Raw genomic sequence first — 72,089 nt, forward strand, 5'->3', positions numbered from 1 at the left:
ATGACTTTTTATTACTTCCAACAGTGGTAATAATAAACGTATATCGAATAAATATTATATGTAATTTACCAAGAAATTTTCCGATATTTATAACGTTGTCGGCTATATACAAATTTTGCCTTTTTTTTAATGATGTATCCTGATGTAGGCTCTGTTTGGTAAAATTATCTGAAAAGGTAGCTGAAAATTATGAACTGATAAGGTAGCTGATAATATAAAAAAATGTTTGGCAAACTAACTGAAAAGGTAACTGGTTTTGATGAAATGACGTAAAAATATATGATAATTATTTAATAGTATAGATTTAAAGGGTAAAAATAGAAAATCAAACCAAATCAGGTACCTGAAATCTCAAATGTTACTCTAGGTAGCATTTCATTTCAGGTAGCTTATTTGGTTAAATAAGCTACTTACCGAATGTTTACAAAAAAATAAGGTACCTGAAATTTTGGTCAAATAAGCTACTTTGACCAAATTAGGTAATTGAAATGTCTTGCCAAACGGAGCCGTATTATTAAACAAGTATTTTTTTTTACATTTTTTTTACGATTTTGTTCATTTATTAAAGTTTTGCAAAAAAAAAAAAAAAAAACATTTACTAAAAACATTTAATATAAAAGAAATATTTTATTTTATTTACGCAATTTATTTTCGCAGTACATATTTTACTCATTACAGTACTTTTTGCACCAAACTTTCCATTTCTTTACCCTTGACCAAAAAAACATCAACCCTAATTTTCTCTCCTTTTCCTTTGTTGTTAAATGCGTAACTTACTTCAACTCCCTTAAAATTCCTCAATTATGAAGGATTATTCGAGTATAGATCAAATATTTAATTCAGTAATCCATTATTAATAATTAAATTGACTCTATATTATAATTTTGTATCTATTTTAATTAGGGGTTTTGTTCAAATTAATTGAAGAACCGTCCCTATTCAATTCGCATGATATTGCAGTCATTTGCTTGAAAACCTACGAAGGTCCACTCAAACCAATGTTTACTCAGGGATTCGCAGGAGGAAGAGAAAGCAAGTGGAGCAACGTAGTAGTTAGTTTAATTAGATTTTTTTTTTCTTTTTTCTTTCAATATAGTATACTTTGTACTACGTAGTTATGGGTTAATTTTCCTTTCAAGGTAGTACGTAATACGTTATAATTACAATATACATGTGTTTGTAAAAATTATTTATCAATTATGTAGTTATAAAATTAAATTTCAATGAAGTACATAATTTATGAACGCAGTACATAATTTTTCAACGAAAAAAAATGGATGTGTTAATTAGAGAGAATAGGGTAGAGAGAGATTAGAGAGAGAAAATGAAGGGAGAAATGAAAGGGGTATAATTGTCAACAGTGTACTGCGATGAGTAAAATGTGTACTGCGAAAATCAACACCCTTTATTTATTAATAACATTATTTTCTACAAGAATTATTGTTAAACACCCCCACCAAAAACATATTACCTCCGTGTCGGTTAATAGTTTACATTTTCTTAAGGTGTATTAATCAATAATTTACATTTTTTTTCTAGTAAATAATCAACCCATGTGGGTGATGATCATTACAATTACTTTGATATTTTTAATAATTATAAACTCATTTTTCACTCTTTATGTTAATGATCGTGTACAATTATAAAGTATTGACCGGCACGAATGGGTACTCCGGAGTCCGGACTATCATGGATTGACGGGCAACTTTGAACCGCCAAATAAAAGTTAAAACCAGTGCGACTAACTCAAGTAACGAAGTGAAGAACACGTGTAGAAGAAAAACCGTCAAAGAAACTAACACAGCCGTACATACTCTACATAGTACATACATGATAGTGTCAAATTGTGACGAGTCAATAGGTTAATGTTATCACAATAAACATGCTTGATACCGGGTTTTAGTTGGACTTGTTGTAATATACCGGTTTGCACTTTTGGTTGTAATTTTAGAGTCTTAGCTTATAACTTACCAAGGCAAAGAAGGAGAGCAAAAGGAAAGCCAAGGGAATAAGTGCAAAATCAAGAGAAGCAAGCAAAAGGAAGAATTAAAGCCTTGACATGCACAAACAAGAGCCAAAATGAAGAATTGAAAACTCGGTTTCACAAGGGTCAACTTCAAACGAGTATATCTCGAGTTCTAGACCTCGTATCGACGCAAGGCCAATTGGAGGTGAAAGATTGTGATCTTAGCTTTCCAACGGTAGGTCACACGCCTCGTTTGTCCAAGAAACGAGAGAGATATGGCCTTCGCAAGATGCTGCTGTCAGTCTGAGTGCGCAGCCTGCGCATAATTGTGCGCAGCCTGCGCTGCTCTGGATTTCGCAATTCTTGTTCCGTGTTTTGGGCTTTCTTAAGGGACTTAACCTAGATTCTCGTGCCTCCCCATATATATCTAGAATTTTGAGATCTAAAATGGGAGACTCCTATTCTCATCATAGAACATCATATCTATCTAATTAGCAAATAATTTCTAGTAACTTGGAGAAGAAGAACAATTTATTTGGGTTGAAAGTTGTAATCTTTTAGCATTGGATGTTAATCTTTCCTCATTTCTTGGGTTTTTCTAAGGATATGGAAGGCTAATCTTCCTTTTACTTGGTGTAATTCATCCAAAATTTCCAACTTTGGTTTTGTAAGACTCTCTTAATCTCCTCTATTGTATCTATTGATCTTTCCTTATGCTTAATTCTTATGTTGAGTAGGTGAATGTTAGAATTGATCACTCTTGCATCTTATTTACCCAACTATTGCAAATTCTAGAGAAATGGTTTAATCTATCTAGGATTGTTGAAGCAAGCTTGTTGTATGTTGATTCGGTTTAAAGGATTCATGCAATAAGTAGGAAATTTCATGTCTTTTCTCATTTGTATGGTTTAATCTTGTGAGAATTGTTCCTAGCTCCTAACCTTGGCACAACCCTTAATGCTCTTGTTTGATGTATGTTCATGGTTTAATGAATTGTTGATTGAACTTGAAGAATATACATGGATGGTTTAATTTGTGTATGTTGATATCTTGGTTAGGAAGTATTGGGTAGATAATAAGAGGAGAATTATTAAAAGAGTCTAACTTTACCATTGTTGGTTGCTAAGGAAGGATTGCACCAAGTCCATCTAAATATTGAATTTTCTTGCTCACCAAGTGCTTGTGTTATTGCTTGTTAGACAAAAATTGCATTTTGCTTTGTTTCATGTCACCAATCAACTCAAAAATCCCCCTTTTCATGTCTCTCTATTGTTTGCCATTGTGAATAACCATTGTTTGTTTATAATCTTGTCTTTAGTAGTCAATAGTTTACATTTCAAGTTTTTAGCTTAAAAGACCTTCTCTTGGGACCGACCCTTACTTGCACTATATTACTTTATCATTTAGAGTAGTCTAGAGTATAGTTTGGCTTATAAATTGTTAATTTGGTAGGTTAATTCTAATATTTTACGACACCTAGTCTTTTGCTTACCAAATTTTGGCGCCGTTGCCGGGGAAGGGCAACATAGCTAAAGCTTGTTTTTAACTATTGGTATTTAATTAGTGGGGTTAGTCTTTGTAAATACTAGGACTCATTTATTTGTCATAGATTATTTACTTGTTTGATTAAATGGCTCATATCTACTTTCCACAAGATGAGGGTGAATTGTTTTGCAATTACTTTGATAGAGTTGAGCAATATGTCTTGCAATGCAACTATTCTTATGAATTATGGGAGCTTGTCCATTTGGTCTATTATGGTTTAAATGAGGAGTGTAAGTTTCATGTGCATTGCTTGAGTAATGGAAAATTCCGTGAAGGGAATTATGAGGATCAATGGGAACTTTTTCAATATCTTGCCCATGACACTAGAGAACGGGAGTTGCAAAACTCTTCAATAGAAATCCAAGAATTGCTTCAAGCTATTATCAAGGGTCAAAAGGAAATGAATCGAAATTTTGATGAACAAATAGAGCCCAACACGTTGGAAATGGACATCTTCAATAACCAAATGAACCAAATTCGTGGTGATATTGATGGAAATAAAATCGATGAAGAGGTTCTTCACACTTTAGACAATGAGTGTTTTGATGATGATTCCTTTGATAAAGAGAATGAATGTGAGGTTGAAGACCCTTGTTCCCTTAATCTTGATACGAGCTACTCTTATAAAGAGTATTGTTTTTGGGATGATGAGAAGGATGCTTATGTTTTCACCACACTTCCATGCCATTCCCCCGTTGTGCTATCTACCGACACCTTATGCACTAGGGATGATGGTTCCTCAAGTAATAGTCATGTGGATGAGGACAACTCATCGGTCCTTAGTGGCCTTGGAGAGGAGTTGTCGTGTGAGGAGTCATTGGGTCAAATTGTTAAAAAAGATGAACATGAGGGAAGTAAGGTTGAGGAAGAGGTTGTTTACACCTTTGACAACTCTTATTTTGAGGGTCTATTTGATGAGGGAGATGATATGTGTGACTTGAAACCTTCTTTGGCCTTACCATCCATTGAGATCCCTATTCACATCCCTTGTACCGAAGTTGATACCTCACATCTTGATAACAACTCCTTGGTTTGTAGAAACTCTTGTCCGGAATTGACCCTTGAGGAATCAAGGAGTGAGGTGTTTGAGAAGAATGAGGAAGAACCAATGATTTGTAAGGTGGTTGTGATAGAAAAAGAGAAGGTGATAGCTCTTGAAGATGTTTGTGACCCTTCAAAGATTATGAAACTTACAAGTGTGGGGGTCAAGGAATATGCAAAAGAGGGAATGGAAAATGAGAATGTAGAGGTATACCCCCTCAAGGAGGAACCACCTCAAATTTGTTTTGAAAAGCCATCAAGCTTATCACCCAAAGAAGCTCATGAATCCCATCATTCTTACTTGGTTTTCACCAAGTCCATCCCATCATTCAAAGAACCTTATCGTGACAAGAAACCGTTCCTTAGGCATGAAAAGTTGAAATATGTGTCTTGTGCACACTCGATCCTTACTTATGCTTGCTATGTGGGTGATCTATACTATGGTCATGCTTCTTGTTTTTGGGCTAGTGTGTATGACAAGTTACTAAGGGCGTTGCGTTGTTCCGCTCTTGATTCTTGAAGAAGAAAAATGTTGAAAAGGCGTCGAGCAAACGACGAAAACCAAAAGCGCTTTACGGGAGGCAACCCGTACTCCTTTTACATTTCTTTCTTTCCCTTTGCATTTGTAGTACTCTTCTCCACATTGAGGACAATGTGGAAATTAAGTGTGGGGGAGGAGTTTGGTTGTAACATATGTAAGTTTTATTTCATGTTTTGATTCATATTTTTGAAAAAAAAAAAAAAAAAAAAATTGAAAAAAAAATTGAAAATTGGAAATTCCGGCTAGGTGAAAACCCACAAGGGTGGGCACCTAGGCAAGATTGGAAAAGGTGGCCGAGGACGGAATGAAAACCCGAAAGGGCATTCCGGGCAAAATGAAGAATCGAGTTGCGAGCCACCGATGAGAGGAAAGGAAAAGGCTAAGGTGAAAACCCGAAAGGGCACCTTAGGCAAAATGAGGGATTTTCAAACAAAAAAAAAAAAAAAAAAAAGTCGAAAAATTGAAATTGTAACACCAAAAAGATGGAGGGATAAGAAGGGAGTGATAAGGAGGGTCTTGGAAGGAGGTTAGGTCTAGAATTTAATTTATTTTGAGTCACAAGAACTTGTCCCAAATTGGTGGATTTTTGATTTGGCTACTTGTGTTGTTGATGCTTAATGGAGTTTGGCCGACCAAGTAGCACAATTTTCATATATGGAGTGATAAGGGGGTGTTATAAGTAGTGATGAGTTGTGATTGATAGGAGGATTTTGATGGGTCACTTTGCTATTGTCTTGGGATAAGACAAGAGTGACCATTACTACTTCTTTGGTGATATAAGAAGGGTGGAGTTGCGTGATGTGTCGGAGTTGGAGTTGTATCGTGTCTTGTGTGAGGGATGGTATAAGGAGGGTGAGTGAGTGAAGAGTGTGTGCAAAAACTTTGAGTCTAGATTTTCTTTTTAATCGGTGGATTGTTCAAGAGGGAGACATAAGAAGGAAGAGGTAAGGGAAGAGTGATCGGATTCTCCTACACTCACTTGATGGACTTGTGTACCTCCCTACTTAGTCTTGAGTTTTACTCGGGACGAGTAAAGTCCAAGTGTGGGGGAATTTGATAGTGTCAAATTGTGACGAGTCAATAGGTTAATGTTATCACAATAAACATGCTTGATACCGGGTTTTAGTTGGACTTGTTGTAATATACCGGTTTGCACTTTTGGTTGTAATTTTAGAGTCTTAGCTTATAACTTACCAAGGCAAAGAAGGAGAGCAAAAGGAAAGCCAAGGGAATAAGTGCAAAATCAAGAGAAGCAAGCAAAAGGAAGAATTAAAGCCTTGACATGCACAAACAAGAGCCAAAATGAAGAATTGAAAACTCGGTTTCACAAGGGTCAACTTCAAACGATTATATCTCGAGTTCTAGACCTCGTATCGACGCAAGGCCAATTGGAGGTGAAAGATTGTGATCTTAGCTTTCCAACGGTAGGTCACACGCCTCGTTTGTCCAAGAAACGAGAGAGATATGGCCTTCGCAAGATGCTGCTGTCAGTCTGAGTGCGCAGCCTGCGATAATTGTGCGCCCTGCGCTTCACGCGCTGCTCTGGATTTCGCAATTCTTGTTCCGTGTTTTGGGCTTTCTTAAGGGACTTAACCTAGATTCTCGTGCCTCCCCATATATATCTAGAATTTTGAGATCTAAAATGGGAGACTCCTATTCTCATCATAGAACATCATATCTATCTAATTAGCAAATAATTTCTAGTAACTTGGAGAAGAAGAACAATTTATTTGGGTTGAAAGTTGTAATCTTTTAGCATTGGATGTTAATCTTTCCTCATTTCTTGGGTTTTTCTAAGGATATGGAAGGCTAATCTTTCTTTTACTTGGTGTAATTCATCCAAAATTTCCAACTTTGGTTTTGTAAGACTCTCTTAATCTCCTCTATTGTATCTATTGATCTTTCCTTATGCTTAATTCTTATGTTGAGTAGGTGAATGTTAGAATTGATCACTCTTGCATCTTATTTACCCAACTATTGCAAATTCTAGAGAAATGGTTTAATCTATCTAGGATTGTTGAAGCAAGCTTGTTGTATGTTGATTCGGTTTAAAGGATTCATGCAATAAGTAGGAAATTTCATGTCTTTTCTCATTTGTATGGTTTAATCTTGTGAGAATTGGTCCTAGCTCCTAACCTTGGCACAACCCTTAATGCTCTTGTTTGATGTATGTTCATGGTTTAATGAATTGTTGATTGAACTTGAAGAATATACATGGATGGTTTAATTTGTGTATGTTGATATCTTGGTTAGGAAGTATTGGGTAGATAATAAGAGGAGAATTATTAAAAGAGTCTAACTTTACCATTGTTGGTTCTTAAGGAAGGATTGCACAAGTCCATCTAAATATTCAATTTTCTTGCTTCACCAAGTCTTTGTGTTATTGCTTGTTAGACAAAAATTGCATTTTGCTTTGTTTCATGTCACCAATCAACTCAAAAATCCCCTTTTCATGCTCTCTCTATTGTTTTCGCATTGTGAATAACAATTGTTTGTTTATAATCTTGTCTTTAGTAGTCAATAGTTTACATTTCAAGTTTTTAGCTTAAAAGACCTTCTCTTAATCCACCTTACTTACTTGCACTATATTACTTTATCATTTAGAGTAGTCTAGAGTATAGTTTGGCTTATAAATTGTTAATTTGGTAGGTTAATTCTAATATTTTACGACCCCTAGTCTTTTGCTTACCAATACACAACACGATTCCTCTCGCAGCTCGTAGCTCAGTCTTCGCAACTCCCATTTTTTCTCTCTACATAGCTTTCTCTCTCGTCCCTAAATGTCTTTTCCATCGCCATCGCCGCCATCATCGTTGTCTCACGATGACACTCTTCGTCGCACTCGAGTTCTCTCTAGTAACCTCTACTTCGATGTTCCTTCTACCAAGGTTTTGCTTCTACTCTTTCATTTTTTTTTCTGGTTAATTTTTACGCTAATTAATTAATTCGTATTTCGACGTTCCTACCAAGTTATTGCAATTTACCGTAATCTTCTCTGTCAGATTTTGATATTTTGTTGAAATTTTGGTGATTTATTCGTGTTTTTTTGTTCTCTTTTTTACGTGCACTGATTAAAATGTGAGTTTTTACTGCTTGATTTTGATATTTTGTTAAAATTTTGGTGTTTGATGTAGGTTCCGGTGATTTATTCGTCTTCGTATGATATTTCATTCCTCGGATTGGAGAAATTGTAAGCCGATTGAATCTCTTTTAACCGTGCGCTGATCATGTTGTAGGTTTCAGTATATGATGTTCTTCAGTGTTGGGATTTGTTTGTTTGATTGAGAAATCTATAGTTGTGGTTTGAGTGTTGATCTGAAGCTTATGTACTTGTCTATTGTTTACGTTGCGTATAGTTGACGTACCTCATATTTTGAGAATATATATGTCGATTTTTAGCTTGCGAAGTTCGACTAAATGGCATGTTTGGGAACGTGGAATTGAAATTGAATTCCATAATTGAGACATTTCAAGCGTTTGGGAAACCTTAAAATTTGGATTTTGAATTAAGTTCCATTCCTTATCAATTTTAAGCTCTTTGAACTTTGGGGTTCTCAAATTCCTTTCCATAGTTGTCATTTCGATTCCATCACTATCCTATCTCATATCATAAACTTTTCTTTTGCTATGTTGCTTGGACTCTTCAATATCACCACACGTACCTTTGTCGTCGACACTCTCTCTACCTTGCTCAACTACAATTCCATTTCCGTTTCCATGGTTTCCCAAACATCATTAAGAAATTTAAATTTGAATTCAACATTTCAACGGGATCTCCAAACAGGTTCATGGAATTGGATTTGGAATTGAATTAAACATTTTAATTTCTACAATTGAAATCAATAAATTGAAATCGATTCCGCGTGTTTCCAAATGCTACTTAGGAAGTGTTCTTTGGAAAATTCCCACTTTAGAGCTTTAAGTTTTCGCTAATTACCTTTCTTATATATTAATACTTGGTTCACTTTTAAGGTATTTCGGACCTTAAGTTTTACTTTGGTTTTCAAAATCGTTTTTAACCTTTATTCTCGATTTAAATTCCAAGTTTTTATAAAAGAAATACGGACTTCGATTTTACCTGTGTTTTTCACTTTTCCTTTTCTATATTTTCGCAGTTTGAGGTGTGCGATCGCCCATGGACGGTTCTAAAGGCTGATTCATGTCAGCCGACCCCAAATCATTTTGGGATTAAGGCTCTGTTGTTGTTGTTGTTGGTCGTCATCGTCGTCGTCGTCCTTAGATTTAGGTTATTTCCCACTTTGGTAACCTCAACTTTGCAAAAAAATTTCACATTGATTTCATAAGTATGAATTAGTCAAATTTTATACTCATGTAAACAACGTTTTTCAGCATACTACCTAACTGGCGCTGACCTATGTGAAATCTCACCCAAATCTCTTAAAATTTGGTTGGGGCACATACCAAACTAGTCTTTGGTCCTTGCTGGCCACTTCTGCTTAGTTCTGTTGGAATGAAATATAGTGTGTTCTCTTTGTCTCAGACATGTAACTATGTAAGTTAATGCTTACTTCTGTAATTATTTCTCATTGAATGAAAAACTACAGGCATCCATTTGATTCTTCTAAGTGGGGCCGCATATGCGAATTCCTTGCTTCAGAGGGTGTCCTGGACAAAAAATTTATTGTTGATCCTCAAGAAGCTTCAGAAGAGGACCTCTTAGTGGTATGTGGAGGCATCTTCATTTCACTTTACATTTCTGTAGGTCGAATTGATATCTCTCATGTTTTTCAAAGTCTATAGCTTCAGACTGCTTGTAAGTAATTGTTGCCTGTTGTTGCATAACCAGGAAATTGCTGTGTTTTGTTCTTCTTGCACAATCTTTAATTACCTGGAAAGTTGATATGTCCACAAATGCAGGTGCATCCGCAAACGTATCTGGATAGCCTGAAGAGCAGCTCGACTGTGGCTTCCATTGTAGAGGTATTATTTGATGTTCATCTATAAGTCACAAACTCACAATTTTATGTATTATGGAGTAATAAAGTTAGTTCATCAACTATTGTTGCTGCCTTATATTTCTTCTCTTTTTCTTCTTCCTTCCTTAACAGAATGACTGGTAGAATGCCAATGTAGGAGGTTGAGGGTGTGGTCTTGTTATATTTGTTGCTGAAAGGAATGCCGCCTTTCCATACTTTTCCGGTTTTCCCCCCCTCTTCCACCATTTGCTTCCTTTCTCATAAATCTCTTCCCTTTTGTATCACAGAACAAATTAAATTGTTTTTCCAAGTTTTTGTTGTCTATTGTATTCCATCCCAATAAGAGCCACCCTTTAAGGGTGTGATGTTTATAATCCAGCTTTCTCAAAAGGCATGACTATATTGAAGGTTGAGTTTGTTTGGTCAGTTCACGGTTGCCTCATCATCCATTTAAGCTCCTTTTTTTATGAATAAATAAATAAATATATATGCAATAAACTGAAATCGACTGTGCTACAATTTTGAACCAGGTAAGTTGATGAAAGTGTTAATTGGTGGAGCAGTTCTGATTCGTAATGCTTAGCCCTCAAACTGTTTTAACAATCTGGGATGAGATCGGTTGTTCTTACTTCTTAGTTGTAAATTAGTCTGAGAATCATTTTACTTGCAGGTTCCACCTGTCGCTATGTTGCCTAATTGCACCGTACAAAAAAAAATTCTCCATCCATTCAGAAAACAGGTACAGGCACACAATTGACTTGTGCTTATTACATTTTTGAGTTCTACAGGCGTATGGCCAACTTTCTGCTTTTTTCGTATCTAAGCTGTGGAACTTTTTTAACGAATGGCTTATATTCTAAAGTAGGTGGGAGGATCGGTTCTGGCTGCAAAACTTGCAAAAGAAAGAGGGTGGGCCATCAACGTTGGTGGAGGATTCCATCACTGTTCTGCCGATAAGGGAGGTGGATTCTGTGTGTATGCTGACATATCTTTGTGCATTCACTTTGCTTTCGTGCGACTAGGTATCTCAAGGTATGGAAACATGAGATATGCCCAAATTTTACCTATCCTTTCACATATCTCATGTTTAAATTTTGAAATCAACAGGGTTATGATTATCGACCTTGATGCACATCAAGGAAATGGTCATGAGAGAGATTTTGCTGATGACAGTATGTTTTACAGTCTACAACGAATCTGTTCGGATGCTTATAAACCTTGAACTAGTTCTTATACTTACCTTATCTGTAGGGAGAGTATACATTCTTGATATGTACAACTCGGAAGTGTATCCGCTTGTAAGTAACCATGCCTCGTGAGTTTTGTTAAAAACATTGTTCTTATATACTTTTTAGCTTCTTCCTCTCCGGTGCTGGTTCTAATCCTGTTTCTCTATTTCCTGTTGATTGATATTGCTAGTGCAAGTGAACAGTTGATAAAACATGTTTCATCAACTGATGTAACAAATTACTCTGTATGATATATCTGTGATACTTGTTGAGATTAGGCAGATTGTTTCATGGGAATCCATAGACTATAACAAGGATAAACTGCTGAGCAACCATGACCATTGAACCAGGCAGCTGAAAATAACCTGAATTAACCAGGCATTGAAACATTCTAGTTGAATCACACTCATACTAAGCTTAATAGAGTCCTCAAAATAAATTATTCATTGCAGAAGAGACGAGCAATTTTTTGTGTAGCTGTACGACTGTCCTTTCAAAGACAAACTAATGATCTTTGCAATTTGGAGTTGAAATGGCAAATCCATGTAGTGTTGGAAAGTAATATCTATAGGGATTTCTCTGGCATAAAAAGCCCGGAAATAGAAGAAAAGTTGTTATAATTTACACTACTGTTGCAGACTGATGACTGCTGTTGTCTTCGTCACTGTGGCATGGAACACGTTTTGCTATCAAATTCATCTTATATTGTGCGTTCGTTAAAACTGTTTTTATGTTTAAGTATGCATCAGCTTGCCCTTGAATATCAGGTGATTGGAATCTGGTAATCACATGTAACCAATAGAAAATAGTGTTCATTTTTCCAAAACCTTCATCATCACCAAATTATGACTAGAGTGACCCGTCTCTCTACACCATTATCAGGACAGCTTTCTGTGCTGTTTCAAATTTGGCCAGTTTCCTCTTTTTTCCACTCTCCTATGCATGACAAGAAAATCTCTCAAATTATAATACTCGGTACATTATTTGATGCATCATGCATGTCATAGTTTAGTATGTTCAGCTGGTCTTTATGCATAATTGTATTGTGTGAGCTGATGAGAATTAATTGTTAGTTGTCTGTACTTACCTATTGGTGCTAAGTTCTCAATTTACTGTGATCCGCTGTTTGAATTGTATTATTTTCAAAAATGCTGCCGCATGTCATGCTGGGCTTTTGTAACCTTACATAAAACTCCATCCTTACCGAATCGCTCAAGTCATCATTTTCTTTTGCAGCTGTGTGGCTTTAGTTTTTTTTTATTAGACCAATGTGTAATCAGCAAAAAAAATATATTGTTTCTGGGAAGTTTGTCATCTGGATGTTTTAATTTGAAAATTTTGGTTTCTTCATCTGCATATTCTCTATTTTGCTGAGTTGCTATTCTTTCTTAAGGATTTTACAGCCAGGAGGCATATAGATCAGAAGGTTGAAGTCAAGGTACAACACCCTTTGAGCACAGGAAGGTTCATTAGCTCTTAGTTGTCTCTGCTTTAACATACTGAGCATATCAAAATTTTGTTTCTGCAGAGTGGCACCTCAACCGAAGAGTACTTACGAAAATTAGATGATGCACTTGAGGTAGACATTTGTAGTAGTTTTGCCAATATCTGCATCAACAGCTACCTTTTCTTTATTGATTTACACGTCTTGTAGTTTATTTGATTTACAATATTAATGGGCTGGAGATAATACATAGGGAACTATGGTAAGTCAGGGTCAGGGACTAGGCTATGAACTTTACATAGGTTATCACAGCCAATGTACAGTGCCACTAATTTGATCTGTCTTATGTGAATGACAGGTTGCAGGACGTATGTTTGATCCTGAGTTAATAGTGTACAATGCTGGAACAGACATCCTAGCGGGAGATCCACTTGGCAGGCTCAGTGTAAGACTTTTCTGCGTACCTCGTACTGTCCATGTCTGCCTTTTGGATGATTAGGTTGATTGTTTGTCATGGTACTTTTTATGTTGAGTTTTTAGTTATGACCTGCTGAGGCAAAATGGTTTAGAGGACCATCGCGCATAATTGCCTAATTGGTAGTATGTCTGACGAGAGAGCTGACCAGAAATAAAAGATGAAGTCTGAAAGGATGCAAATACGTACTGGTACACGTTGTACCTTAATTGGAATATCCAATTCGTTAAGAGTATTTATGATGCACAGAATACTTTAGTGTATTCAGTTTTTAAGGCTTAAAATACAAAATAATTTTTTCAGCCAGATTAAATAGTTATACAGAATGCAGGACAAGATTCTATATGTAGAATACGTGCCCAGTACATTCCACTAAACTATCCTGCACAAGTAAAATGGTAAAGGAAGTGGGTCTATGTTCCTTCTCTCTAGAAGCACCATACTAAACTTTTACAATCTGCATCACCTTACAGTTTTGCTAGTATATTGGATTCACAGGGGTTGAGTGAACTCCATGATTGTGCCATAGCGCTTCCCAACCATTACTAACGAGAAAGGGTTATTGACCCTTGTAAGATTTTGCATGTTGACTCATAGAATATGTACTGTATTTAAGTATATTAAGATGCTCCTGAGTATAACACTTCCCCAGTGTCTCAAAGGATCCTGCCTAAGTGCCTATTGCTTGGTAGAGGGATCGGAGGTAAACAACCAAATGGAAGCTGAAAATCTTTATCTGAATATTAATTTGGAGATGTTATGTTTGCCCAGCGGTGATGGGTATGAGTCTTATGACTTATGAGGACAGTAAGCTCGATTAGAGGCGGCAGTGAGGCTGGCAGCTGTCTTGTTATAAGTTTCTTTTGTCAACGGATTTGATAATGCAGAGTAACTTCAAATTAGAATTGAGACTCTACCATCTATCTGATGCGGACATCCCTGTCAAGTGTAATATCGTATATGGCCATGGATTTGTAGTCATGGTTAATAATGGAAATTACTGTTGCTCCAGATCACTCCTGATGGAATCATTAAGAGAGATGAGAAAGTATTTGCATTTGCCCGTGATAAGAACATTCCTCTACTAATGCTGACGTCAGGTTGTGTTTTTTTCTTATGTGTTTCACTTCTTGTTTTCTGTTTCATGGCAGTGAGCTGAAATGAATCATCATTTTACAAATCCTAGGGTAGGAGGCCTTATAAAATGACGATTTAATATGTAAAAATTAAAGAATGCGTATTTTGATATCCATATTGTTATCCTACCCCCGTGTGTTGTTCTTTTTCCCGGGAATCTAGTACCCTCCCTGTTTTCTGATTTCAAAGCCGGGCTGAAATGAGCAACACTTTACAACTTAGAGCTAGGTATTATACAAATACAATGACTACCTGAAGAAATGAAAATGTAGGTAATACTAAAATACTTTTCCAAATAGTTATCCTACCATCATCTACCCACACACTAAATTTATCCCTCCATTCCCAAATGATGTTTATCGGGATTGGCCGGTGTTAAGACTATACAAATTTGGTGAAATAACTTCCTTCTCGATATTCACAAGGTCTCTAGGTTTGAGGCAGTCTCACCCTAAAGTTATTCGTGACATTGCATGTCACTTCACTTTCCCAGAATCCCAGCTCATTTTTGCGCGTCAATCATGTAAAACTGGTACTATCATTTTGAGCTGGTAATTATTTGCATCAGGTGGTTATATGAAGTCAAGTGCCAAAGTAATCGCGGATTCAATCATCAACCTCACCAGGAAACAGTTGATAGAGATGTCATGTGCATAATGCTGGTGCACTGCTTGATGAAAGCATCACTGTAAAATACCACTGTAAAATGTAAATGTAACTTTCTTTCTGCAAGTACAGTGATATGTGAATGTAATCATGCAAGTGACATAAGTGACAGCAACACACAGTCTAGCTGCGTGCCTTTATGCCTGTACACGGACGAGCGTTATGAAATAGACATACAGTGGCGTTTATGTATTGATCATTGATCGAGCCAAAAGAGAGTCGGTTGTGGCAGAGTTCTTGTGATGGTGAAATCAGTCCGAAGCTTTGAGTTTGTTTTCCTTATGCTTCAGATGCTTTTGACTGGAAAGTCGCATAGTAAAACTTTCAAGCAAATTTATAAGTTTCCACCAAGGTATGAGGAAGTAACCACCTTATATATCATCTTCCTGATTCTCCTACTTGTCATTAGGTTATATGTTTATCCAAGCACTCGACACTCTATATACTTAGAAATTAGAATTAGACATCTTTATTTCTTTCATAAAGCTAGAGACTCATTCGGGGATTCGGCAACTCCTCTTTGCCAAATGCTCCCTCTACTTGAATTAAAAAAGGTAGCTCTCTTTTTAATGTCAAATGAGTCATAAGAGCAATATTCCATATAATATTGGGGAAAGGGGAATTTGCATTTGAGACTTATTATACTTTGGTCTTAATCACTAGGCTAAAAATAGAGCAAGAGTCCGCAAACATCAAGCATAGCTGAGTAGTATGTTATACTCCCAAATCTCGAGAGTCAATCATATAGAGAGCCTTTCTGGTGGCGGAAACAGCATTAAAATACCTTCTATTCATATTTCGTAGAATCAGAAAATAATACGGAAATTGACTGCCAAACTGTAATGACAACTTTCACACTTTCCTTAGTCGGCCATTAATGAAATGCCTTAATGGTCCTGTTCAAACCAGTTGCCACTATTCGGTCTTGATGCATGGAGCCCCCTCATGAAGGGTGGTTGTAGGCAAGTAACGATTAGTGAATCTTGTATGAGACGGTTCCAATCTATATCCCTTCTTTAGTTATAAGCTTATAGCATAACATCTACGTCTATACAATATACTACTGTATTTCCTTGCACCAAGTGGATATAACACACATCTATCTGTATCTGGGCCTGTAAGTTTCCCTTGTATCACAAGCTTATGACGGATCAAGTATTATCCACATGGATAGATAAGACGACAATTAAAGTACATAGGGAATCACAAATGGTTTGTCTTATTGCCCACGCGTGTGGGTTTTCTTGACTGTCACAATGCTCATGACGGATTTTTTTAGCGTCACAAATGAGAATTTGTGAAGTCTTAGAACTTGGCAAAGAATTAAAACACTTTTATTTCTTTCATCATCATATTGATTATTCCAAAAATTTATAGACCTCATCCGATGAAATGTCCATCTTCCCACACTAAATATATGAATACATATTCTGTCTTGTATATATTTTTTTCATCTATCCTTCCTCTTCTTTGTATCTACACCACTCCCCTATACCTTCTCCATTTCATTTCACACCCCCAAAAACGACCTACGCCACTTCTTCATGCTTCACATATAATATTATGCCAAAAGATTTAAATCATTATACCTCCAACGAGATGCGAGTCTTGATGGGCTTCAACTTCAAACCCATGCTCTCCGGTGATAGCAGCTCCGGAGAGATGCAGTATGGGCTTAACGATGGACTTAAAGGGCTTCTTGGGCTCACACTCAAGTGTGACTGCCTGTAGAAACCATAACCCATGAGAAAATACTCTAAAGGGATCAACATCGCGTTTGGTTGCTCCTCCGTCACCAATGACCCGCATCCTTGAACCTGCAAGTTCAAAGGAAAAAATCTATATGAGACGCGTCATAACTAAAATATCAGGAGTTTGACCCATTTCCTTGGGTTTTAGTTCTTAGAGCATGTTTAGCTTAATGAGTACTATATGGTAAGAAAATTTAGTTGCCTTGAGTTCTTTTCGCATTATATTAATGAACTCATCTCTAAGGAGCCAAAGGGGTCGTTTGGTTCGCCACAGGAACTTGCAATGCCTAGGAAGTAGCTTTTCTCATGAACTTTCATATCACATGAATTAGCAAAACTCGTTTGGTTTCATGTGGGAAGTAGAATTCCACATGAATTTCCACTTTTCATGGGAAGTTCTACTTCCAATGTTTTTTGTCAACCAAACAAGACACCTCATTTGTACTTCACATGAATTGTAATTCATGTGATTCAAAAAGGTACTGAAGGGAATCAAGCAAGATCATTATGGTACCTCCACCAAAGCGCTAAATCGTCTATCTAGCTTTGTGGCCATGTGTACTGCTTCTGAGTGGAAACAAGAGTCTTCTCCAACAAATATAAGTGAACGGCATCGTAACTTCTTTAATCCTTCGGTTATGTCTGGCCGACTAAGGAAAATGGTAAACAGATAACGTGTAAGCACAATTACCAACATGTTAGATAAACTGACACATTTTATTTTTACATAAAGAAAAACCAAGTACCTGTTCATTGCCTCCAGAAACTGCACAACATTTGTACTTTCTCTGTCATCTAGCCACTACAAAAATTTCCGAGAGGAGAAAACAAATAAATAACTTAACCATTCCGAAATAAAAGTCCTCTCGAACATTCCGTCAACTATCATGCATTCAAGACTCAAGAGACACAGCTATCGAGACAAAACAGAAGATAATGTGGCCAAGAACTCACTTTCTTACATGCCAGAACAATATCTGATTCGGATACAAGAGCGTTACCCCTAACTTGCTGCAATCAAATTTGAATGGATTACAAAACTTCACTCGGAGATAGGCACATAGTTGAGAAAAGTAGAATTTGTACCTTTCCAAAGTATCGCTTAACCAACATCTCTTTTACCACAGCACACATGCCATAGAAATACAGTAACTTTGACATCACCTGCAAGAGATAGAGAACATTGTGAGGCTATTATTCTTTCCTTGGAACTATTAGGGGACTAGTTCAGATAACGAGACCTTATTGTACAACCATTCGGTCCAACTGGGTGCTCTGCATAGAGGAGAAACGAGAATCAAACCAAGAACACGCTGCCTGTGCTTCATCTGCACAAGAAGAGTGAAAGAAAAAAGAATGAGCAATTGAGCATATACATGAGATCAAACCATGTTTACCGTTAAGGTGCATCAACAGGAGCAACTTACGGCAAATAAGGTCAGTACATATGCTCCAGCAGTAACACCCATACACATTACTTCTCCAAGTCTGCAACAAATGACACCCAAAATTCAAATTAATACAGTAAGAATTCGCAACATAGACTAGTTGAAACTCAAGAAACGCAATACAGTTGAAACTGGCATATGAACATATGCTTGAAAAGTTTAAATAGCAATCATTACCCAAAATAGTCGAGAACATCAACTATTTGCTCAGCTAGATCATCCACAGAAGGCGAAGAGGCATCACAACTCATCGCACCTGCTCCCCACTGAAATTGAATTTGACAAATAAAAAGTATTAGAAACAAACTGAAGAAGAATATTTTACACAAGCTAGAAAAGAAACCACCTGAAAGTAGTATACAAACAAATACTTTGCTAGTAAAGCTAATTTCTTTTTGTATTGGATATCCAACTTAGGCCTATGCCATTTTTAAGGAATTACGGAAGTCAACTAGAATCACGTGTTACACAAATACTTGTGTATATATGACAATTTTACACAAGTATTATAGTAAACCCCGCTTGCTACTTATTGTAAAAGTGATCAATTGGAAGAAATAAAAGCCAATTTCTAAACTTGAGGCCAAGAGATATGACGGTCAGTTTATTCGGTTTAAAAAGTTTGGCTGAGCATATTATTTGCCACAAGTTTAGAAAATGTCATTTTTTTTTTCTCAATCGAAGATCTCGTAAAGACGGCCATCTTTTTTACAAGAAGTGTCGTTTTCCGACCTGTGAACAAGCCACCAAGGACTAGAAAAAAAAAAAAAAAAAAAGTAAAAATACAAGGGTAACATGTGGAATCTAGAACCGTTTTAGCAGGGATTCTATGATTAAAGCTTACGAACCTCATGTCCAGGCGGGCTGATATGGTATATGCAGAAGTTGTGGAGAAGCAACGTTAACGCTTCCGGACACATAAATAATCCTTGAAAACAAGAAGCATCTGCAAAGTCAAACAACAAAATCAATAACTTCATATTTAAACATTCATAGACATCAACATTCAACATTACCATGTTGGCTCATAATTTCAGAGTTACAACAGACTTGAATCTAAAGCAACAGCTCAAGCTTTTTCTGGTAGTAATATCTGAAATTCTAATTAAAATATACTAGGACCGTCATTAACAAGTTTTTGTAACAACCACATGACAAAAGATATCATAGAAATTAGAATACATAGAAGTAAACACAAAGAAATCAAGTAAAAGATTAAATTAAACAACTCACAATTCAAAGCCAAATCTGGGTAGGTAACAAGAGCAGGCTTGTCCTGATCACCATATACCGCTACCGATACCGGACCACTGCCTGTTTTAACATAGTATTCCTGCACAACAGCCCAGAAATTACTTAGAAATGCATTTCTAGCTTATTACAGATTTTCAGATACATAAAATTAAACAAAAAAGATATGGCAAAATATTGATGTAGCAAAATCAGAGCCAAATCTTCAACTCTAATTAGTTAATTAATATTTAAATTTAGATAATAATTAAGCAAAAACACAATTATACCCTGTAAGCAAGTGACAAATTCATCATCAACTAATCAGTGTGTATTTTTCTTTAAACCCTGATTAATTAAACACTAAAAAGTATATATTTATATTTATTTAAGTTAGTTAATTGAAACAGCAGAATCATCCACAAGAATGGCAACAAATCTGGATTTCCTAAATTAACATAACAAATTAATAAAAAAGTTTACTATTAATGCAAACAAACATTAAATGTGTAACTAAAGCAAGTAAAAAATTGCAACTTTATAATCTTCTTTATAATTTGATGATACTATACCAATACAACACACAAAAAATCAAATATTAAATCATTAATAAATTTCTCTAATTACAGAAATTAATTACCAAAAAACAATTAATGGAGCATCATACCCACATAATTAAACCCACATTACTCATTAACACTTGCATCCTTTTTCATTTTACCAATGCAGCTCAAATATTACATAACCCCAATATTATCCCAGGGTCTCAATGACTCTCGCAAATTGCGGGATAAAGGGTACATATTATTCAAAAATAACGACAATATTAGCCCAATGTCTCAATGACTCTCGCAAATTACGGGGGTAAAGGGTACATAGACACATAGTAGTATTATTTATAACAACTAAATAAGAATAAGAATTAGTAAGAAATTAAACCTTGTTATCAATGGAGATTGACCCAATATTAAGAGAAATAGAATCATTAGATTCACCCATTAATCAATTTTTCTCTCTAAATTTTGAGGGTTTTAAGGAATTCTTAGTGAAATGGGATCATTTATTTACATATATATATGTATATATATTGGTAATATTATAAGCATATAATAAAATAATATAAATGTGAATTAAATATGATATGATATGACAAAGTTTTATTATTATTTTAATAGTATAAGAGAGAGTGAGTGTAACAGTGACAGTGAGTGACAGTAGTGAGTCACCGACGCATGAATGAAGGAGTCAGGAGATGAGATCACCATGGAATACTTAACCATGGTTAAATATGGGTCTTAACTAGGGTTAATTGGACCGACAGTCATAACAAATTACAAAATTGCCCTTTGAATTAAAGTAAAGTGGTGGGTTAGATGTTGATGTGATGTCACTTTGATGCTGGATTTGTAGGGGTAATTTTTGGAAATTAAGGGAAAAATATTTAAATGAGGGGAGAATGGTGTTGGAAAGTTCTTTTTGTTAGATGTGGTAATCTTATTAATTATGATTGGGTCAAATAGTCATGTGGATCTTGAGGTTTTATGTTAATAAATCATTTATTTTTTATTAATTTATTTAAATTAATAGAAAAAGGTGTTAAAAAAGTGCTAAATCTATCATTGTTGATTTGTTGTTGTGGTGACTTGGTGTGTGGATTTTGTTTTTTCCCCCACTCATGTCTTTTTTTTTTCTTTTCTTTATTGAAAAGAGAAAGGAAACCCATTATGTAGAGCAACTAAGTGAATAATCATAATCATAATTATATGAAATAATGCATGAAAATTAGTGTAAATATATGAGAAAGGAAACCCAATATGTAGAGCCACTAAGTGAATATAATGTTATGTCATAATAAGTATAACTAGTATTAGTGTCCGGCTTCGCCCGGGCTACCTCAACTTACCATTAAATTTTTTTTTTATTAAATAAAATTACTTAAAGTTGCATAACCCATAAATTTATCATTAATATATTTTTTAAAACATATCCTAAAATTACGATGAAATAAATTTTGAGACAAATTAATATTTTACTCTTATTAATGAAAACATTTCACTACTTGCCCGTAATCATTGTTACTTTCACTACTGCCGCCGTAATTATTGTTACTGTCACTACTGCCGCCGTAATTATTGTTACTTTCACTATTGCCGCATTAATATTGATTATTTCACTACATAGGCATGCAATTTTAAGAGGATTATATATTTATATAAATATATTACATATATGCATTAAATCATATCGAAAGAATTATGCAATATTATATATTATGGAATCTAACTTGAGTTATTTATAACCTACTTATTATATTTTTGTATATTAAATAATTAACATCTCTATACATCTAATAAACTATAAAGTTTAATAAAATTGCATAGATTTTAAATTTAATATATAATTTTATGATGATAATAATTAATACCATAAGTGTGAATATTTATACTAATTAATTATTTTATTTTAAGGAAATTAACCATCTTCTACTCTTCTATAAATATTTAGGAAAATTACCAGACATCTTCTTTCTTTTAGTCTCCTTGAAATTGACCATCTTAATTAATTATTTTTTTTTAAGGAAATTGACCATCTTAATTAATTATTTTATTTTAAGGAAATTGACCATGTTTAGGAAAATTACCAAGTTTCTATATAATTTAATTTTAACCCAAACTATATAATATTTGCATTGAGATCCCTTAATCAGGTCCATCACATGGTGCTATTGATTTAAAACTATATAGTATAATTAATTTGTATAACTTTCTTTAATTACATTAAAGTCCCTTGGTTTCTGTATTTAATATATAGTATTGATGAAACAATACACGAAAATTAGTATTAGTATAAATACTTCGCATATATGAGAAAGGAAACCCAATGTTCATAAAAATGTATATGAGTTGACAGTTAACACTATATATGCAACAAAACAATGCATGAAAATTGCAAATAACATTTTCGTGAGTTATGGGTATTTTGTATGTTAATTGTTTTTGAAGCTAAGTTATGACTTATAAGAGCATCTCCAATGGTTGAGAAAAAGGACTAGCTTGTAATTTCTTAAAATTGCAAGCTAGTAGTTCAACCATTGGAGTAGTCCAAATAGATTAGCTTTGCTCAAAAAAAATTGAGCTACTAGCTCCATGAAGCTACTTGCTTAAATGGACCCACAAAAAACATAACCAATAGGAAAATAGTTGTCTCATTTATAATGTTTTAATTTTATATTTAGAAATTAAAAATTGAATAAAAAAAATAGGAGAGTGTGTTAGGTGGATCACATAAAGCTAGTAGGAAATCGACTTCACCGTTGGAGTAAGTTGTAGCTTGAAATGGTTGTAGCTCGAAAAAATGATGTGGCAAAGGTAAGCTAGTACCAACTAGCTTACCATTGTGGATGCTCTAAGTATTCTTTTTTCTGTAACTACTGTGTATTAATGGTGTATGAGCCAAAAATTATACTCTGTATTACTATAGTCCTTCACTTGTAGTTGTGAGTATAGTGGTATTGAATTTACTATTACAGTATTTGATTTGTTTTGACGGCACAAATTCATTTTTTTACATATTGGTTAAAATTCAAGTATTATGTTCCTCACATCTCCCTATCTCAAGTTTGAATCTACTTTTACTGCATTGTTATAACTCGTTTCAATCATTAGACCAAAAAAGATAACACAAGTAGTAATAAATTAACATAATTCTCAACCAATATTATTATAGGTCTTCTAAAATTAATTCTTTAATGTTTCAACATAAACGTAAAATTACATTCATCCGATACTCTACCCAACTATAATTTGATGATGTGCTTAAGTTATATATACATTAAATAAGGGTTTGAAGTGTTAAAAAATGTAAGTTGAAACATCGCAAACATTTAGGTCCGAGTAGTTGATCGTTCTACACACATGGTGACATTGCATGACTAGCTTGCTTATACAATTAACTAGTGGATTGATTATTGAGTCGGTAAATGTCCTTAGCATTCACCTTTCTTTTATTGGCCTAACCATGCACAATTATTCTTCAGGACTTGTTCTGAATTCGTTTGGTAGTAAATTCCTTCAAAATGTCTAAATAATTGCATTGCCTTAATCGTGCCAAACTCCCAACTATTCGTATGCTCAAGATTGTGCTTTTGCAGGCCTTTTTAGAGTATATATTACTCGTGTCTGTTCATGGTATTGTACAGTGAGCCAATTAGCTCGGTTGTTTATAAAATAATTGCATTCTTCATCATTTATCCGTTTGGACAAGTCATGTTGGTTTAAATAGTATTAAATTTAAATAAAGAGATGAATATGAACTGGTTGAATCATTTTCCTCATAGATTGAATATGAAAGTTAACTTTATAAAGGAAATCGAGAGTTTTTATTAAACTTGATCGTCAAATCGCATAAATTTTTCTTTCCATTTCTTGTGAGTGAAAACAATCTATCATCAACAAAATGTTTTTGGGGCCTTTTACTCATTTTAGATAAGGCGCAATTTTTAGTTAAACTTGGTCACGAATTTCAGTAACTACATACTTCCTCCATTCCATTTATTTTTATACATTTGCTTTACCACGTATATCAATGCTCGTTTTCGTTTGTTCATATCTTTAGTTACATATTAAGAAAAATTATAAAAAATTGATATTCACAATGTACTCGGTAAGACAGTTAAAACAAGATCTCACATGACTATCTTTTATTTTATATATTAAAAGTTGTATCGAAGATTCTCCGCACTTATGAATAGTGCTCAAAAAGCAAATGTATATAATTGATTGGAATGGAGGAAGTATATAATACCCAAAAAAGGTTGGGGATTTTCTCTCTTTTCTTTTCTTTTTTTTTTTTTATCTTTCTGTTATTAACTTTTTTTCATTTGTACCCCTGCGTTTCACAAAAGCCCACATATACCCCTAAATTTAAAAGTAAGTCTCAATTATGACCAAACATTGTATTCCGCTAGTTTGGACCCGTTAAGTTATGATTTTGCAACTAGTTATTCGTTAATCAAAATCCTCCACCCATAATAAGCACCCTAGAGTGCTCACCACCTACCAAGACTGCCATGACCCCACCATCCAACGACTTCCCTATTACAACCGCGATCCCACCACCCTACAATCCCACCACCCAAACCACCACCCTACAATCCCACCACCTTGTGCACCACTCGACAATCCCATTGCTAGCCATTACCCTACACTCAACTATCCCAAAACCGACAAACCGAACTCCCTCGATCTAGTTAGTGAAGATGCGGTTAGTAAGTAATTGTCTTATGTGGTGCATTTGAAGAGGGGTGTTGAAGGCCGGAGCGAAAGTGATGGGATGAGTTATGAAAAAAGTGGTCGCCGACGAAGGTGGGTTCAGGTATGAAAGTGGTGGTGACAGCATGAGGTTTATGCTTAGTTTATGTTAATTATAGACTAATTATTTGTCGCATCATTACTTAACGGTGTAAAACTAACGGAATTCAGTTTTTGGTTACGGATGAAAATTACTATCAAAGTTTAGGGGTATAAGCAGGCTTTTGAAAAACGGAAGGGTACGAGTGAGAAAAGCCAATAATAGAGGGGTACAAATGAGAAAATCCCAAAAGGTTAAAAGAATTCGTTTGCTTATGCTAGGCCTGGCAAAATTGCCCCGAGTCGAATATTCCGACCTAAATCGCACTCGAATTTAGAACTCGAATCTGACTCGAGACCCATACCTATTCAACTCGACCCAAATGTTTATTATCGGATACTGGCCGTTCTAGCCAAATAATTTGATAACAACTCGTCCGAAAATGACCAAAACCTGAAATGACCGGACCAAACCCCACACGGTCTAAATTATCACAAACCCGAAGAACTCTAATTCGAATTAAACTAGCCTATTTAATTGACCTGTTTACCAAATTTACAGTTATGTATATGTTATATTATTAACCATCATTATCTATCGTGTGTCGTGGGAGTGATTAGGCTATATTGAGATATGTATTTGTTTTAAGTAACAAGTAATCAAAATGCATGATCATTGCCAACTCCACCACAAAAAAATCCTCTACCTTCTCTCTACCTTTCCTAACCCTTAAGTTTTATTTAGGGTATACTACCGCCGCCTCATCCCCTCCTATCACCGCTGCTCCACCTCCGATTCCGCCGGAGATTTGGCCCTTGTGGCTGATCTCCGGCGGTTTCCTTTACCTTGATCATGGGTAGATTTGGTTCTGTCCTTTAATCTCACATGTTTCCTTCAATCTCCGACTTGTCTTAGTATCCGAGGTGCGTATTTGTCCAAATCTGCCTTCATCATATCTTATGTCTCTGTCTTTGTTTTTGATTAATTTTCTTTTGATCTTAGTCAAGCTTTTCCAAGAGAATTACCTCCCTCGATTTTAATTCGGTTTTTTTCATTTATCACCAAGGAGTTTTCCTTCAATCAGAGACTTAAATCTCTTTTCTATGTTTGGGTTGAGGTTTGTCAGGTTGTCAGTTTATTACCTCTTAAGCCCTGCAATTTTATCTCTTTTTATCTGCTTGTGATTTGGAGTTCCAGTCTTTCTATCAATCTGTTGTTCTTATTTCTTTACACTGCAATTTCTTGCTTCTAAGCCGGTCTCAGGTTCTATGTGCGAGTTTCTTTCAGCGGTCTTTGGTCGGAGGTTGATAGGTCCTCGTGTTTTGGTGGTTCCCTTTTCTTTTGGGTTCCTTCTCCCATGGTCAAAGTCTTTCGGAGGTGGTTGATGGTCGGTTGTTGAGGCGGGTGGGGTTGGTTGTAGTTTAGTTTCTTTCCTCACTTCTTCGTTGTTAAGCACCCTGCTTTTTCTCTAGTTTCTTCGTCTTTAAGGTTTCTAATAATGGATTATCAATTTTTTCTTCTCAACCTTTGCGATTTAGTTGTTTTTACTAATCATGCTTTTGAGGATGATGCTCTTGCCAAGTGGATTTTGGAGATGGGAGAGCCGTCAATCTCAAATATTAGCTTGTTAAAGGATAAGGGTAATACTCTCTTTAAGGAACGTAATTTCCCTTTAGCTGTCCTTCATTACAATTTAGCCCTTCAGTTCTTGTGTTTCCTTGGTCTACCACCCTTATCCGAGCAACCCTTGGCATCCTCTCTTGCATTCTCTCTTATCCTAAACTTAGCCTTTTGTGAATTATGGCTTTCTAATTTCTCTAAGGCTCGTCTTCTCTGCAATTTTGTTTTAAATTTTGAACCCTGCAATGTTAAAGCTTTGTATCGTAGAGGCTTCGCTTTCAAGCAGATGAATTTACTCACCGAGGCTCTACATGATTTTGAGTCTGCTACGAAAATTGACCCAAGCAATAAAGATATCACTCGTGAGCTCTTTTCAGTTGTTGATGATTTAGCGTTAAATATTAACGGAAAGCGTGTTGCTTATCCCTTTGATCCTCTGGCCTCAACCAAAAAAGGTAAGAAACCAGTTCAGAGTTATGGTGTTGCTGACAGCGGTGTACCTCCTTGTAAAGCACGAATAGTTTCTAGTTCTGCAGAATCGTCTTTGACCACTGATGTTCCTTGTGTTGAAGACGAGATTGGTACTAGCTCAGATGTGATGGAATTCCTTATTGAACCATCTATGTCAGTTCAGAGTGATGAGCGCGAGCGTTCTGACCCTGCTCCATCCACAAACACTACCTCAGAACCTACCCAAGTCATCTTTGAGTCCATGAATGAAAACTACTCGTCGTCAGCATTTGAAGCTGCTACTCCGTCCTCTGCCTATACCTCGAAACAAGCCAAATTTGTTTTCACCAACAAAAAGCAAGCCCACAAGAAATTACATCTTTCTGCTCAAGACTACAATAACTTGTTACTCGGAAAGAATATCGAGTTTTCTCACCCCAGATCTGGGGCAGTTTTGATGGTTCGCCCCCTCACTCCAAAAACTATCCAGCCGGGAACTCTCGATGGCGATAAGTCATGGGATGCAGCAATTCATATGTCTGATCCTTTGCCGGTTATAAGTCCGTCAAAGGATGCACCTTTGCAAACTGATTCTGGTTCCATGGATGAAGCGTCGGTTCAAGATGAATGCCTCGTCCAAACGGATAAAAAGAAACGCCTTTTTTGTGACATTTGTTGTGCTAGTAAGGTCTCCATAATCCAATTTAAATTTGAAGCAGCTAGGACGCATTCGAAAGAGCACGTCTGTCAGAAAAGGTTTCGTTCCTCTCCTCGTGGACAACTAGCCCGTGCCACTGGTAGTTTGAAAAAGAGAGTTTCAGTTTCTGTCACATGTTTATCTTATTTTTGCAGGTACACCACTACTAGTGTTGCAGATAGGAAGACAAAGAGGCGAGATGACTACCCGATTCAGTTCGATGATTACTACCCACCATTCAAGAAAAGTCGTCTTGGTGTTTCACTTTGTTCTACCTTAGAGTTTAGTTCGGTTAATTGGATGTCGAGTCGTCTAGCAGTTTTCGGTACCCGCCCATTTGAAAATGGGTAATATGTAACTGACTGTTATGTAAACTTTCTTTTATTTATATAAGTTTACTATTATCGAAAAAAAAAGTAATCAAAATGCAAGGATCCATTTTGAAGGGTGCCAACAAGAAGGGCAATTCATAAGTAGCTAGATTAATAAAATATAATCATCTTAAATATTTTAACTTTTAATGAAGACTAGTATGTATGTAAAAGAGTTTGAAAATGAAATTGGACAACATAAATCTATGCACTAATTCTTGTTTCAGACCGACATTTTTGGTCTTATTTGTCAGACGGATAAAATGTTGCCATTTTTTAAGAAAATGTAACCAATTAATTCACAAAATGTTATGACTAAAGGTGTCATTTTTTACCCTGAAAATGATGTGAACAATAATGGTAACATGTTATCAAAAAATAACAACATTTTATTGTAAAATGATGACATATTACCCGTCTTATTTCAGACCAAAAGCAATGGTCTTAAGAAAAACGGACTGAAATCTATGAATATGGTTCTAAAGTTAACTTTGGCACGACGCATTGATCTACATCTACATTAATGACAAACACATGGCCAAACCTTATTAGATCCTTCCATGTCTCACCTCCCACCAACCCTTATGTTTCTTTTTGGATCTTTATTTTTTCCGTTTTCTTATTTGAATTATGTAGTTTGTCTCCAATTCCGTTAGGTAGAGTATTCTTCCCGTAAGCGATTAACATATGATATTAGTTTTAAACCCGTAAATTTCACGGGCTATTTTATAGTAAGATGAACAGATATAACTAATATATGTTACTGCTAAAAGAAAAATTATAATTTGTTAAAGTCGTTCTTATAAATATACGAAGTATAATAGAAGAAATTAGAATAGTTAAGTGTTCAATTCGTATGCCAAATGACTTTTAACAAAATGATAAAGAGTTTAAAATATGAGCTAGACATTTGGAAGGTAACTAATACTCCCTCCGTACGATACAAATGGTAACGTGGTAGAAAAATGGAGTTTTTAAGAAAATAAGGTAAAAGAAGGGGTAAAGAGGGAAGAAAATAGGTGGGGTATGTAATTGTGGGTTTAATTGTGAGTAGGTAGGTGGGGGTATGTAGTGACATTTTATGTAAATATCAAATGGGTATAAGGTTAATTTGGTAATGTTGTGGGACAAATAAGAAATGTTACCATTGGTGTGTACAGCCGTATTAGGTAAGTGTTACTATTGGTCTAGTACGGAGGGAGTAATAATAATAATAATTACTCCATATCAAAATTATTATATTAATATATTATAGTAAACAACCATGTAATACTTTCCCAGTCCCAATCATTTGTTTATCTTTGATTAAAATTCTCCCACGAAGAATTAAAAAGGCAAATAAATAATTGGGACAAATGGAGTATAAAGTAAGAAGCTCACTCGACTATCCTTAAATTATTTTAGTTATATACAGTAAAAATTCATCGAAAAACAAACAACACGTGAATTAGGGAAAATAGCTCTTCAGAAATTGTAGAGTAAGATGGTTTGAACCGCGAGAAGGTCCATTTTTATAAAAACAACATTCATATTTTCATAATTAATACTTCTCTTTTTATTTAACATCGTCTGACATTACCATGTCATCAATTAGTCAGTTTAGTAATTATTATCATTTTACTTAAAAAAACCGTCTCACATTGTGACATCGTGTCACCGTATAGTTAGTTCGGTTCTAGTTATTAAATGTGATCTATTCGGAGTAACAAAAAGAAGCCTTATCCGGATAGGATTAGGACATCCTAATCATATTTCCTCTTTGCCCTTCTCACCTTCTCTCTTCCTTATACCTAATCAACATCACAATTTAAGTCATTAAATCTCTTCCTTCTACCTAATCACACAATCATCGATTCATCTCCCTCACAAATTTAAAGTGTAAACGAAATGGATGAGGGGTTGCAATTTCTGATTCAGTGTTTGCAGATACCGTAAATCCAATCAACCTGTATGCGACACCTTCCACTATCCTTATGTCAAATCGATCAATTATCAATTTTCTGACTGATGCTTGGATGACATTACTCTACAGAGAAATAGAAATGATAAATGTCATGTAATTTAAATCCTTATTGGACTGGAATAATTACAAATAATAAAATATTACTTCGGTGTCTAGTAAGTAGTAATAGCATTTCAATACTTCCATGTTGGTTAGGTGCACGATAGTCAAGATACCATTTTTGAATATTTTTATTATTTTAATATCAATCATTTTAATTTTAATATCAATCTTTGAGTATTTTTGTTTTTATCTCGTATACTGATCTTTGATTTCATATTTTGTTTCCTTTTGTTATATTGCAGACCCATTTTCAATGGTGGAAGTAATCTTTGCACAGGATATGAAATATCAATTATGGAAGGAATTTTTTGTGATTGTTATTCCTAGCAATATCAATATATTTTTGATCAGTTATGTGATCTCGAAGGAAATATTTTTTCATGACTAAATTTATTATTAGTATAATACTTTTGGCATAAAATAAAAGGCTTTCATTTAATTAGGTTTGATCTTCCCCAATAAAAGAAAAAATACTTTCAAAGGAAAGAAAATATTTTATTACTGATATATTTATTTATTCTTGAGATTTTAGTTAAGAATGGATTGATTTTAGTTAAGAATGAATTGATTTTTGTTTTGTGTTAGAATAACGTTCTTTTCGCTTGAATAAAAAGTAAATAATATATGAAAAGTTCCATTAAATTAGGAAAAAAAATTATCCTAGTTAATATCGTTTTTTTATTTCCATAATTATGCTCAATGCACAATGCCCTGAAATTGGGAATGAAATTAGGAAAGAATATTACCCTAGTTAATCATAGTAACGTGTTTTTTTAGTTTTTAAGATGCTGTTATAATGTTATTCTCTCATGAAATGCCACGTAATATTTGATGAAATACTATAATGACATGTCAGTAGAGAACTTGGAAGATTAATATATAGACTAGGTTTAAACCCGTGAAATTCACGGGCGTTCTCATCTATGTTATATAAAAATAATTTTGAAAATATATTTGTATTGAATGTAATTGTTAAATGATTAAAAAGTATATTTAGTATCATATCATTATATGAATTAAAATGATTGCAAGTTTGAAAAAAGGTGAACATACTAAAACCCATATAAACATAAACATTACATGTAAAGATGTAATGTAGGGGTAATGGTAGATTGGGAGGTTGCAAAAATTTTAGCATATTTGGGACTTGTGACCAATTAATTTGCTAGTTTTTTTGGTGTTTGGCAGACAACACGTTTAGTAGTTTAGGGTCAAATTTACTATTTTAAAATATGCAGCTTGCCTAGTTTATTCTATTAGTACATTAAGAAAAAAATTAAACGCTTTTTTAACCATGAAAAATATTAAACCATACGTTCATTCTATAGTCCATAATTTGTTCATGTTTTTATATGGTCAATTTTAGTATGTTAATTACCAAACATCTTTAACAAAGTCTGCTAATTCAATATGGTAGTCAAACCTGTCAACAAATTTCGTTATTATAGAGCGAAACATTTTTAGAAAATGACTTTTAGTTCAAGTACTTGGTCTTATGTAAATTTGTTGTATGTTATTATATACTTTGTACTTACTGTTTCTATCATTAATAAGGTGCATATTGTAAAATTATTGTAGAGATAATCGCTATGGAAAATTCATGCTCTAATATGTTATGACCCACAAATTAGAATACCCTTCGTGAACTATTTTATTGTAATTTGCCAACTATCGTAAAAGCTATATAGAGTTATCGGTGGAATAATTATGGTTATTAAATATTGTACCCGTTATAGGTGGTGGGAGAGGATGAAGTTTTTTTTCCTGTTTTATACCAACTTACCCGTTAATCTATTAATCTACGAAAATCTTTTCAATGCTTTTAATTCCCATTAAAAATGTATGATGATTGAATATAAATAAATGTAGTAATGATTTAGTTTCCTTGTTTACTCATATGCCTTTATTTCAAAGCTGAGCTTGACATGTCATTTTGTTGGAGTAAGTGTCCTCAACAATAGTGCGATCACATGTTTAAATCTCATGATAAGAATACGTAAGGGATGATTCAATTATATAGTCAACTGATCAACATTAATCGGTAATGATTGACTAACTAGAGTTTGACATTACTGTCGTTTGACGGTGGTGATCAGTTGATCCCTTAAGGTCACACCTATAGGACAATTCCCATAATAGATAAGTTGATTAATTGTATATCGATACAAGTTAATCAATTTCTTAAATTTGAACAATTCATTTGTGAGTGAGAATATTTGTATCTTATTATAATTTGATTAAATAAGATTTATTTTAGTAATTAAAAGATTTTATTACTAAAATTCATTATTGTTTGTAAAACAATTAAATTAAGAATGATTGATTAATTATAATTGCAAAATGTTGTAAATTATATTTATATGACCCATTTTAATACTTGTGATCATGAATTACTGGCTAATTTGTCATATGTAATTAATTTATTGTGAAATGATATTTATTTGGATAAATATGCATTAAAAATAAATATGAGCATGGTGTGTGACACATGACCTAAAAAATGACATTTGACAAAATCATAAACATAAAATGGATGTCCATTTTATGTATGGACCGAAATATTAGAGGGTTTTGGGGTTAGTGGGTGTTTTATTTTAATTGTTAAAATGAAACACTGTGATTACCTATTGACTAGCCTTACACACCTATGATTTGGAGAAGAGAAAAAACAAAAGGGTGAAGGCCATGCATTAGCCTTCTTGCCCCCCAAACCGGCTCCCCTCTTCTTAATAGAGAAAAATGTTCTCATTTTTCTCTTAATCAATTATTCACATTCTCACTTATTTGTTTCATCTCTCTAAAATAGTTTTAGAAACTTTGATAAAATTGTTCAACAAATTCTAATATCACATAACATTATTACTAGTGTAGTAATACTAATATTATTAGAATTATTAAGGATATCTAATATATTAATCTAGTTAATTAGTATATTAGTATTAAGGGTTTTATTTTGGGTGTAACAAGAGGAAAATCTCTACACTTGAGATTTTGGAGGATCCTCCGATATTATTAGCTCAAGAACAAGTGAAGGTAGGAGACCTTACTTGTGCCCCAAAAATTCGAACCATATACAATGTAAGAAATATGATTTTCTCCTTATTTTTGTTCATTTTGTTATGCATGCAACTAGATCCACTAGTATATAAATTATGGGTAATTTATAAAATAATTAGATGAGTCTAATATGGGTACATGAACCCAACAATTGGTATCAGAGCTTTGGTGTTGCATGCGTAATCGGTTTGGTTTTTCCGAGTTAAATGTAATTTAATTAAAACTAGATATTTTAGATTTATAATGATAAATCATGAAGTTTTTTTTGCATGTAATATATTCTGGTTCTAAAATATTTTTAGGTCGTATTGATGATTTATGGATGATTATTGCTTATTTTAATAATTTTTAGTGAAATAATTATAATTTATTGAGTAAAATGAACTTTTATTTACTAAAAATAGTTAAACTTCATTAATGGCCGTGATTTTTTTAGTATGACCTTACATGCATATTTTTAATATTTTATGTAAAATTTCGGATCATTGTGATTAGTTTTACATGTTTTATAACTTTTATGTGATAAAAATGGTATAAATGGAGGTTAAATGACTAAAAATAGTTAAACTTTGAAATAGGCTATGAAATTTTAATATGATATTACATGCATATTTTACAGATTTTATGTAAAATTTGAGATAAATGTGATTTATTATGCATGATTTATAATTTTAATGGTTAAAATGATATAAATAGTGACTATTTTTAGCAAAAATAGCTAAAATGAATTTTATGGCATGAAATTTTTCCCTAGTGTTGTATATATGATATGAACATCAGATCTAAAGTTGCATGATTAATTTTGATTGATTTGGTATGTTTATTGATTTTTATGTGATAAAATCGATAAAAGGGCAACTTTATTAGTCATAAAAATTAATTCAAAATTTTTGGTTGAAATTTTGCCATTTACAGGTTCTGAAATTTTTTTAAGAATGTTTAAAATTTTGATTTTGATTTTTCCATAATTTGTATGTTTAATTTGGATTAAATAGTAAAAGTTATGATTTATACGATTTATTAATAAAGTAAATTATAATACCCCACCTTCTCATTTTAATCCATCCTATAATTTAACTAATATTAATCCGAACTACGCACTCATTTTACTCATAATAGACCAGCCTTATTGTTTACCTGTTCTAACTGGTAAAAGTTATTTTTTAGTAGGTTACCTTCTTTATTTATTGGGGACCCTTATTTATTTAAGGACTTCATCTTCCTCGTTCACTATTTTCTTCGTTCTTCTTGCTACAAAATCAACAACTCAGTCTGTACAAGTGTACAACACCCAACATTGGCCGATTTGGATTTAAATTAATATACAACTCCCTCCATGTTTGCCTCAGAAATCAACAACTCTGTTTATACAACACTCAACTCAAAAGTCGCTCTTATCTCTCTTTAATTGACCCCCAAATTCAGCATCTATTCCTTCATTTGTCCAGATAAAAATATATTGTGTAAAAAATGATGATATCTCGGGGGTTGTTCGGGTGGTTACCACCCCCACATACAACCGCTGACGAAGATGTCTGAGCCGCCAGAGTCACCTTCTCCGTACATGGACATGAACCCCGATGGCACCTTTACCGGTTTGCCTATTGACACTGATGAGGAGATGGAAAATTACGGCGACAACAAGATCGAGCTTCCCTCCACTGCTATCCCTTTTTCCAGGCTCTTTGCTTGCACCGACAGCCTTGATTGGCTTCTTATATTTCTTGAAATAGCCATTTACAAGAGCAAACCCAGAAATATAAGACTAAGGAGACAACGACACAATTGATTTGTGTTTGCCTTGTAAATTAATTGTGTTTCTATAGCTTTTAATTGGGTTTGCTCTTTAATTGAGCATCACAAGTCTGCTCTTTAATTTGGGTTTGCCCAGATGGTAAAGTTAGGAGAAAGAACAATAGAGAGAGACACTGAAAATATAAGGAAAATGAGTGAAAATTTAAAAAGGGAAAAGGGTAACCTGATCAACAGGTTGCCTTTCCAAAATTGCAAAATGAGAAACATGTGTGCATAGTTGAGATTAATATGAGTTAAAACATAGGAGGGATTAAAACGAGAAGGAGGAACATAGGTTGGATTAATCATATCAAATAACCCTAAATATTTTGTGGGCAAATTTTATTGAGCTTTTGGAATACTGGTAATATTCCAGTATTTGCAAAAATGTGATTTCGAATTTTTTCAAATTTTTATGACTTATTAGGAATTATTTCATAATTGTTATGATTAAAAAAAGTTTAATAAGCAATAACACAAAACCAAGTTGAATTATTGTCAAAAATTGAGTAAAGACTAATTTCTGAGTCCTAAGAGAGTTAGGATAATTAACTTGAACTTAAATTTGATTTAAGTATTGATTTGTGATTTTAATAAGTTATTATCACGCATTTCCATAAAATCGGATTATATACGATATAAGGTTAAGTAGGGCGATTTGGCACATAATTTGGCATGTTAGATCATATAATAATGCTGCATATTTCTATTGATGAATGTCATATTTTATTTATGTAATTTTGAATTATGTAATTTATCTTAGTATGACCTTAGTTTTAATCGATATTACCCGTAATGTAAGGGGATATTGATTCGGTTGTAATTTTAATGTGATCTCGTATCACTTTTATTTTTACTAGTTTTTCATATTACAAATGTATAATAGGAATAGCTATGTATTTTATTATTATTTGTAATTCCGGAGTTCCTTCAAGACGGTGCCAATCGGAAAGGCGTTCCGATCAAGACGGAGTCCTTGGGAAGCCTGCCACTTGAAGTTCAAGGGACCAATGGAGTTGGTTTCCGAATTTGTAATAGATTTTTTGATTTTCTATTTTAGGAAGGCCATACTAGGAAATTTATTTATTGCTTTACATTTTTCCTTTATATGTTTGCATGCATTGCCAAATCGCCATAAACTAAACATGCATATCATATCGAGTATTCGACCGTGTCAATTATAATTATCGTTAGTTCAACAATTTAGTTCACTTAAATTTGATAGATAATAAATTGACTCGACCTCACACATTTTAAAAGATTGAGACTTAGCCTTACCAAATAGTAGGAACTCATGAATCCCAATTTCATATAAGTACAATACGATATTGAAACATTATACCGGGGTGCTTTCAATTGACGTTGGGTAAGTGAGGTAATAAATAGTTATTACACTTTGAAAATTTGGTTGATCTCAACGAAGGTATTTGCGACTATAGCCGCAATAGGTTCGGGCTAAAGAGGAACTTAACGTAAATTCATCGACCGAGAGTTCTAATTATAGAATCGGTTAAGAGGGTTAACCCACCAAGTTATATTAGTAAAAGTGTAGAGGGTCCGTTGGCTCACATCCAAGTTAATATGAATTTTGGATCTCGGAATCATTTATATAATTGAGTGGAGGTCATTATATAAATGCTAAAACATGCTAAAATGTTTTAGATATAACGATGAATGTTTAATTTTCCTACTATTTCGTTGTTTTTAATATTGTTCTAATTCATTACTCCTACTCATATGCGATATCATTCGATTGTAACACGTGTCTCCGCTAAAACACTATTGCTAACGACAAAGAATCTCTTTCTAAAAATGAACCGTATCATAGGTTGTGGACTAGCTCCATAGGAATCGTTCTATTCCATAGAACTCGATAGGAATCATCCTATTCAAATATAAGATTAACATCTTAAATTCCTTACATACCCATGTATATGAAATCTCTTATGAAGAAGTATAAATAGAAGTAGTGATTAGTCAAAATATGTTTTGATAATATCTTCTATGCATCCACGGTTCAAAAGTCTTATTGCTCAACCTAAACACTTGTCATCAAGCACTTAAGTTGTTAAGAACATGACAATGTTAAATTGGTAAATTAATTTGTTAGAAATTTTGATTAACCAAATACCACAATAGAGTTAACCCTTGTGAAGGATTAACTAGGAATTTAAATGAAGATGAGTCTTCTTCAAATAGAAATTCTTGAAGTTAGTGGGAGCAACAAGAAGTAAAGTACCTATCTTAATTGTTAAGGATAGAACTAGGCTCGAAAGAGAAAGTGTTAGACACTGAAATAGAGACAAACCCCAAATAAGTAAAGATCTAGGAAGTTGGTCGTGTGACTCCAACATATTCCTTCCTGAACATCTATGACATTGACATTGCATTCTTTCTAATTACCACATCATGAGTATTTGATACAAATTTGTGGATTTCATTATAATATTGTGGACAGCGGGGGCCCACGGGGGCGCTTGGGAGAGAAGAGAAACAAGCGTTTGCATTTTTGTTGGAGTCGCCACCAATTTTTATGGGAAATTGGAACCGTTCGAATACCTCGTGTCATGTCTAGACACAAAGTAAAGACATGAACACTAAGCAATCGTTACCCTTAACATTCTATGTCTAGAATGACTCTCGTGGATGCCAATGAACACGGGTGTTCACAGATATCTGGAGTAAGGGGTGGGGGTACGTATTAGGAAGCTCTTTTGATCGAACACCTAATCCCGCCCACCTTAATAGCGGCCTCTACTAATGATTATGGACATCATTTATACTTGATATATCGTCGGTTAAATGCATGCAATGCAACATCCAAGTTTTAATCCTAACATGTGAGAATTAGGCTATGTCGGTTGACACGTAATTAGCAAACAATTGGGTCGAAGTAGGATTTAATGCTCAATTACATGTGAAAACATTCAAGCAAAAAAAAAAAGAAATACAATAATTATAAATTACAATAATGAAAATTACAATAATTACATTGGGATAGGCGATTTATGTCGAAAATACCTTTAAAACGGATAATTTGAGAAAAAGAATAAAAGAAAGAATTAACGAACAAAAAGTAAAGTGATAATACGATTAATAGTTAATTATACGTAAGCTAATTAAACTAGGTCAAGGCAAAAACGGAGTTAGAGGCGTAATTCAACCGAAAGCAGCAGAGTGAAGCGTCCCTTGAATAGGCGCAGCAGATTCTTTGCGTCTGTTTCGACCAATCTGGCCGTGAAGTTTTAATTGCTAATTGTTAATATCAATTGGTAAATTTAAAGATTGATTACGATATTTACTCGGATGGAAGTGATTAATAGGTTATTTACATGTGATTGATGGGGTCATAAAACAATAAAACATGGATGAGGCGGATTAAGACGGATTAATTACATGAATGAATGATTGATTAGTGACATGGGTGAATGAAATAAACATGATGAATTAATGACAAATTAATGATGAACATGCGATGCATATGACAATAAACAGATGAAAATATATCAAAGGATGAATTCCAGAAACTCAATATGAACAAATCGAATTTCTACAACCCGGATTGAATTTAATGACGAAAACCCGCAAATATTAGATTACTTGGGATTTAAGTCGGATTTATGATGAATTATATATGCTAATGAATGATGAATAATATACATGTGGAATTAACAAGCTATTATGTCAAAGAATTAAAGAACAAACAAAAACAAATAAAAACTTGAACGAATTACAGAGGACGAAGGAAGAAGAAAGGAAGCAGGAACTGCGGCAGCCTCACGAAGAGGCGCAGCAGGAACTGCGCTCCTTCGAAGAGGCGCAGCAGTTGCTGCGTCTTTTCTCGACGGTCAGTCTTCTGGAAATCCGTAAAAAGAGGTTTTAAAGCATGGTTTTAGAAATCGGTTTTAATGATATTTTCGACATAAACCTTACAATTGATGATACAAAAATTAAAATACAATAAATAAAAGAGAGATTATACACCCTCAGACTTACATGTTGACGAAACGAGAAGGACTAAGATATCGATTAGTGATGCTCGACGCGAATGCAAAGAAAGTGCCCTCGTAAGAGGAAAACGATTAGATTAATTAAGTTGATTGATTGTGGAGTTGGTCAAATTGGTCGGTCATGCAAACGAGGCTGGTACTCAGAAGGATCCGAGCTTACGTGGTCGAAAGTTCAAGCACGTAGACGCCAAAAAGTAAGAACAAAGGTCTAGAATGCAAAGGGAGAAGAGAAGGGCGGACACTCGCGTGAGAAATATGAGGAGCGAAGGCTCCTATTTATACTAATCGCCTGAAGGAATAGGGTTTTCAGAGAGTCTTTGGAAGTGAATCTCGGAAAGATATGAAAAAGATACGAGAAATACGCAGAAAAGGGCCTGGGAAGAGGCGCAGCAGCCACTGCGTCCCTTGGAAGAGGCGCAGCACCTGCTGCGTCTGTTCCCAAGTGGTTTCCTCCTGCGAAAGAAAGATTTCCGTGTTTAAGTTATGGAATAAAGAGATAATTCGGTTTTCCTTAATATTTAATTTGAATATTACGGGAAATTGTTTACCAAAGAATAAAGATTGTAGACTTTTTTATAAAAATATGGAATAGAAATATCCGGAACATTCCAGAACATTCTGACTCGGGATTTAACGGTTATCAGAAAATGAAGACGGTTTTAGGTCCGGACTCCAAATGTACTCTAATTACTGTCAAAACGACCGTATCGGCACGTAGATGACAACTAAGAGGTAGATATTAATGTTTGAGCAATCACTTGACGATAATCTTACAAACTGTCACAAATCGTTCCGCGTAGCAAACATGCGGCCCAATCATCACCGGGTGGTTTGCGAGAGGTGCAGAAATGAGGTATCTACAGAGCCCCCACTTTGACCGAGGCTTGGACAAGGCGAAAGTCAAAGTATAGCCATCAGGTCAATCGAAGATTACAACCTGACGACTATGGCGACGCGAGGCGGCTCAAGGGGTCTGAACCAAGGACCTGTCGTCGGGAACATTTTAGAGTCTGTCGACTATCGGGGAGGGTCGTTTAAAGTCCATTGGACTACGTAAGGAGGCTCGCCAGCCATAAGAAGAAACCATACCTGAGACTTCTTCTCGAGATGCTTCCGGAGGTGTGTAGGAGCTAAGGTTAAGCATAAGAGCTAAGGTTAAGACCTAAAGGATATATAAGGATTGTGCTAGGGTGTGGGGCCCTAAAGGAAAGCATCGACGAGAAGGAGGCCAAATATAAGTTCAACTTAAGGGTAACTAAAGCTTGGGTATAGGAACTCTATCGGTTTGGGAACTTCTGGAGAATGACACCTTTGTCGAACTCCGCGGGGAAACAATAAATATTGTGAGTAGCAGGACACAGGCGGGAACTGCTGAGAGAAAACTGCTTGGGTAGTCTTCGAGAAATAATTGCGAGTAGCAGGACACAAGCGGGAACTGCTGAGGGGAAATCTGCTTAGGTAGTCTTCGAGAAATAATTGCGAGTAGCAGGACACAGGCGGGAACTGCTGGGAGAAAACAAAGTCGATCTCCATGTCTGGAGAGGGAAAGTATATCCGCTTACTCTCGCTGGGGACATGATCGGGAATTAATCTCCATGTCATGAGAGGGAAAGTATATCCGCTTACTCTCGCTTATAATGAAGGCGTATCGAATTCTGTGAAGGAATAAGTGCTCGTTGCGACAAGCAAAGGTCTTGGAAGAAATAAATAATATGCAACAGTCTGCTGCTGGCTTGGAAATGCGGGTCGGAACGAAAGAAAATTGTGAAACGGACCAAAAGGATAAAATTGCATCGGGGAAGAGGCGCACCAAAGATGGGCCCACAAATAACGAACTCATAACGAATTTTTGAAAATCCGTATGGAGGGAACACAAGGAAGAGGCGCAGCAAGAGCTGCGTCTCTTGGAAGAGGCGCAACGCCTGCTGCGTCTATTCCCCAAAGTGTATTTCCTGCGTAAAAACGCGATAATCAGAGGCTTATGTTCATTATTTCGAAACACAAATTACGCAATTTCTCTCTCAAATCTTCACCATTTCCGCCAAGGTTTGATCCAAAACCTTGCATTAATTATGACTAATCGAGGTATGTGTCTCATTCTTGCATTAATCTTCTGTATTTGCCCAATTTTGAGTCGAAAAAATTAGGGTTTATAACCCAATTGATCGAAAATTTAGGGCTTTTCCCCCAAATGCATTTGCCTTGTCAAATTGACATTAGAAATGGATAATAGGTAATATAAGGAACATAACCATGTATTTGTCTCGAATTTTTGTTGAGTTTTGAGCCTTTGAGTGAAATTTGAGACGGTTTTACAGCTAAACCGTAAATCGCTTCGAAAATAGCCTTAGGATTGCCCATTTGCGATGAAACTTGATATTTGGAATCCTTGAATGATGGGTAAACTTTCTACCATCTCGGAATTTTGGATTGTGACAACTTTTTCAGGACACTTTCCTAGGGCATAATCGCTGTTATAACGAAATGCTGCCGAAATTTCGATTCGAACCTGGAACTAGGCTTCAAATTAGGCTTGACTTGACCCAAGTTACCACATGAGTGATCTGGTTGGCGAGGACATGGCCAAGGATGGCGAGAAAAGAGCGATTTCAGGGCTTCCGAAGGCTCGAAAATCCCTTAACCAAGGCTTGTCGTCACGTGACGTGGCCTAAATTTGCTTTAATGTTCCAGGTGATGAGGCTTCTACTTCTGGGAGAGCTCCCATGGAGATAGACACTGCTACTGTCGAGGAGGCTTTAGAGCAGGCCTACACCGCCGCGGTGATGGCTGCTGGGGACGAGGTCCATGAGGAGGAGGCTGTTGAGGAGGAGGAGGCCCCGAGACGGGCCAACGTTGGGCGAGGAGGTCGTCAGCTGAGAGGAGCTCATGCGTGGGCTGAGACTTGGGAGAGCAGGCACCTGCTGTGGGTTGCAGAGGGTCACCTGTCCTACAGGACGGTGGAGAGCTTGGTAAATAGGAATTCACTACTCATTACTCATCCTCTTTCATTCATTTGTTCACATCTCTTTCGATTTTCATTCAAAACTAAAGATAGCTTTTGTTTCAAATCACAATAGGAGGCCGAGAACATCAGGTCGTTCTCGGGTTACACGACGACGATGGAGCATTACGAGCGGCTGTCGGCGGAGGAGCGGGCCATGATCGAGTGCGGAGCGTTCGGTCCTTTGGTGCAGGTCTGGAGGGATATCGCGAAGAGGAAGCTGTGGGCTAACCTTAGCCTGGTCCGCGCTTTCTTGGACCGATTCTGGGATACGACTTCCACGTTTTACATGCCTTTCGGCGAGGTGGGAGTCACTTTGGAGGATTACGGCATGATTTCTGGTCTGCCGTGTGGGACCGAGGAGGTGGAGTGGCCAGAGACTGCCATGAGGGTGGACTCGGCCGAGGCGAGGAGATTGATCGGCTGGAACTTGTCGCCGAGGGCTGTTACAGTGCCGGGTTTGGTACCCAGCTCCTACGTTCGAGACTACTTTGCGGGAAAGATCCCGGCGCTGGTGACGATTGACGGGAGGGAGACGGCTCCTCCTCCCCGTCTGGTGAGCAGAGGGCTCGTTTGTGGCTCGGTGGTTTTGTCTTCGATTTACCTCGGAGACAAGGGCGAGAGGTCACGTCGACGAAGCTTCTTCCCTTCCTTTCTGACCTGAGTTCCCTAGGGCGTTGGGACTGGGTCACTGCTGGTTTTGCGGTCCTCATCCGTTTCATGAGGGCCATGGTTCGTCCGGAGTTGATGGAGAGGGGGACTTCTCCTGGCGCTGTTGGACCTGGACTACTGCTGGAGGTATGAACCTTCATTTAGATCAAAAAATCAATTCCTTTCCTTATCAAATTACGAAATATCGTCATTAATTATCTTGCTTCGCAGGCGTGGGTGTACTCCTACTTCCCGAGCCTCGCGCCCAAGAGGACGGAGCCGCTGGAGAAGGCCTATCCCGTGGTGAGGGATTGGGTGATGTGCAGGACGAAGAGCAAGCGTTCTTCTCACAGTGTCTACCGGCGGGACGTGAACGCTCTTCAGCTGGACAGCGTAAGTATCTTACCTATATTCATTTGCTTCTTATATTGTCTTTTAATTGATCATAGGAATGATCCTTGTTTATCTTGTCACAGTGGGTGCCCAGACCTTGGGCGGAGTACGCTGGAGCACCTCCTTTCGTGGCTGAGGTCCTTCGACCCAGGAGCTCGAGTCGACTGCTGTTGAGGACGTCGATGGGTCCTGTGTGGTACTTGGGCGAGTTCTTGGCTCGTCAGTGCTCTCGGGACGTGTTGACGGTTCCCGTCGATCCTCCCAGGACGATGTTCAGGGAGCCTTCTGAGGCTGAGAGGGAGGCGGACTTGGCTGGTGCCAGTGGCGACGCCCTCCTTCTTCCTGGCGAGGACTACTCGGCGTTCCTCTACGGGAGGTTGGCGTACTGGCCGGTAGTGGTGAACATCTTTTACTCTCTTGATTTTTATTTGATTTTTGAGAATCATGATGAAAGATCATCGATTAATGAGAACCATTTGTCTTTGCAGGAGGTTGAGGCGGCGGGCATCGAGCCCCCAGAGTACCACGAGAGCCTCGAGTACACTAACGCGACTGGGAGGACGACGATCTCCGAGCTGCGTGACTTTGACGTGAGCCGTGACGGATCCGCCGGACGATCGGCAAGATTCGATTCGGAGGGTGAGCCTCTAACTTGTATAACTTCTGTGTAAGAACACATTTGATTGAGTTTGTTCGATTGTTGAGAATTTCTTTTTGAAAATGCAGGTTGCGCCGTCTCGGTTTGTGGCGTTGTGGAGGGTGGCCAACCGGCTGCGAGCTACCGCCGTCGAGACACTTGTCGGCGGTCGAGGTCGTCAGGTATGAACCATATGCCTATTCCATTTTTGATTTTTATTTTCCAACTTTGCTTGAAACGATTGACATGAGCCAATTTTGTTGTTTACGGGGTGACCGCGAGCTGGAGCGAGAGTTGACCCAGTCTCGAGAGGAGACAACTCGCTTGTTGAGGGAGCTCGAGGTTCGTGACGCCGAGATTGCCGCTCTTGCGGCAAGGGTTGTGGAGCTGGAGGGCGACCAACAGTAGTTTTGTGCAGTTTTGTGTTTGTTTGTTGGCTGTATTTTGCATAGTTGTACATTTGGACCTTCATTTTGGTCATTCTGGACTTTGTTTGGGGCTCGAGCCCCCAGTTTGTTGTACATTTCCCTTGTTTGGTGTATATGTGATGGCTTGAAAGCCTTTGCTGCGGAGTTGCGTTGCTTGTATCTGCAGGTTAGCTCTGAACAGGTTTGGTAGATGACGGTTTACGCCGTCATGCTGCCGAAATTTACATAGAAAACACGCAAAACATACATGTGTATATACATATGGCCTTAATTAGCGCAAAACGAATGACTCAAAAGAATGCAAAAAATGCAAAGAAATGCAAAAAAATTGCAAAAAAATTGCCGGAAATGACCGGACGGTAGGGAGGGTTACCCCTAAAAAAAGAAAAAAAAACAGAAATCTATAAGTTAGAAATGTAGAAATGAAATTAAGAAACTGAAATGAATATAAAAATGTTGAAATTCGGTAAAATAAATGAATTAAATGAGAAATGTAAAATGAATTAAAACGAAAATTATTTCCTAAAATGAGAATGAAAAATTATTTCCTAAAATGAAAATATACAAGCGTGGTAAAATGGCGAAAATGTCGATGTCGCCTCGAAATGCGTGCCCGCGAAATTAGGAAACCTGAAACATGGTAATCTTCACGTATTTACCAAAATAATAACCCGTAGGAATAGGAAATTATTCGTCACGGAATTAGGAAAGATCCAACGCGGAAAATCACAGAATTGAGGCTGAGGAAGAGGCGCAACATGAGCTGCGTCCCTTTGAAGAGGCGCAGCAGGTGCTGCGCCTGTTCCCAAGGTGTTCTGCTCTGACGGATTTTTGAAAACAGAAATTAGTATAAATAGAAACGTCAATGGAGCTTTTATTCACACAAATCTTCCATCTCTTCTTCGTTTAATTTCATAAAATTCTCAAAATAATTTTCTCATCATGAATACCTTGGAGATCCGCTTCAAGGAATGGACCAACGAATTTTCGAACATGGAGAAACATGATATGGGCTCTTATAATTTTGGGTCTTTGTTGAGTTTGAAACTCATCAAGGTTGTTAAACCGTTCTTGGATGCTTGTCTTGACTATTGGGACCCGAATTACCATGTTTTTGCGTTCCCTGGAGGTGATATTTGCCCATTTCTTGAAGAAATTGCTGCTATTGGTGGGTGGGATCCCGAACACTTGCCTGCCATTCCTTCTACTTCGCAAGGGTACAAGAGCAAATTTAGAGACTTGCTTGGGTTGACTAGACTTGAGGTGGACCGTCTAGTTACCTCGAAAGGCGTGAGGATGTTGGACTTCATAGACCGATTCATCAACAGGGCCGACCCCACCGTTTCTCATGTTGCTAGGCGGAGGGCATTTGGTTTTTGTTTGTTGCATGTGTATGTCTTCCAAGGGCATGTTGATGAAGAATTGAGAGGTGATCCCCGTCTTCTGGGCCTCGTTGAGCAAATGGAGCTGCGCAGGAGCCCAGCTTGCTTATGCTTAAGAGAGATACTTTTGGGTTTGGATAATAGGAAATCCAACCGTGATCTACCGTATTTGGGAAGTCCTGTCATTTTGCAGGTAAAAGACATTTTTTTATTTCTTCTTCTTCTTCTTTTTTTTTCGTTTTTTTTTTCGTCGTTTTTTTTTTTTCGTTTTTTTTTTTTGATGTCTAATACCCGCTTTTGGTAGGTTTGGCTTATGGAATGGCTCCGATTAATCGAGCCCCCAGTTCATGTTCTTTCTTATCATGCCCGCTCGATTGCGATGAGGACGAGGTTGTATATGGTGGACTTCACTCGGGTCTGTGATTACTGGAAGAACAAGCTGAAGAGCGACGATGGACCCTTGATTAGGTGGGTTGTACCGTGGTGGCACCTCAAATCTGTCACTGGAGTGTCTTCTTTGGATCCCACAAGGTCGGTGCGCATTCCTGGATTGGAGTTTATGGTGTGCATCTTCCCGGAAAGGCCGATGAGGCAGGTTGGGCTGAAACAGACGATCCCGAAGCTTGATACCGTCCCGCAGACTGCTATGGCGCTTACTACAGAGAGCCGAAGAGAGTGAGCCATTAAATGGGCCCAAAGAAAAATGTGGTTCTTGATTTTCTCCGCCAATGCCTTATGGGTGTCGGATTCTTATCTGCGGTGGAGAAAGGCTACTACTCCGGAAGAGCGCGAGAGATTGAGGAAGCGCGAACCTATTGACTACAAGGTGCGCGAGGTAGAGAAAGAGAAAGAGAAGCATCTGACAGAGGGAGAAGAAGAAGCCGGGTTTCAAGTTGTTCATCCTTCGAAGAAACCAAAGACTACTCCTGTCACGAAATGGTGATTGGCAAGAATGGAAAGGCTAGGCCTCGAGAAAGACCTTTGGTGATTAGGTCTGAAGTGGCGCAAGAGCGTCCGGCTCGAGGTCGTGACAAGAAATATGACAAGAATGACAAGGGCAAGGGGAAGATGGAGGAATAGCCCGAGTCTTTATTTATTATTTGATTATTATTATTATTTATTGTTGTAATAAAAAGGTGGGGTTTTTAGAATCCTAGCCTATTCTATTTTTATTATGTAGTTTACTATTATTATTAGAAAATGGATGAAATAAATAAAAAAGGTTAAATGGTTATGAAACCGTTGTGATTTTCTATTTATTATCCTTGTCGAATTCCAAATGCAATGCAAATGTCCTTCTATTTACATTTTAGATATAATGGGTTGAATCCTGTGAAGGATTGCCTACGTATTCACTTAAAGAAATGAAATCAAACCCTTGCGCGTAGTTCGAGTAAATGTAAAAGAATAATTGTTCTAAGCAAGAGCTTGTAATGAACTTAGAAAATAAGCATGAGCTTTTGCTTACTCTGAAGGTGCAGATTAGTTTATTTGATGATACGAGGATGACGAATTTGTCAAAATGCAAGAGCACAGTGACATTAGCTTATTTCAGCTTGGCCAGGGGCCGTTTATTTAGTGCCACAAGAGCGACACGTGGGGTTACGCGAGGCGCGTTTTTGTTCCTATTCTAGGCATAGTACCGTTTTAGTTGGTCGAGGTTTGTTGGGTTTGAAAACTCATTCCCGTCTAGGTCAGTGATTCTAACCGCACCCCCTGGAAGTATGGATTTGACTAGAAAAGGTCCGGCCCAATTAGGTTTGAATTTTCCCCGTGGATCAACAGGTAGAAGAGCTCTAACCGATTTGAGCACTAAGTCTCCTTCCTTGATGTTTCTTGGCCTAACCTTTTTGTTGAAAGCTCGTTTGATACATGCTTGATATGTTTGGACATTATGCAAGGCGCGTAGCCTACGTTCATCCAGGAGGATGAGTTCTTCATATCTATCCCTCTTCCAATCGGCTTCCGGGATTTGGCTTTCGAGTAAAATTCACAAGGATGGTATTTCTAGCTCGACTGGTTGTACAGCTTCCATGCCGTAGGTCAAATAGAAAGGAGTAGCCGTAGTGGGCGTCCTAACAGATGTACGGTATCCCCACAAAGCAAAGGGTATCTTGCTTGGCCAATCTCTATAGTTGTCAATCATTTTCTTGAGAATCGTGACAACATTCTTGTTTGCCGCCTCTACCGCGCCGTTAGTCTGTGGTCTATAGGGCGAAGAGTGGTGATGCCTAATCTTGTATTTGACTAGCAATTGCTCGGTCTCAGCTTGGAAATGTGATCCATTATCACTAATGATCTCATGTGGGCAACCATATCGACAGATGATGTTGTTTTGTATGAACTTTGCCACATTTTTAGCTGTAAGACTAGTGTAGGAAGCCGCTTCTACCCATTTGGTGAAATAGTCAATTGCTACTAGAATGAAGCAGTGACCTCCTGTTCCGGACGGGGTTATCTTCCCGATTATGTCAATTCCCCATGCAGAAAATGGCCAGGGAGACGTCATTGTATAGAGCAATGAAGGAGGGACATGTTGCACATTCCCGAAGATTTGGCAATTGTGGCAATGTCTTACATATTTGATGCAATCGGATTCCATTGTGGTCCAATAATACCCCAAACGTGTGATTTTCTTTGCCATCATGGGCCCACTCATGTGAGGACCGCATTCTCCATCGTGGACTTCTTCCATCACCTTTCGTGCCTGTGAATGATCAAGGCAACGTAGGACTACACCAAGAGGTGTTCTTTTGTATAACTCTCCTTGCATGAGAACGTATTGGGAAGCTAGTAGGCGTATAGCACGTTGTCCCCTCTTATCCATATCGGGTGGATAGGTACCATTAAGCTTAAAATTCAGGATTGCTTGGAACCAGGGTTCCTGCGCGATTTCCTCTTCATCGGTGATTTGGTAAACATAAGCTGGCCCTGACCGTCGTTCGATGCACAAAGGCATTTCCACCATGTGATCTGGCATATTAATCAAAGATGCAAGTTTCGCAAGAGCATCTGCAAATTGATTTTCTTCCCGAGGTAGGTGTAGGTAGGTTACGTGATCAAAGAATTGAGCGACTTGGTCTATTCTAGCCTGATAAGGTGCGAGGCTTTCGCTTCGAATTTTCCAAGACCCTGTAACTTGGTTGATGATCAGTGATGAATCCCCATGTACTCGGAGGTTTTTAATGCCTAAGCTCACCGCCGCTTGTAATCCAATGAGACAAGCTTCGTATTCTGCAGCATTGTTTGTCACCTCGAAGTCGAGTTTGACAGCAATTGGTGTATGCTCGCCTTCAGGAGAAATGAGCAACACTCCTATTCCAAATCCTCTTAAGTTTGATGCTCCATCAAAGTAAAGGTCCCAGGAATCTACATCAGTTTGGAGTATATCCTCGTCTGGAAATGACCAAGTGTCTATTGTTTGTGCGTCATTGATGGGATTTTCTGCGAAGAATTCGGCGACGGCGCGACCTTTAATAACTTTCAGTGGCACGTATTTGAGGTCGAATTCTGAGAGCATCAGGGTCCATATTGCTAGGCGTCCGTTGAGGACGGGTTTCTCGAAGAGGTATTTGACTGGATCCATTTTGGAGTATATTTTGACGGAGTAGCTAAGCATGTAATGGCGTAGCTTCTTCGTTGCCCACACAAGAGCGAGGCATGTCTTTTCGAGTTGTGAATATTTGCACTCGTACTCTAGGAACTTCTTACTAAGGTAGTAGATAGCTCTTTCTTCACTTCCTACAGTTTGAGCTAGCATGGCGCCTATGGCTATTTCGGTTACTGTGAGATATAAACCAAGAGGTTGATCTCGTTGTGGTGGCATGAGCACTGGTGGTTTAGCCATTATCTCCTTGATTCGGTCGAATGCCTTTTGACAATCATCATCCCACATGGTGTGGTCCGTTTTCTTGAGCTTCTTGAAGATAGGCTCGCAAATCATCGTGAGTTTCGATATGAACCGACTTATATACTGCACCTTTCCCAGGAATCCCCTGACTTCTTTTTCTGTTTGAGGTTGTGGCATCTCGATCAGAGCTTTGATTTTGGAAGGGTCTATTTCTATGCCTCTTTGACTAACGACGTATCCCAGGAGCTTGCCTGATGTTACCCCGAATGTGCATTTCTTAGGATTGAGTCTCATATTGTACTTTCGTAGCCTTGCGAAGAACTTGCGAAGGTTCGCAATATGCCCCTCTCTTTCCTTGGATTTGACAATCATGTCATCTACGTATACCTCAACTTCTTTGTGCATCATGTCATGTAAGAGTGTAGTTGCGGTGCGTTGATATGTAGCTCCGGCGTTGATTAATCCAAACGGCATGACCGTATAACAATAGGTTCCCCATTGAGTGACGAAGGCGGTCTTATGCATATCTTCCATGGCCATTTTGATTTGATTATAACCCGCATACCCATCCATGAAGGATAGTAACGCGTGGTCAGCAGTATTGTCCACCAATATGTCGATATGAGGTAGAGGGAAGTCATCTTTTGGACTTGCTTTGTTCAAGTCCGTAAAGTCAACACAAACACGGATTCTCCCATCCTTTTTGGGTACGGGTACTATGTTGGCTACCCAGTCAGAATACTCGGAAACTTTGATGAATCCGGCTTTGAATTGTTTGTCAACTTCTTCGTTGATCTTGAGAGCCCATTCCGTTCTCATTCGTCGAAGCTTCTGTTTCACAGGCTTGAAACCTGGCTTAATTGGAATCCTATATTCGGCGATATCCCTGTCGATCCCTGTCATGTCTTTGTAGGACCAAGCGAAAACGTCTTTGAATTCGTTTAGGAGGTTTATGAAATCGGCCCTTTCGGTAGAGCTCAAGGAAGTTCCTATCCTAAGTTCTTGGGGTTCTAGTTCGGTTCCTACATTGATGGGTTCGGTGTCTTCTATTACTGGTCCCCCTTCCCCTTCCTGCAGTATTTCTTTGGCTATGTAGGGAGGTATTTCGATCGAGTCTGGGTCTTGGTCATCCTCAGTATCATCGTAAACAGAATTGCACTCAAGATAACACAAAGAGTAAGCAGAACCTGATTTATTCATATTAAAATTTGAGTAAAGTTGAAACAAAGAAGCCAACTGATCCATGGTCAGTGGCGGCAAAGGGACAGTGGTTGGGGCATTTCCCGAACTACTGTGACTACTCGAGGCTAAGCTAGGAGAAACAAAGGGAGTGGGGATGACGACAGGAGGAGACTCTCTAATGACTTCTCTAGACTCCGACTCTGACTCCGACTCCGACTCGAACTCATCATCTTATGGTTCTCCTTTGAACATCTCTCCTTATCCAGTGGTGAGCTTGAAGAGTCTTCCTTGATTGTTGGTCCACTTGATTGATTTTCTCCATCCTTTCTGCTGTTTTGCGTTGGTTTATGTGATTAATGCAGTGGGATTGAAGCGATCGTCTTGAAGTATCATGGTAATGATCTCATCCTGCGCGGCCCTAACAAATCGATCTTCTCCAAACAATAGGCTAACGGCTTGTTCGTCTAAGCAAGGTGCTTGACGGGTTTTGACGGTAGGAACCGTTTCTGGAGGGATAAAGTAGCAATCGTGAAAGATCTCGATTCCGGCTAGCTTCGTCTCGAGATAATGCCGAGGCTCGGGAAATCCGTGAAAGAGTTCTAGACTTCCTTCTTGAACAAAGTACCCATTTAAAGTAGGGAGATAGGGTCTCATTTGGACTCCTACATGCTTACGGTTTTGGACTTGGGCGAGCATTTCGAGAACTTCTTCTTTAGTGGGTTTGTATCCTAGTCCAAGTAGTATCCTCTTTGAGTAGCCTTCCTTATATGGTGCGAAGGTGTTTCTTCGAGCAGGGTTTAAAGGCATTCCAGGGAAGTATCCCTGGGTCTTGAGCATGTGGTTGACCACCAAGTTGGAGTAGGGATCATAGTATAAGGGTGCCAACTCACTTTCTATGACACTTACACTTTGGAAGCCCCCAAGTTCGTATACGGGATCTGCAAGGACTTGATTGTTCGACTGTTTTTCGATTATTGCCTTGATGGGTGACGAAGTGATCGTCACTACTTTGCCATTTAGTGGGATTTTGATCTTTTGATGAAGGGTGGATGTTACCGCTTTGGAAGCGTGAATCCACGGCCTTCCCAGAAGTATGTTGAAGGAAGCTTCAATGTCCACTATTTGGAAGTTAACCTTTCGTTCAATTGGCCCTGTGGCTTTGGTTAGGTTAACAAGTCCTATCACCTTTCGTCGTGTACCGTCATATGCACGCACACCTTGATTGGTAGGGGTCCAATCCGATTCTTTCATGCCTAGCTTGTATGCCGTTTTGAGGGGTATGACGTTGACCGCGGAGCCATCATCTACCAAGGTCATTGGCACATTCTTCTTTAGACAAATGACAGTGATGTAAAGAGCTAAATTGTGACTGGCGCCAAAAGGTGGTAAATCTTCGTCTGAGAAAGTAATAGGATTACTTAGCTTCGGTGATTCTTGGAAGACCAAGTTGACTACATCTTCGGGTGTCGAGTTATGTGCTACATTTAGCTTGGCCAAAGCTTGCAGTAAAGCTTGGCGATGTGGGAATGAGCTTGCTACTAATTGCCGGATCGAAAGATCGCCTTCGTCTTCTGTAATTGCTTGAGCAAATGGTCCGTGGAGTCCTCTTCGTTATCATTTGGTGTGACAACGTTGGTTGGACCGTTTTGAGTAGTGCTTTGATATGGACGACCCGAACGAGTTAGGTGGTCCACATCTTGGTCTTCACCATTTTGGACTATTTCTTTGACTAGGGAGTTTTCAATGAGATACTCGTCCTCATCATCGTCGGCCCAAACTCCATTGACTGTAGTTAGCTCTCTCATTCTCATGATTTCATCTTCCAGTCGTATTATTTGGTCAACTAGTTTATCAACCACGGTGACTACTTCTTGCATAGTAGCATTTTGAGAGAAGATTAGTGACACATGTTCTTTGGGTGTTGCGTTGGGATCGTGTAAAGTTGTCACCATATTTTCTAATTCCCAAACTTGTCTATCTACACTCCTTGCCCATATGATGAAGTCGGAAATGGTAGGGGAGATAGTAGAGTAGAACCCTTCATTCTCGATTGCATAGATTTCATTTTCGATTGGAGATATGAGGTGTGAGCAATCTAAGGTAGATTCGTCACTTGTAATCACTAGAACTCCAAGAGGGTTCTGAGTGTTGTTGGGTTTACCTCCCGGCGGTATTGGCAATCGACCATCTTCAATCATGTCTTGAAGCACGTTTTTCAACTTGTAGCACTTTTCTGTGTCATGCCCCTTGCCCCTATGGTATTCACAGTACGAGTTCTCGTCCCAGAATTTGGACTTCCTTTCGGGTTCGGGAGTAGGTCCAATGGGTTGGAGTTTGCCTTGCTTCATTAACCTTTTTAGAGCGTTGGAGTAAGTGTCCCCAAGATTTGTGAATTTCCTTGGTGGGGTACTTTTCTTGGATGGCTCGAGAAGGTTAACTTCATCGGTCTTGCTAGTAGCGCCGTATGAACGACTTGTCGAACCTTGATATCCTCGACCTACCGTTTTGGACAAGAGTCCTTTACGGATGTCATCTTCAATCCTTGTCCCTAGTACGGTTAAGCCTTTGAAAGTTTTGATGTTTTGGTATCTCAAATGATTGGCATAGATGGGTTTGAGATTGTCCACAAACTTCTCCACAAGGGTAGCCTCATCCGGGCGTTCAACTAGTTGGGTACTAGTCTTCCTCCACCTACTTAGGAAGTCGGTGAATCCTTCTTTGTCATTTTGGGTAAGAACCTCTAGAGTGCGCATGTTAACTTGGATCTCGGCATTATCCGCATATTGTTTAGAAAACTCGATTGCAGCATCTTCCCAAGTAGCGACCTTCTTATGATCTAAAGAGTAGAACCATTGCTTCGGGATGGTGTCGAGAGATGAAAGAAAGATCCTTAAGAACATCTCGGGTTTGATGCCTTTGATAGACATGTAATCCATGAAGGCACGGATGTGGTTTAAAGGGTTCTCGTGCCCCTTGAATTTAGGGATATCCGTCATATTGAAGTTGGTTGGCAATTTGGAATTGACGGCCTCATATTTGCGATTGTTCTCCCTATAAATGTCATCCCCCTTAAGGTACATCAATTGCTCCTCTAAGTATTGGAGTCTTTTCTCGCTCTGATCGCCCCATGAGAGGATTTTCATCCTTGGATTCATTATCAGAGTCACCTAGTACTTCACTTTCATGAGGAGGCAACCTTCCCTCTACGGCATAGATACGGCCCTCGATGAGCTCAAGGCGGTCATAGACTTGGTCTTGGGTAACTTGCATTTGGGCTAGCGCGGCTAGGATTCGATCATTACCATCTTGAAGTTGGTGGAGGTTAGTTTCGCTGGATCCAGGCATCTTGAAAACTGGATACGAGATCGGCGACGAATCAAAACACGATCGACCATTCTAACACACTTGCTAAAAGAAGAAATGTTTTGACTCGTGAAGTGGGTATGTGCCACTTGTGTTGAGTGATCTTTGAAGAAAGACAAGGTTTTTGAAAATGTGTGTCCTAGTCAACTATAGTGTAGTTGTAGGAGTGGACTCAAAGTGAGGTTTTGAAATGGGCTTGTGGCCCGAATTTTGACACGACAAATGGACAGAGTTTTGACCGGATTTTGCGCTAATTGAAGGCCTATTTCGAAATTTTGATTAAGAAAGGGTTTTGATTTTTGAAAAATCGTCATGGTTTTGTTTAGAAATGGTGATCACGTAAGGTACAAACATTTATAGAAGCATTATAACGGGATGCTGAGTGCATTTAAAAGGGTTTTGGTTTAAAGGGTGGGTTGCCATACCGAACCATCAAACCCGAAGTCTGTGGAGAGGCTCGTACCAAACAAGAGTAAGGCCGATTCCTAGTCCATTTCCTCAAGTAGTGAAGGCCCTTGATACAAACAAGAGTAAGCATCATGGTATGGATGACGTCAATCGCTATCCATCCTTAGGCACAAATAAGAATTAGGACCGTTTAGACGGGACGATTGGTCGAATATGTTGGGTTGGGCCTAGGAAGGCCGAATAAAACGGTTTAGGAAGACCGAGTTATGAAAACCGACAATTGTCTTGTACAAACTATTCCCTAACCTTGTTCAAGTTTCACCCTTGCTACACGTAAGTGTATTATTCCCAGTGAGTCGCAAACCGTGGATGGGGCCCCACGGGGGCGCTTGGGAGAGAAGAGAAACAAGCGTTTGCATTTTTGTTGGAGTCGCCACCAATTTTTATGGGAAATTGGAACCGTTCGAATACCTCGTGTCATGTCTAGACACAAAGTAAAGACATGAACACTAAGCAATCGTTACCCTTAGCATTCTATGTCTAGAATGACTCTCGTGGATGCCAATGAACACGGGTGTTCACAGATATCTGGAGTAAGGGGTGAGGGTACGTATTAGGAAGCTATTTTGATCGAACACCTAATCCCGCCCGCCTCGATAGCGGCCTCTACTAATGATTAGGGACATCATTTATACTTGATATATCGTCGGTTAAATGCATGCAATGCAACATCCAAGTTTTAATCCTAACATGTGAGAATTAGGCTATGTCGGTTGACACGTAATTAGCAAACAATTGGGTCGAAGTTGGATTTAATGCTCAATTACATGTGAAAACATTCAAGCAAAAAAAAAAAGAAATACAATAATTATAAATTACAATAATGAAAATTACAATAATTACATTGGGATAGGCGATTTATGTCGAAAATACCTTTAAAACGGATAATTTGAGAAAAAGAATAAAAGAAAGAATTAACGAACAAAACAGAAAGTGATAATACGATTAATAGTTAATTATACGTAAGCTAATTAAACTAGGTCAAGGCAAAAACGGAGTTCGTGAGGCGTAATGCAACCGAATAAAGCCAGCAGAGTCGCTGCGTCCCTTAGAATAAGCGCGCAGCGATTCTTTGCGTCGTTTCTGACTGAATTCTGGCTGTGAAGCCGGAATTGCGAATTGTTAATATCAATTGGTAAATTTAAAGATTGATTACGATATTTACTCGGATGGAAGTGATTAATAGGTTATTTACATGTGATTGATGGGGTCATAAAACAATAAAACATGGATGAGGCGGATTAAGACGGATTAATTACATGAATGAATGATTGATTAGTGACATGGGTGAATGAAATAAACATGATGAATTAATGACAAATTAATGATGAACATGCGATGCATATGACAATAAACAGATGAAAATATATCAAAGGATGAATTCCAGAAACTCAATATAAACAAATCGAATTTCTACAACCCGGATTGAATTTAATGACGAAAACCCGCAAATATTAGATTACTTGGGATTTAAGTCGGATTTATGATGAATTATATATGCTAATGAATGATGAATAATATACATGTGGAATTAACAAGCTATTATGTCAAAGAATTAAAGAACAAACGAAAACAAATAAAAACTTGAACGAATTACAGAGGACGAAGGAAGAAGAAAGGAAGCGAGAAGCTGGCGGCCTCACGAAGAGGCGCAGCAGAAGCTGCGCTCCTTCAAGAGGCGCAGCGATTCTTTGCGTCTTTTCTCGACGGTCAGTCTTCTGGAAATCCGTAAAAAGAGGTTTTAAAGCATGGTTTTAGAAATCGGTTTTAATGATATTTTCGACATAAACCTTACAATTGATGATACAAAAATTAAAATACAATAAATAAAAGAGAGATTATACACCCTCAGACTTACATGTTGACGAAACGAGAAGGACTAAGATATCGATTAGTGATGCTCGACGCGAATGCAAAGAAAGTGCCCTCGTAAGAGGAAAACGATTAGATTAATTAAGTTGATTGATTGTGGAGTTGGTCAAATTGGTCGGTCATGCAAACGAGGCTGGTACTCAGAAGGATCCGAGCTTACGTGGTCGAAAGTTCAAGCACGTAGAAGCCAAAAAGTAAGAACAAAGGTCTAGAATGCAAAGGGAGAAGAGAAGGGCGGACACTCGCGTGAGAAATATGAGGAGCGAAGGCTCCTATTTATACTAATCACGTGAAGGAATAGGGTTTTCGGAGAGTCTTTGGAAGTGAATCTCGGAAAGATATGAAAAAGATACGAGAAATACGCGAGAAAGGGCACGGGAAGAGGCGCAGCAGCCACTGCGTCCCTTGGAAGAGGCGCAGCACCTGCTGCGTCTGTTCCCAAGTGGTTTCCTCCTGCGAAAGAAAGATTTCCGTGTTTAAGTTATGGAATAAAGAGATAATTCGGTTTTCCTTAATATTTAATGTGAATATTACGGGAAATTGTTTACCAAAGAATAAAGATTGTGGACTTTTTTATAAAAATATGGAATAGAAATATCCGGAACATTCCAGAACATTCTGACTCGGGATTTAACGGTTATCAGAAAATGAAGACGGTTTTAGGCCCGGACTCCAAATGTACTCTAATCACTGTCAAAACGACCGTATCGGCACGTAGATGACAACTAAGAGGTAGATATTAATGTTTGAGCAATCACTTGATGATAATCTTACAAACTATCACAAATCGTTCCGCGTAGCAAACATGCGGCCCAATCATCACCGGGTGGTTTGCGAGAGGTGCAGAAATGAGGTATCTACAAATATTTGGCATTATCGTTTGACGACTAGTAAGAATAAATTCAGAAATTTACATGAATGGAACTAGGATAGTTGTCATTTCATCCATCGACATATAAGTGTTATAGTGTACTCATTTTAGTTTTGTATTTATAAATGTACCTCAATAATTGTTATGATGTACACTAACTCTAAATAAGAATATAATTCAAGTTTTTGTAGAAAAACGCAAAAAGGTTTCTCTATTATGCAATTAAAACAAGCGTTGTGCCTTAACATACCACGATTAAAATATTATGAGACCATACAAATCAAGGTAATTATATTCAAACTAGAAATAAAATGTCATATGTACAAGACTCAAGTTGGTGACCCCAACCATTTCTCAATTCTCGATTGAAAATCACATTTAGAAACTAGTTTTGACTAGTCTCCCAAACCATTTGATTGGGAATCTTTTGGTGCGTGCGAATCTTGTATTCAAAACAAGTTAATTCATGATTTTTCTTGGAAAAGGATTATGAATAGAGCAAGATATTCGCCCTATTTACACTTTGAAGTGTATGGTCGAATATAATTTCAATCAGAGAAGGTTATTACTTCTTCATCTCTTTTACCAACGAATTAGGTAGATACTTGATATCCACTTAATGAGGTAAGAAGAGAAATTCTTTGAATATGTTCAATGAATGTTTAAAAAGTATCAAAACCTACAGATTATAAAACCAAAGTATTAGTACTTTGTTAAATTGGGGAACAATAAAGTGATGACTTTTATCTGCACCAAAAGGAGTGTGATATGATATCACAAGTTCACTTTCTTTACGATATGATTGAATCTTTGCATTGTAGTTGGAGGTAGGTTCTGTTATAAAATTTGTCTGGCATTTAAATTTTCCACTAAAATAAAACATGATTAAAGCAATCATCTACTTTTCATATGAGATATGGTTAGGCATGGTACCTAAATTGTAGCTTGTTTCGATAGTAAACATGTGCCCTCTTTTCCTACATGATCACAAGAACAAAGGGTTTGTGGCTCGTGATGCTGTCTATTAAAGAAAAAAAGGATTATTTCTTAAAGACAGAGTGGGAGAAGATGTTCAAGAGCCACAAACTGAGAATAAGACGTACGAAGATGTTTCTTCTTGGTCAAAAGCAGTAATTATTTCTTCGAAACCTAAGTTGACAGGAGTCATGTTACCTTTTGAAAGTAACAATCCTGTAGTTTATTAAGATGCTTTATCTAGTCTTAACTCCATAAGAGTCCGAAATGAGAATAAACATGAAAATGTTTATTTAGCTTGGTTGATTGTTGGCCAAGGGTTTTTGCTCGCAGCAACAACGCTTCATTAAAATTCGGATTTTATAGTTGGATTTAAAATCATCTTGCATGAGTTTTGAAAATCGCAACTATCCTAAGGTAGGATGAAAACTTAAAAAGAAGCCTTAAGTAGAAGTCAAGGAGTTGAATTGTATGTTTTGATCATGTGATAAACTTTTCTCGAATTATCGAGTAGTTCTGTTTATACATGGAGTTTAGTGGGAGTAATGTGGTGTTACTAGTCTTATATGTAAGAGACATATTGATCATTGTGAATGATGGAAGACTTAGGAGAAGAATAATACATCTCTAAGGTATCCAGACCTATAAAGATAGTTCTAAGAGGATATTAGCGTTAAATGAATATTCTTTTGCTAATAAGAATCTTGACAAGTTCAAAAGTATTGAACATGTAGAAATTGAATCCACATACTTCCGTTGCGGGATTAATTCATTACGCTAAGATGTATCACCATTCTTAAACTTCGTATACTTGGAGTATGACGAGAAGTTATAAATCGAATTTTTGAAAGAAGTCTTTATATAGCCACATAGTTCATTAGTTAGTACTCGGGAAAGTACTAAAGATATGAAGCTAAGCATTTAGAAACGAGATGGATTTATGTGCAAGAAGTTACACAAAAACCATATTCTAAACACATAAGGATGGTTAGAGAACCATCTTGGCGATATTAATTAAGGAGGATATCTGCTAGATACATCCTAGGCAGTTGAACAATGAGATATACACAACGGAAATTGAGTACACTTGCAATAATGAGATATGCAAGAAGGAGGGGATCATATTAGGATTCGGTTTTGTGAATTGGAGAAACTGTGGTAGTTCGTTCCAATAACCGAAGTTCCTATCCCTACACACTGTGTGGACAGTGGGAGTTATTCAAGGGCAAGAGAGCCTATGTCCAGATTGGATCTTGACACGTACTCAAAGAAGTTCTTATAATACAAGATTATACACAAGAATGGGAAATAGTATATAGTAAGGTTAGGGAAAGTACAAAGTGTTGCTAAAACTTGCTAACCAAGGCTTTTTCATAGGCTAAGCATGATAAGTCATGCCATTTGAATTGAGTTGATATGTATAGTTATATACAATATTAAGTATGGATTATAGATTATGTAGTAATTAATATGGTATCAATTTTACATATGTGATAATACATTCATCGTTTGAGTTTTATAAAAACTCTTTTATTACTTTGTTATATCCAAATAGGTTGTTAGGATAATGTTGAACCCTATTAAAGTGAACTGGATTAACATAGTATTGGCCCCTAGTTGCTTACATGAGGTGACGTCTCCAAGTGACTAGAGTGTGATGCGCTTGATGGCAAGTTCAAGTGCCATAGAGTCATAAGAGATGACTAGTCGATCACATAGGCAGACTGTATGGGACACTCTGTCGGGCAGTGACCGCTTATAGAGTTCTGGTAATTTTTATAAAGCCTGGTCGTCGCGAGAGCTACTATAGTATTCTTTTGAGTCAAGTCTTTGACTAGAGACTGTTCGCTCAAGGTGGCACTGTTTCTGAGTGACTTTGATTTATGCTCTACGATTTTCTGAACTGAGGTCAAATGGGCATCTTTTGGGTCATGATAAGCCGTGGCTATTCAAAGGGAATAGTGCGATAGGAATTGTCCACCCCCTTGTCAGAGTTATCTTAAATCTCAGGGCCACTCGAGGAGTAGTGAACTGAAAATGCGTGGCCACGCTCGGAAGATATCTACGGTAGATAATTCCGGTCAAACAGTTTGTAATACTCCGTATTTATAAGTCTTGGGGTACTCTATCGAGTAGCCCTTACTCTGTCGAGTAAGGGTAAGTTGCGAAATAAAATAGTTTCTGACCTGTTGGGTACTTGATCGAGTAGCTGGGGTACTCGATCGAGTAAGGGGGTACTCGATCGAGTACCTTGGGTACTCGATCGAGTGTCCGGTTTTACGGGGAGTTTTCTCGGGTTTTGTTAATTATGCGATTAAGGTATTTAAACATAGTCGTCATTGTTTTAAATCACTTTTGCAAAACCTAAAACCCTGTTTAAGAGATAAAGCAACAGATTCATCTTCCTAATCGCATTCTTAGCAATTCCGGAGTTCGACGGTCGAGTTCTTGTCGTTATTCGTATCGTTGAGTTCCTTGCGTCGAGGGTAAGCTTTTAATATAATTTTTATAATGTTTTGTTAAGATTGGTTAAACCCTAATTTAGAGATTTGGGGGTTTTGGTGTGTAGTATGTGATGTGTAGTCTCTATGTGTTATATGATAGGAGGAGGGTTCGTAGAAGAGGCTTTTGATACAATTTGTAGATACCGTCTGCTTGTTGTGCTTTCCGGGTAGGATTTCCTACTCAGTATTAGTCCCATAATGGGATATTGGTGATGTCTTGTATTTGGTTGTTTGATATAATGATTGTCTTGTGTTTGTGGTTGTGATTCTTGTTGATGGTTCTCGAGATGCGTTCTCGAGTGGGGTCACTTGCGGGAGTGACTTCACGCCCTAGTTTCGCCCTTCGTGGAACCCGCCACGGAAGGGGATGTGCACATTAATGGACGGGGTTATCGCTCGGTATGATGAGCGGGGCTTAAGTGGGAACGGTGCGGTCCCCCCTGGCGGTGGGTCCGGTGGACGTCGGGATTGAGATGATGGGAGTTGGTTGGTGGTGTGTGTGTGTGTGTGATTCGGTTTGTCTGTTTGTCTTATTATTGTTATCTATATTGATTGTGTGATTAATCGACCCCGGTGTTGTTTTGTAAACTGCGGTGATCCATTCGGGGATGGTGAGCAGATATTGAGCAGGTATTGAGATGAGTACTCGGGATAGCCGGGATGCCACGACATGATGATAGGAGTCTTCCATTTGTAGTCTTTAGTTTATTTACATTTCAAATTTAGAAACAGTCATTTGAGAATAATGTATCGCACTTTTAGTTGGTTTCATGGATTGTAACTATTCGTTAAACTATTTATAATAAACGTTGTTTCTTTTTTGTTGTTTGATTATCATTGCCTCGGGTAACCGAGATGGTAATGTCTTCATACCTGAGTGGTCCTGGTAAGGCACTTGGAGTATGGGGGTGTTACAAAATGGTATCGGAGCGACGATCCCGAAACCGTAACCAATGAACTTAATGAACATAGGGAGTCAATTAAAATGAACCCGGGGTAAAAGTTGTAGGAGCTAGTGCAAAGGCTTGGGAGACGTCCTAAAGTCGCAGGGATCGCCCTACAACTTTGAACCGGTCACATGGGGGAAGTGTTTGACGAGTCGTATGTGTGTTTGGTTAACTTGTTTACAAATGTGATGGAATGTGTTGATTGTTGGATGTTCGAAGTTGGAAGTTGAGAAGTGAAAGAAAAGTGATGATATATATAGAAACTGTTGATGAAATGATAGCATGTTGAATGTTTTACAACGTGGCAATTAATAGCATTATGAAATGATCTCGTAGATGTAGAAAAGATGTGTAGCATGATTGTTATGACATAATATGTGATTTATAAAGTTTAGCATGTTAGCATATGACGTAACATGCGGGTAGCTCTTACGAATTAGTGTTACTCGATCGAGTGGGACTGACTCGATCGGGTGGGTTTTTGGCGAATTTGAGTCCAGAATCGAGTTTTGGGGCACTCGATCGAGTAACTAGGGGTACTCGATCGAGTAGGGGGTCACTCGATCGAGTAGCCTAGATACTCGATCGAGTAGGTAAGAGATCAGAAGGTCTGTTTGGGTCTGGAGTTTGGGTACTCGATCGAGTACGTGGGGCACTCGATCGAGTAGCCCGTTACTTGATCGAGTGGGTTTGGGAACTCGATCGAGTAGGTTTTGGGGTCGCGTCTTCGTGTTTTGAAGTTTAGTACGTATGTTCATATCTACCCCTTTTCTTATATATGTATAGTTTCAAGATGCCGCCCAAGAGAACTGCTTTGTATGCGAGAGCTGAGCTTATGACCGTGGATGACATCGTTAAGATGTTAGAGCACCAGGATGCTCTTACTGAGACCCTAAAGAAAGTGAATGAGGACAAGAATAAGGATAAGGAGAAGGAGGTTGATCAATCAAAAATCAGCCTTTACATTGCGAGGTTTAACCCGAAGGAATACAAGGGGGTTGGGGAACCTAATCTTCTTGATAGTTGGCTGAGAGAGATGGAGAACATCTTAGACTTGGTTCATTGTCCTGATGAGATGAGAGTGGAACAGGCTGCGTTCTATCCGAGGGAGGCAACAGGGCAAGTGGTGGGATTCGGTGAAAGTGAGTGCTAGGGAGATATATGCAAACCAAGGCTTACCTGCTATACCTTGGGAGGAGTTTCGTAAGGCTGTGAGGAAGGAGTTTGTACCGGAGCATGTGAGGAGTAAGATGAGAGAAGAGTTTGATGGTTTTAAGATGACTCCGAGATGTCCGTATTTTGAGTACTACAAACATTCAATGAGAAGTCTAGGTATGCTGAGGACATGGGTTTGAGTGAGGAGAATTTGGCATTGAGGTTTGAGAGGGGGTTGACCACCAAGATTATGGATAAGTTACCCGTGGGGATCCTTACTGATGTTAAGGAAGCTTATGAGAGGGCTGGGAGAGCGGAGAGGTTGGTGGAGATGGCTCAAGAGAGGTCAGGTGGTGAGAAGAGGAAGTCTGAGAGCGAGGGTGGTGGCCAATCGAATCACAAGAAAGGCAACTACAATCGATCTAAAGGATTTTCTTCCGGGTCCGGGTTTAGTCTTTGGGACTTCCTTTGGGCGTGGCCGTGGAAGTGTGAGTAATAGTTGGGGAGTGACCTGCTTTGGTTGTGGTGGTGTAGGCCACAAGAGACATGAGTGCACAAGTGCACCGGGATCTTTCCAGAGACCTGCGCAGAGCTTCGCGAGCAACAGACCGGCTGGATCATGGCCAAACCGGGAAGTCGAGTTACAGAGTGGAGGCAACCGCAACGGCGGTAATTCTTATCGAAAAACACCGACGAACAACAACAATCAAGGGTCGGGTGCTAAGCCGACCGCATCGGCCCAAGATCTTGTCCGGGGAGGTGGACGAGAAGACCGATGGCAAGTTGTTCATGATGGAGAAGAAGGCGGTGAGGAAGATGCGCACGTTATCAGGTACATTCCTTGTTAATGGTATTCCTACGTTTGTTTTGTTTGATTGGGGCTTCTCGGTCGTTTGTGTCTTGAGTCATGTCAAACAGTTGGGTTTGAGAGTATATGAGTCTGTTAGTGAGCAAGTTTTCATACCTTCGGGTGAGTCTGTATCGTGTGGGAGATTGTTTAGAGATGTATCTTTGATAGTTGGGCAAGTTGATTTCCCTGTAGACTTGCTAGAGTTTCCTTTTAACGGTTTTGAGATGATAGTTGGGATGGATTGGTTAGGAAAGTATAAAGCTAAGATAGACTGTCATCAAAAGAAAGTGTCCTTAAGAGGTCCTAAGGGTGTTAGTGTGTCTTATCGTGGGTTTCTAGTCAAACCCAAAGTTAAGTTGATTGCAGCTGTCACCTTGAAGTCTTATCTGAGGAAGGGATGTCCGTTGATCTTGTGTCATGTAAGAGATGACCGGATAGAGAGTCCGACAGTTGATGAGATACCAGTGGTAGGAGAGTTTGCAGATGTGTTTCCAGAGGAGATTCCGGGGTTGCCACCGAAGAGGGAGATAGATTTCACCGTAGAGTTGAAGCCAGGGACGGGGCCAATCTCTAAGGCACCGTACCGCATGGGTCCTAAGGAGATGGAGGAACTTAGGAAGTAGTTGGATGATTTGATAGAGAAGGGATACATTAGACCAAGTGTATCGCCTTGGGGAGCGCCAGTTCTTTTCGTGAAGAAGAAAGATGGGAGCTTGAGGCTGTGCATAGATTACAGGGAGCTGAACCGTGTGACAATAAAGAACAAGTATCCTTTGCCAAGGATAGATGACATGTTTGATCAGTTGAGCGGTGCAACAGTCTTTTCTAAGATTGATTTGAGGTCGGGGTACCATCAGGTGAAGATTAGAGAGGTGGACATACCAAAGACAGCTTTCACGTCGAGGTATGGCCATTATGAGTATGTGGTGATGCCGTTTGGGTTGTCTAATGCGCCAGCAGTGTTTATGGACTTGATGAATAGAATCTTCAGACAATTCTTGGACCAGTTTGTAGTGGTGTTTATCGATGATATCTTAGTCTACTCTAAGACTGATGCGTGTCTAAAATACGATGTTTCACACTCTTTTCTACACGCATTTCAGAGCTCAATTGTGCTATATATGCCCATATTTCTCTATTTTCCTCTACTTTCGTGCTTTTGTACTTTATTGCAGAAATGTGAAGAATTGAGCGGAAATCGAGCCAAATCCGTCCCCGAGTAATCTGCATTGCAAATGACACAAAGGAATTACTTAAAGAACGAGCTTGGTGCGCAATTCGAGGCCCGAAAGACAAGTCCACGAGTTAAAAGAAATCAAGTAGCAGCTCAGCCAGTCGATCGACCAGCCTTGTCAGTCGATCGACCAATGCTCGGTTCGAAGCTACTGTTTTGAGGAGCGATCGATCGACCAAAGATCTTGATCGATCGACCAGATTTCGATTCCAGACGAGATTTAGAAAGCCCGTGAAGTTTAGGTTTTAGAAATAAGTTGTTGCGTTGATTGCTATATAACGGAACACCAGCATCTAGTTTTGGAATCGAATAATATATCAAGCTTTCATTCAGAATTTTACATAAAATTTTAGGGTTAAGTTTTCATTCAAGTTCTATATCGAATAGTTAGGGTTTGGGATTATTGTGAGCATTGGAGTTTCGGATCTTATAATCAATCTTTCCCCTGCAATTCGGTATTCTTCCTATTTACTTTCGGTATATTTATTTTGCTAATAGGTTAGAATTGCTATTAGATTCCGGCCGTCTTCATTATTGCATGTTAATTGTTTCCTTCCCTGTTTTAAGCATGAATTAGGTAGCTATTTTTATCGTTTATGTTATTGTTTCTACCCTTAGCATGAGTAGCTAAATCTGTAGTGCTAGGATGTAGGGGAGTTGTAGCATAGGCGGCATTAGATTAACACGGACTGAACCCGCGTGTCAGTCGATCGACTGGCCTTGTTGGTCGATCGACTGACCTTGTAAGGTTATCCTTCGTTTTAATTGGTTTTAATCTTGTATTTAGCAAATCGAATGCATGCGACCGGTTAGATACCTATTTTGTGACCGACCCATTAGATCGAAAGATAGGGTAGGTTATTAGACCACCAATTAAATCGACTAAACTGTGCTAAGATCGAAAGATAGGTATAGTTTAGACCGTTAGTCACTTTTCAGGACGAAAGTTAGTATTAGTGACATTAGGGACCTATAGCGAGATCGAGAGATGCTATATGTTAGGAGTGGACCGAGAGGACCTCTTATTTCCCGCCTTACTTGTGTTCGATTTGGACCGACTTAGTTTGCTGCCGCCGAAGCTATAATGAACCGACCATCCTAGTACCTTTCTCTTATCTGTTTATTTCGTTTATTTAGTTTATTATCTTTAGCTGTCGACCGATTCAAACCAACCCCCATAATTGCTACCTTTGACTGATCATAAATCAACTAAAGTTTACAACTGCCTCCTTGTGGTTCGACCCTGTTACCACTAGCCTAGGTTAGTCTTAATAGGAGATTATAAATTTTATCTTTGGTACTCACAACGACGGGTATCAAATTTTGGCGCCGTTGCCGGGGAGGCAATAGTCCTAATTTTAGTTGTTTTTATTTTCAGTCTTTCTCAGTTTAAGGGACTTTTGTTCCTTAAACTTTTCTTATATTCTTGTTGTAGTTTCATCTTATGCGCAGGTCACAGGGTGGAGAATTAGTACCATTGAACCCTGAGCTTGAGAGATCCTTGCGCAAGTTGAGGCGAACACAAAGAGTATTACAAGACGAGAGGAAGAGCGAGTACTCTGTCTAGCTATCACGAGAACGATCTGTTCAAGAAGACCCACAGATCTTCACCGTTTCCACTTCTTCAGCCGAGACAGTTACTTCTCCGGAAATTCCAGTCATGGCCGAGGAAGCAAGTATAGCTAGTTTTTCTGAGCCGACAGCCGACAACTTATATAAGGGGTTCGAGTTACCGGGAGATGCCAGGAAATTCGAACCAAAGCCTGCTTACATTACCATGGTCGAGAGAAATCAGTTTGGTGGAGCTGCAAATGAAGATGCAGCAAGACATATGGAGACTTTTATCGACTCATCGCTGCTCCATTCCCCACCACCGGTGGCGTGACCAGGATCAAATCAAAGAGACCATGTTCATCTTCTCCCTTCGTGATCTTTGCAAGGGAATGGTATAGAGATTTGGACCGGACCGCTCTGGAGATCACTGATTGGAATACATTGGCATTGGCGTTCTACAAGAAGTACTTCTCTGCTTCAAGGACGATCGCTATTAGAGCTCAAATCACGGGCTTTAAACAAGGGCCAGATGAGAATTTCCATGAGGCTTGGGTCCGATTCAAGAAGTTGGTGCGAACCATACCGCACCATGGGTTTGAAAAGTGGAGCTTGTGCAATCATTTCTACAATGGGTTGTACGACGATCAGAGGGCCATTTTGGACGCTGCAGCCAACGGGAGATTTGCTGAAAATTTGGGAGCGACCAAGGGGTGGAAGATCATTGACGATCTAGCTACCCACAAGGCCGAGTACGGGAATTCGAGGGGAAACCAGAGAAGAGCTGCTGAGTCCTCTTCTGTTGCTGCACTTGAGGCTCTCACCGCGAGATTTGACAAATATGAGCTAGGAGGAGCCTCTAAGGGTGGGATATACCAAGTCAATGCTGTGTCAGACGGTCCCTTCCTTTGTGAAAGGTGTGGAGTTGAGGGCCATGTCTCGAAAAATTGCCCTAGCCCCTTTGAATCTTGTGCTGCCTTTCAACACTATAGGCAGACGAACACCTATTACGAGCCACCGCACCCGAACTTGAGTTGGAGAAGCCAAAATGTCCAAAATCCAACCCAACCTCCACCGCAAAGAACAACCCTATATACCCCCTCATCAAAAGCAACAAAGCAGTATCAAAAACCTCCTCATGTGCCGCAACAAAGAACAATCACGAGTCGAGTTCTCCGAGCTTAAGAATCTGTTGCTAAAGGAGTCCCAAGCAAGAGAGGCCGGGATGAAGTTACTTGAGAGCCAAATTGCTCAACTGGCTAGTAAAAGCAACACTCGAGCTCCCGGACACTTACCCACTCAACCCGAACAAAAAGAGACCCTAAATGCCATCACCTTGAGGAGCGGGTCCACCCTTGATGGTCCCGCCATGGTTGAGGATCTTTGTTGGGAAAGGTGAGCGAGAAACAAGCCAAGAGAAAGCTTCAACGAACAATTCAAAGAAAAAGACGTGCACAGAATTTGATCGATCGATCGATATACCTAGTCGATCGACCGAGTTACGGGTTACTGGAGCTTCGAATCGGAGGCTGTGCAAACGATCGATCGAGGAGGGTAGTCGATCGACCCATATCATCTGCTGATATTGAAGAATCTCGTCCTTTAATGCCAAATAACCTACGAGATCACTTATTTCGGGGTACTACTGATCCGAAGATTTTAAAGCGGAACCGGAAGTGTCTTGATGGGTCGATCCGGCTCCAAGTTCGATCCAATGACGGTCAATGGTTCTCATTTGAGACGGTCCGAGGAGGGGTCTAGCTTCAACAAAGAGAAGGTGACGGACTTTCAACCTAAGTCCAAGGATACCTAAGACACGCGACTTAGAAGAGAGGGCTAAGGTGCTCCTTACTGACCCATATCCGGAGAGACTCGTCCGACCAAAGAACAGGTATCTTTCAATAAGTTTGAGAAAGTTATCCATAGTCTGAATGTGCAAGTCCCCTTCCTTGAGTTAGTTAACCAAGTACCCGCTTACACCAAATTTATGAAACAACCGTTGTCAAAAAGCGGTCACTTGAAACGAGTGCACACCGTCGCACTCACCAAGGAGTCTTGTTCTTATCCGTCTCACATCGCGCCCTTTAAGTTAGAGGATCGGGTAGTTTTTCCGTCCCTTGTAGCATAGGTACCTTTTCTATCGAAAAGGCATTGTGTGACTTAGGGGCCAGTATAAGTGTCATGCCCTTGAGTTTAGCTAGAAAACTCAAGTTGACCCGATTTGCTATCACGGAAATGATGATTCGGATGGTGACCGATCTGCATCGAGCCCATAGGAGTCCTAGAGGACATACCCGTCCAAATAGGGAAGTTTTTCTTTCATGTTGACTTTGTTGTCCTTGACATGCCTGAGGATGACCATATTCCCATCATTTTGGGTAGCGTTTCGCACACCTTTGGTGTGCGATTATTGACGTCGGTTTAGGAACCTTGACCTTCAAGGTTGGGAAACATTCTATTATTTTTGCCCAACCTGCTAAAAAGAAAGACGCCATGTGGCCTGTTACTTGTAATACGGTCTCTGAAAAGAGATCGTACTTTGTGCTTCCTGAATCGACTGTCCCTATTACTCGTCAGATTAACCCCTCCGCCCCAGATTGGGAGCAAGAAGGAGGAAGAATCTGTTATTTTAGATACTGCAGGAGCTGGTTTGGGGAAGGAAAAGCCGTTGGATACTCCAGCTGCGACAAAGCCTATCATTCAAAGAGGCGGTCTTGGTTGCCTAAGCTATGGGACCGATGAGGAAGTGGAAGATGAGCCAGTTAAGGTGAAATGGGCAGATTTGGAGTCCGACGATTCCGAGGGAGTCCTTGATTGGGGAGATGACGATGCTGATCAATCGAGTTCTCCGTCTGTCGAAGCTAAGAAGGGTGCAACTGATAAGATGAGCACCATTGAGGCTACCTCTAGTAGCCAGAAGCCAACGAAGTGGGCCATACCGTGGTCCTTTTTGATCAACTATTAGTTGATCATGCTCGTTATAAACTTCATTTCATTGCTTTCGAACTATTTTTTTTTATTGCTTTTGTGTGCGCGAAAACTTCGCTTTTATTCTTTTTGCTAGGATTTTTAAGTACTTTAGGCTTCGCTCTGGGTTTTGCGCAATTTTTTGGGCACATACTATTGTGTATTTGCAGGTATTTAGAGCTTATTAGCTCAAATCATTGAGCAATTACGAAGAAATAAGGCACTGCAGCAGTGTTTTCAGTCGATCGACTGGCACCATTGGTCGATCGATCAATTGCGGTTTACAGGAGCTCTTTGTTCTCGCCACCTGGTCGATCGACTTCCTCTTTAGGTCGATCGACCACTGCTGCTGCTATATGCGTTCACGACCTCTCCCCTGCTGTGTTTGGTCGATATGCGGACCTAAGGGAGTTTTCCACTCCACTTTATTTTCCGTCGAATTATCTATTTCTTCTATTGTCTCATTTATGCACAATTTCTACGCTTCAAAATTGTTTTCTTCGGTCTTATGCGTGGTGTTTTCTGTCTTTCAGGCACTCTTGTTGGTAGCACTGCTGGCTACTGAAACCTCCTAGCTCACGCTGGTTTGGGGAGGTTTCCCTTTGCTGCGCTTAAAGTCTTGTGAGTTCCCAAGTCTTTACTTTATGTCATTGTGTTTTTATTTCCCTTTTCTCGCAAATTCCCATTTCTCTTTTCTTCATCACATGATTTTGCACAATGGGGACATTGTGCGATTTGGTTTGGGGAAGGGTTTTGCGTCGCATATCATTTGCTTGCATTCACGTTTAATTCTGTTTTGCATTGTTTATTTCATTTTTCTTATACATACAAAAATTAAAAAAATTTCAAAAATTTCAAAAATTTTCATAAAACGCACGTTTACTTTAGCATATAGATTGAGTCGGAACGGTAGTATTTCTATGATGATTTTGCATTTGCACCTGTTTTGCCTGAGCCTTGCTAGATTAACATGTTATTAGTAGAATCGTAAATGCATATCTACGAGTTTTCGTTAAATTACTTGCTGAACTTGCGACTTGACTTTAATAATTGGCAACCTACATCATATTTCTGAGATTTAGAGCCCATAACTGGTGACATTCATGACCAGTTCATCTAGGAATGTGAGTAGTACTCCTTATGAGACATGTTTCCTTAATTTGCATGAATATGAACTTGATCTACTTAATACCTGTACGCATTCGGTCTGTGGTTTGTCGACACATGTGGTAGAGGTTTCCTTTTCTCGTTTTGTCCATAAACTCCACACTGCCAAAAACATCCTTTTTTGTACCATTTGCTACATCCTACATATAGCCTGCCCCTGTCAAGCTAGTAGTCTGGTTTTTGGGATTGTTACTCGTTTTGGTAGCCATTGCTCTCTTGAGATGAAGTTGGGAAGATGAAAAGAAGGAAAGAAAGAAATAAAAAGAAAAGAAAAATGAAAAAGATGAAAAAATGATTCGAAAGAAAAAGAGAAAAAAAAAAGAGTTCTGTACTGTTCAAAGCAGTCGATCGACTGCCTAATATAGTCGATCGACTGAAGTTCGAAGAGAAAAAGAAAAAAGTCAATTCGCATAATTTAATCCTTATCTTTTGGCGATTTTTGCTCCCATGTTTCGTTTATATCCTATGGGGAGTTTTATTGATTTGATAGTTTGGAGATTGTGAGTTTTGTGCTTGTTATAGCACCGTTTCGTTTGATTTTGAGCAAGAAGAAGATGTTGTTATATGGTTCCGTTTTGGTGCTAGCTTGATCACCTGTACCTCCACTTTACCATAAAATATTTTGCCTCTTCTTACCCATACCTCACATATCCCATTTATACCTCGGCATGTGTCATTGGTCATCTGTTTGGTTGGAATGCGTATGTACGGTCGTAGAGATCACTTTCATATTTTATTGCTGGCATGTTTTCATAGGTCGTAGTTAGGTGAGAGTCTTTACAAAGTAATTCTTTCTATCTTACATTTATATCGCCTGTGCTCATTTGAGTGATTTGAGCGACCCGCGAGAGTCCAATTTGAGAAGTCTCTATAGTCAACGGTTCAACAATATTTTAACGACTTTATAATTCGTTTGCATGATTCACATTACTGATTGATTGTTAGTCGTGCATTAAATTGGTTTAGGCCTTACAGTTTGCATTTCGCTCTGAGATTGAACTCGTTCCATTAGGTCATTAGATCGAGTCTAGTTCTTGCTTGGGGACAAGCAAGGTTTGGTTTGGGGAGATTTGATGCGTGTCTAAAATACGATGTTTCACACTCTTTTCTACACGCATTTCAGAGCTCAATTGTGCTATATATGCCCATATTTCTCTATTTTCCTCTACTTTCGTGCTTTTGTACTTTATTGCAGAAATGTGAAGAATTGAGCGGAAATCGAGCCAAATCCGTCCCCGAGTAATCTGCATTGCAAATGACGCAAAGGAATTGCTTAAAGAACGAGCTTGGTGCGCAATTCGAGGCCCGAAAGACAAGTCCACGAGTTAAAAGAAATCAAGTAGCGGCTCGGCCCGATCGATCGACTTGACCTTGTCGATCGATCGACCAATGCTCGGTTCGAAGCTATCATTGTTGAGGAGCGATCGATCGACCAAAGCATCTTGATCGATCGACCAGATTTCGATTCCAGACGAGATTTAGAAAGCCCGTGAAGTTTAGGTTTTAGAAATAAGTTGTTGCGTTGATTGCTATATAACGGAACACCAGCATCTAGTTTTGGAATCGAATAATATATCAAGCTTTCATTCAGAATTTTACATAAAATTTTAGGGTTAAGTTTTCATTCAAGTTCTATATCGAATAGTTAGGGTTTGGGATTATTGTGAGCATTGGAGTTTCGGATCTTATAATCAATCTTTCCCCTGCAATTCGGTATTCTTCCTGTTTACTTTCGGTATATTTATTTTGCTAATAGGTTAGAATTGCTATTAGATTCCCGAAGCCGTCTTCATTATTGCATGTTAATTGTTTCCTTCC

At 38.2% G+C, this 72,089-nt stretch overlaps 2 protein-coding genes across 3 annotated transcripts; one reads left to right on the forward strand and one right to left on the reverse strand.

Annotated features, from left to right (window-relative positions):
* The first annotated feature begins 7,784 nt into the window (after positions 1-7,784).
* LOC141653450 (histone deacetylase 2) lies at positions 7,785-15,195 on the forward strand. Its single transcript, XM_074461219.1, has 13 exons — positions 7,785-7,981; positions 8,228-8,283; positions 9,659-9,776; positions 9,972-10,034; positions 10,701-10,769; positions 10,896-11,062; positions 11,138-11,202; positions 11,282-11,328; positions 12,653-12,697; positions 12,788-12,838; positions 13,062-13,148; positions 14,191-14,278; positions 14,884-15,195. The coding sequence occupies exons 1-13, from the start codon at positions 7,874-7,876 to the stop codon at positions 14,970-14,972; spliced, it is 1,053 nt and encodes a 350-aa protein (XP_074317320.1). The 5' UTR covers positions 7,785-7,873; the 3' UTR covers positions 14,973-15,195.
* Positions 14,891-20,616, reverse strand: LOC141653449 (protein NDL1-like). Of its 2 annotated transcripts, XM_074461218.1 has the most exons (12): positions 20,350-20,505; positions 19,414-19,513; positions 19,029-19,126; positions 18,358-18,446; positions 18,160-18,220; positions 17,974-18,060; positions 17,819-17,896; positions 17,687-17,743; positions 17,479-17,534; positions 17,247-17,382; positions 16,571-16,798; positions 14,891-15,001 (listed from the first exon to the last, which is right to left on the reverse strand). In XM_074461218.1, exons 1-12 carry the CDS (start codon positions 20,407-20,409, stop codon positions 14,999-15,001), a joined length of 1,053 nt encoding a protein of 350 aa, XP_074317319.1. In that variant the 5' UTR covers positions 20,410-20,505; the 3' UTR covers positions 14,891-14,998. The 2 variants fall into 2 exon arrangements, with proteins under 2 accessions (XP_074317319.1, XP_074317318.1); XM_074461217.1 differs by lacking the exon at positions 14,891-15,001 and having other exon boundaries at positions 16,294-16,798; positions 20,350-20,616.
* Between the last annotated feature and the right edge of the window lie 51,473 nt (positions 20,617-72,089).

The sequence above is a fragment of the Silene latifolia genome, chromosome 4 (assembly GCF_048544455.1).
Source record: "Silene latifolia isolate original U9 population chromosome 4, ASM4854445v1, whole genome shotgun sequence".
Taxonomy (NCBI): domain Eukaryota; kingdom Viridiplantae; phylum Streptophyta; class Magnoliopsida; order Caryophyllales; family Caryophyllaceae; genus Silene; species Silene latifolia.

Bases quoted from the DNA above. Each gene is read 5' to 3' on its own strand.
- LOC141653450 (XM_074461219.1), top strand. From the start codon at position 7,874: ATGTCTTTTCCATCGCCATCGCCGCCATCATCGTTGTCTCACGATGAC. The intron at 7,982-8,227 runs GTTTTGCTTCTA...TGTTTGATGTAG, and splicing joins TCGATGTTCCTTCTACCAAG to GTTCCGGTGATTTATTCGTC. The intron at 13,149-14,190 runs GTAAGACTTTTC...CTGTTGCTCCAG, and splicing joins ATCCACTTGGCAGGCTCAGT to ATCACTCCTGATGGAATCAT.
- LOC141653449 (XM_074461217.1), bottom strand. From the start codon at position 20,409: ATGGGTGAATCTAATGATTCTATTTCTCTTAATATTGGGTCAATCTCC. The intron at 18,221-18,357 runs GTAATGATTGCT...CATTTGTTGCAG, and splicing joins GATGTTCTCGACTATTTTGG to ACTTGGAGAAGTAATGTGTA. The intron at 17,535-17,686 runs GTGAGTTCTTGG...AAATTTTTGTAG, and splicing joins TTGTTCTGGCATGTAAGAAA to TGGCTAGATGACAGAGAAAG.